This window comes from Oncorhynchus mykiss, chromosome 27, assembly GCF_013265735.2.
Source record: "Oncorhynchus mykiss isolate Arlee chromosome 27, USDA_OmykA_1.1, whole genome shotgun sequence".
NCBI lineage: Eukaryota > Metazoa > Chordata > Actinopteri > Salmoniformes > Salmonidae > Oncorhynchus > Oncorhynchus mykiss.
The window spans coordinates 24,701,231-24,762,178 of NC_048591.1; the positions used below are offsets into that span (position 1 = coordinate 24,701,231).

The 60,948-nt window shown below is 42.2% G+C and overlaps 1 long non-coding RNA gene across 1 annotated transcript; it reads right to left on the reverse strand.

Annotated features, from left to right (window-relative positions):
- Positions 1 to 36,371: 36,371 nt before the first annotated feature.
- LOC118944784 lies at positions 36,372 to 59,624 on the reverse strand. Its single transcript, XR_005040099.1, has 3 exons — positions 59,386 to 59,624; positions 59,211 to 59,259; positions 36,372 to 36,428 (listed from the first exon to the last, which is right to left on the reverse strand). It is a non-coding gene; the product is annotated as an uncharacterized LOC118944784 (long non-coding RNA).
- Between the last annotated feature and the right edge of the window lie 1,324 nt (positions 59,625 to 60,948).

The window sequence follows — 60,948 nt, forward strand, 5'->3', positions numbered from 1 at the left end:
TGAGCTCACTCCTCGTGCTTATTATAAGCAGCGCGTTACTGGACAGGCACCGTGTTATGCGGTTAAGCGCACGGTGTCGCCAGTATGTGCCCATAGCCCGGTGCGCTATAGGGCAGCCCCCCGACGCCGGCTCTGCGTGCTGTGTCTCCGGGGCGCTGGGAGGGTGCAGTGCGTCCTATGCCTGTGCGCCGCTCGTGCTGGGCAAATGTGGGAGTGGAGCCTAAGGGAGAGGTGCGCGTAGTAGGCACTAGATCTCCAGTGCTTACCCACGGTTCAACCTGTGCCTGCACTCTGGAGGGTCCGGGCTAGAATAGTTATCCAGCTTCGGGGAGTGGTGCCAAGGCTGCGCACCAGAGCTCCAGTGCTCCCCCACAGCCCGGTCCTTCAGGTGCCTCCTCCTAACACCAAGCCCCCTGGAGGTCTCCCCAGCCTGGTGGGTCCTGTGGCAGCCCCACGCACCAGGCTGTCTCCGTCTCCCTACAGGTGTTCCCATCTGCCCAGAGCTGCTAGAGTCTCCCGTCTGTCAGGAGCCGCCAGAGCCGCCAGTCTGTCATGAGCCACCAGAGCCGCCAGTCTGTCATGAGCCACCAGAGCCGCCAGTCTGTCATGAGCCACCAGAGCCGCCAGTCTGTCATGAGCCGCCAGAGTCGCCAGTCTGTCCTGAGCCGCCAGAGCCGCCAGTCTGTCCTGAGCCGCCAGAGCCGCCATTCAGCCGGGATTCTGTCAGAGCCGCCATTCAGCCGGGATCCGCCAGAGCCGCCAGTCAGCCGGGATCCGCCAGAGCCGCCAGTCAGCCGGGATCCGCCAGAGCCGCCAGTCAGCCGGGATCCGCCAGAGCCGCCAGTCAGCCGGGATCCGTCAGAGCCGCCAGTCAGCCGGGATCCGCCAGAGTCATCAGCCAGTCCCGAGCTGCCCCTCAGTCCCAAGCTGCCCCTCAGTCCAGTGGGGCCATTTAGAAGGGTCGCCGTGTTTAGGAGGCCACGGAGGCGGACAATGAGGCGGAGAAAGACTGTGGTGAAGTGGGGTCCACGTCCCGCGCCAGAGCCGCCACCTCAGACAGATGCCCACCCAGACCCTCCACTATAGGTTAAGGTTTTGCGGCCGGAGTCCGCACCTTTGGGGGGGGGGGGGGGGGGCAGTCTATGTTTGTTTTTCTATGATTTTGGGATTTCTATGTTTCGGCCTAGTATGGTTCTCAATCAGAGGCAGGTGTCATTAGTTGTCTCTGATTGAGAATCATACTTAGGAGCCTGGGTTTCACTGTTTGTTGGTGGGTGTTTGTTTCCGTGTCTGTGTTTTTCACCACATGGTACTATTTTGGTTTTCGTTCGTTTCATGTTTTTGTATCAGTTGTGTTCATGTTGAGTATTTCTTATTAAAAGAACCATGGACACTTACCACGCCGCATATTGGTCCTCCGATCCTTCTCCCCTCTCCTCTTCAGACGAAGAGGAGGAAAACCTTTACATATCTCCGGTTTTATAAAATGATTCTAAATGGGTTAGTCTGAAACTGTTTAGAGAGGTGGAAACGACTGTAATTAAATAACAGTTTAGGGAGGTGGAGACTTGACTGCAATTAGGTAACAGTTTAGAGAGATGGAAACTTGATAGTGTCATGACGTGGCCCTTTCTGGGTGTAGATCGTGGCTTCCCCCCTCTCTCACTCTTTCTCCTAACCCAGGTTCTATTATCTCAGGTCCTAAATACCTGGTAGAAACTGCCATGCAGTATTGAGGTAGAGAGTCTCCCAGAACAAAGGGCTTCTCTTGCCAAAACTCCTAATCCCCAAAATGGGAGAACTAAACAAAGTTTCTATTTTTGAGAATGTGGGAATGGTCCGTGGGTAATTAAAGAACAATCCTGTCAATGTTATTTTATTCTGTGACATTAGGGAAGGACAGGAGAACAACATAACTGTACCTCTGTCTGTTTATACTTCACAGTGATCAGATTTACATCTAATTGTTGTATAAAATATGAATGAGTGAAGATTAAACTATTTGTGAAATAATGTAATGTGATGTGATTGTTGGCCTTTTAAACAAGATACTTGTTAAGATGTAAAGTTTTATCTAGTCAGTGGCCATGCCCCCGTGAGGTCAGCCATTACATCAGGCGTCAGGGAATACCACCTTTTCTAGAAGTGTATAAAACCCATTTCCTAGAAATGTACATTAAGTCAGAGAATGCTGGGACAGAGTCCACACTCTGGAATGGCTACAATTCTATAGGCCACGGAGACCATACAGCTGTAGTTTTGGCTACACGGCTGGAAATGGTAAAACTCAGACTATCGATCACTACAGAAGAAGGAGCAAATTCTAGACGACACGAATTACTAGTCTCCAGCTAGAAATTACTTCAACCTAGAACGAGAATACCGACAACCGCCGAAGCATCTATTTTATGAGAACATTTCTGAATGGTACTCTGAAGTAGTCATTCTAACCACCTACAACCACTAAATACATTGTAACTTCTGGGAATTTCATGTGCAAAGGATTAGCATTTCAATTATTATAATTACGGGCTGTGTGTAGTGAATCCATTTTGTCTTTCCCGCTCTCTCAGTCCCCAACCCTTTCCTTTGTCTACCAAGCCATCCTAATCAGCTTAGCCCAGTAGGGACTTTTCTATCATTGGTAGTAACCAATATCTTCTGTTTGTTTGTTATGTAATTCTGTGTGATTATTTATTTAGTTAGTAATTAATAATTAAGCCAATTTGTATATCGCTGATTCATGATTTTAACTAGGGTTTGTGCAGATATCAAAGGGTTTGCAACGTTCAGTAATGAGAACTGATGAGGCAATTAATAATTATTAATTAATGACTAAATATACAGTCTTCACATTTAATGATAGTCCAGACACGACAATTGTAATTAGATAACAGTTTAGAGAGGTGGAGACTTGACTGTAATTAGATAACAGTTCAGAGGTGGAGTCTTGACTGTAATTAGATAACAGTTCAGAGAGGTGGAGTCTTGACTGTAATTAGATAACAGTTCAGAGAGGTGGAGTCTTGACTGTAATTAGATAACAGTTCAGAGAGGTGGAGTCTTGACTGTAATTAGATAACAGTTCAGAAAGGTGGAGACTTGACTATAATTAGATAACTTAAATCTGCCTTCCCTAAATCTAAAATAAATGTTTGAAAGGTTATTGTATGTGACATAAACACTAGCTCCTCCCATTGATCTACCATAAAACTTTAATTAAATGCTTAGTATCATATAGCTGCATGACCCTTTTAAATAGCTGGGCATCGGCGGTTCTAACCGCTCTCTGTGGTGCTAAGGCGCAAAATCGGGGGTGTATGATAGGCAGCCTAGTCTTCGCAAGTCTGATATGCAATGGATTTGTTATTATTATGTTTTTATAGGTCATACTGGTCACAATAAACAGTGTGGTGGTCTTTTCAACATTTTATTGAGCAAAAGCTGTGTGCATTAAGGAAATAGATGCCTGGCTCAAATAGAAGCCTGTCTCTAATAAGCATAGGTTGTGTTCAGTGATTGAAGCAAATAAATGCCTGGGCTATTAATTGACGTTTACGGTTTTCATCTTTGTGGTTGGGAGGAAAATCTGAACATTTTAACTTGAGACAGGTGGCTCATGCCTCTCTAAGGATTGTATCACTGTGTGTCTGTGTGTGTGTGTGTAGAAATTGGTTGATAATATCAAAGTGGGCTTATCCAAATTTGACTAACTGGTATTGATTGGTGGAGGGGTAATCTGTATGAAACTGCATTTTTTCACTGCATTTCTAACATGAAAGACAGAACTAGGCAACTAGGGCCTCTGGAATAGATTCAAAATGACTTGCCTCCTTTCCAAACTCACATCAACACATTTTCTGCTTGGAAGGCACTCTAATGGAGCAATATCACTTGGCTTGAAATGATGCTCCAAAGGTTTTGTATAATTTCTCTCAGTAGTTTTGAAAGCAGTGCTCATGATCCAAAACGGTCCCCGAAAACTGTGCACAATTGTGTACTTTTTGGGGGGAATTCATAGGATATGTTACGAATGTGTAAGTGCCTAAGATCCCAGACAGCATCTTTAAAGACTAAGGTGACAAAAAAAGTCATACCGTTTCTTAAATGGGATGTGCCAGACCAGATCATACTAGGCTTTTCTCCCATTTTGTAGTAGATGTGTCCTATAATGTGGCGAGTCACTGCTCTAATACATGGTTGGAGAGGAGCGTGGGAGGCGGCTAGAGGGTGCAATCTCTGTGAGTAAAACATACGGTGCAGCCACTTAAGGCTAACTTCCTTATGCAGCATACTGTAGCGTTGCGGACGGCTCCATTGACAATTAATGACTTCCGTCGGAACACAAAGAGTTTGATGCATCTGGTGGACATGAGGCGTAAAACTTTTTTCGTGTCTGTGTGATACTGACAGTGGCAGTGATGGTCTATAGACATTCCACCGGATTATACATTAAAATGTTGTTTTGACCAGTGACACTTGTCACATTCTATTCTGACATGTCGTCAGACCAAGTATAAACTGGCCTTAAGTCTTTTAGTTCCTAAGACCCTGCCTGGAGGATAAAACAAGCTATAATGATAATGGGTAGATTACATTATGCGTTTCTACCCCTGAAATGCTTCTTTACACAGGTGCCAAAAAGGACAACTCAGTGTTAGAATCCAATAAACCGTGCAGCAAACACGGCAATATCCTCATACTGGTCTGATGTGGTTCCTTTATGGACATCCAATGCTTTATGAGTGATGCTGAGTCTATGTGTTGACCTGTAAAACCTGGCTGCAACTCAACCATCTGTCAGGGGCCTGGTATTGACAGTATGCAAGCATACTACTGTCTTGTATGGCATCTAAGTGAAAAAACATCATCTTAACTGTGAGTGATTCTATAAACTGACTTGGTAGAGTCCATTATTAAAGTAGAACTCCATTGCATGGTTCAGTATTACTGGCCTCCATGGTCTGCTGAAAGAAGTACATATACTCTCTATTGAGTGGATAAAAGCACCCTTAAATGAGTGGTATGTTTAGGCTGTCTGGAGAGAAAGAGCAGAGTCAAATGAATAATGCAGTGTGATTGGTTGGTGTACCTGGAACTACAACACCTGGAATATTTCTGGCCAAAATGGATCTAAAGCCTCTGTTACTTTGTCCAGCCATTCCATTCAATGTTAATGAATGGAATGGCGGGACAAAGTAACAGAGGCTTTAGATCCATTTTGGCCAGAAATATTCCAGGTGTTGTAGTTCCAGGTACACCAACACCACTGCTTTTATCCATGAGGTGAATATTTTTATTTGATCTGAACCAGGGTTGTCATATTGTTAATGAAACTGTTGACTGATTGTGTCAAAATTCAGTCAACCTGACACAAAATAATATTTACTGGTGCAATAAACTAAATTGTGTTTTTCTAGTAATGTGAGCTGGATAAAGCATCCATTCATCATGATGTCACATAATTTCTCCATTTTGTCCCACACATTTCATATACAGTATGAAATACACTGCATTGAAAATGCAGCATTGCACTTGCCTGCACCAACCTGTGGCACTGATCCAAGTCTAGATAGAGAATAGAGTGACACCAAGCTATCATAAGTGGAAGTGTTTTGCATATTTTCTCAAAGCAGACAATGTTATATATGTTTTTGAGAATTGAGATAAATGTGTTTTCAGCATATTGTTTTTACTCTCTGTATCAGACTGCGGTACTGTATCAAACTGTCAAAGTTATCTAGTTGTTTACTCAGAGTATGCACCAGCAGAGACCACACGATACACAGAGTACAAAATGTTTCAGATTACTTGACTATGCCTCACCAGCATATAAAATTGAATTCCCAATTGTATTGCCAATGCAGCAGCAGTATATTTTCAGCAGCCGTTGTTAATGCCAATGGTGAGCCAACAGTAAGCTTTAAGGGTAACACCTCCCATTCACCTTGAAGTGCTGTCATGGTCCATAAAAGGTGAACAGATGGGGACAGCCTGCTCCATTGTGCCCTCATCATACTCTGAAACTCAATTAATTGACAGTACAAAGACATTAACAGCTCAGCTAGGAGCCAGGAGGACAAGTGTGGTCCCCATCCATCCCCCTTCATAAATCTGCCAGAATGCGGGCACAGAGGACACTGGCCATCAGCCAACCCACCATCCTGCCAGGTGGAGGTAAACACACTTAATGGTGCTGGCAGGAGAGGATGACAAACTGGTACTCTTTTGCTCTTTTCCAATGGTGGCTAATTTCACAAAATGAAAGCTGCAGCAGAAATACAGTATATGCTAATATATTACTGTACAATGTAAGCTATACTAGGTAACACTTGACTTGTTTTTAGGTTTGTATGTGGGCAAATGAAATCAATTCCACAGCAAATAATGCATTTTTACCCATTCCCACAAATCCACATGAGGGCTATGTTGTATTTAAGATGCTAGACATCAAAGTTATTTCCCTGTTCCATTTTTACCCACATTTGAGTGACATCCATCTATCTATAGACCCAGGTGTCTGTGTGTGTGCCACGACTTCCACCGAAGGTGGCTCCTCTCCCTGTTCGGGCGGCACTCGGTGGTCGTCGTCGCCGGTCTACTTGCTGCCACCGAACCCTTTTCTTTTTCGTTTGGTCTTGTCTGTTTTGTGTTCACCTGTGTCTAGTTTAGGTTAATCAGTGGGGTATTTATCTCGCCCTACCCGCTACGTTTTGTGCAGGATTGTTTGTGTATCTGTCGTTGGTTTGGGTTCCGTTTTGTTTGTTCTGTTACAACAGGTGTTTTCACAGGACTGTTTTCCCGCACGTTAGTTTAGTCAGAGGAGTGTTTTCCTCCGTGTTCGACTGGACTGCGTTCCTGGTTTTTAGTGGCTGCTGTTGTGGTCCTGTGCCTGTTCTGTTGATGGACTTGTAATAAAAACGCCCTTCTTGCAATTCTTACTCTCCTGCGCCTGACTCCACACCCAACTCTCATAGGGAGAATCTGACAGTGGGGTACATTGGACAATATGAATTTGTTTAGTGAGGTGTCATGCCCCATTAACATCAGAGTTAATTTCACATGTCAAAGCCTGAACTATTTAAAGAGACTGCATCACTACTGGAACCATTACCTCAGGCATACTTTGTTTAACAATCTACAATATGTCAAGTGGACTATCACTATAGTCAATATGGTTAAAAAAAAAAATAACAAAAAATCTCTTTCGCTTTACAATGGCCTTGGATGATTTGCTACACTTTCACAGATAAAGATTTCATCTGCTATGGAGCAGGAATATGACTAATAACCGTGTATGATCTTAATTAGGCTAAACAATTAGCATTTTAAATAGGGTGCTTCAACAAAGCATGACATTCATAGATTCCTCCATGGGGTAATTTAGTGTCTCCTTTCCGAGTTTAGAGCTTGGTGATGAATAATTCTTGTCTATTCTTTATCCTGCAGGCTCTCTCCATTGAATGAATAATTTATATACAGAAAAATGCATGGGAAATCATAGGTTGATCACGACTCAGGGGTGATCTAGCTATTATTGTTCATTCTGTATTAACCAGACAAATAGGAAATCAAATCAAATACGAACATCCTGTGAGACATAAGCAGTGAGGATAGGACCCTGAATATGATAGAGAAGTATTGACATGAGAGTGAAGAACAAACATAATGAGACGATACTGTACAGTAGTTAAGAAGAGATACTCCAGCAGTTTTTCATTCTGATTTTTTACAGAACTTTGTTCAACAACAATTCAGAGTTAACAACAACTTCAACTCTTGGTACAGTTAAGGGGTGTATTTTAGTCTGTGCTGTAAACAGGTTCAATGGGTTCAGTAAACAGTTCTCCCGAAGCTGTATTAATGAACAGTTGGGACTAGCTCTATGGCTGACAGTGTTGTCTAGCTAGCTATGGCTGACCGTATCTAATAGCTCAAACTGTCTCAGAGCATTTTGTATTATTCTGTACTTAAATCCGAGACACTCAATTTAGCATGATTTGTTATGTTTCGTCTGGTATGTATTAAATTGTGGATGTCCATCACCCATTTCGTATGGTATTGTAATGATTGTCTTCGGGTGAAAGAGAGGACCAAGATGCAGCGTGATGATAATGCATATTTAATGGGAATACTTAAACACCGAACAAAAACAACAAACCGAAAAAAGGAACAAAGACGAAACAGTCCCGTAACGTGAACACTAAACACTGGAACAGGAACAATCACCCACAAAATACCCACAGAATATGGCTGCCTAAATATGGTTCCCAATCAGAGACAACGATGGACAGCTGCCTCTAATTGAGAACCAATCTAGGCAACCATAGACAAAAACACCCCCAGAAACATACAAAACCCTTAGACAAGACAAAAACACATACATCACCCATGTCACACCCTGACCTAACCAAAATAACAAAGATAACAAAGAATACTAAGGACAGGGTGTGACAGTACCCCCCCCCCCCCCCCCCATAAGGTTAGGGCACTGCTCAATCAGTGGCCCAGCCCTGTGAAGAGACATGGGTTGAAAACTATGAAACACACCCTTCTCTCCCTCCACTATATAAGCCCTTGACGAAAATGTAACCTCCTGTTCCGAGGACGATAGGACGACGGTCCATACGTTGAAAAGGACTAACATCTAACATGTCAACTACAGAACTAAGCCAACCTCAGCGTGAGCTTTGGTTGTGAATGGTATGAACTTTGAACTCTTATTCACTACAGAAGTGATACCTCCTAGCCGTTGAGTTAGCAGCGGCTGCTGTAAACGTGGGCTAGGAAAGGACGGACAGAGTATCGCATCTACCACACAACGACGACACTACAACGTATCCCGTTCACCACCAGAGACACTCTTCAAAAGGACTCAATTGGGCAACACTGACTTCCATCTACCACCAACCTATTGAAGCGCAGCTCAGAGTAAATATTTATTGCATTTTCCTTTTCCAAATGAGAGGTAATTTAGAATGCATAGGATTCTGTATTTACGATAGAGTAGCTGCCTACGGGCCAATAGAGACATAGCTTCTCCCTTTGTTCTTCAGTCTTCCAGCTCTTTCACTCAAACCCAACCCCCATTCTTCGTGTAACCAGCTGTCATATCTGTTCCGTCCGCTAGGGACGTTTTCCTTTATGACATAATTTGTAATCAAGGTATGATTCATTCTGTGTATATGTAATTCTGTGTGATTAGTTAGGTATTTAGTACATAAATAATTCAACCCAATTTTGTATTGCTGATTCAACTTGTTAGCCAGGGTTTGTGAAGATAACCAAGAATTTACAACTTTCAGATGAGACTGAAATAAGGTGACGATTAATATTGACTGCTATTGATGTAAAATATTACTAGTTCTTTAAGAGTTTATTTGGAAGATAACAGCTCTATAAATATTATTTTGTGGTGCCCCGACATTCTAGTTAATTACATTTACATGATTAGCTCAATCAGGTAATATTAATTACAGAGAAATGACTTTATAGAATAGCATGTCATATCACTTAATCCGGCATAGCCAAAGAAAAGACATTGTGGTACAGTCATTTCTCTCAGTTGGTCTAAGTACCATTTAAATCAAGAAGAATGATTTTGTCGAAATGTAGTGGTTCTGAATTCGATGGTGGCAAATGGCACAGCTAGGAGTAATAGCACTGACCTCCAGAGGCTACTGTTTAATGGCTTTGAGATTAGAATGTCTGATGTGTTGGCAAGCTGGCAACCCAGCAATTATTGTACGTATGAAATCATGACTTTTGTACAGCACCACTGGAACAGCAAGCTCCATGTCAACTAGAAAGATGCATACAATCAGAAGATAGTAATGTTGAAGATGAACTCATGTACGTCACAGAATATAAAAAAATCACAATGGAGGCTAGTTTGTGTGATCCGCTAACCACGCTGAACTCTCTGCGGAAATCCTGAGGTAGATTTCCCATTCCCAAAGTGAACACTCAAACTCTCAGTTTCTTATATGGAGAGGACCTGCCGTAAACTTGCAGTAAGCTTCATGAAATTGTAAAGGGAATAAATACATGACCAAGAGTGTGTTTCAGAGGTTACTTGGAGGCGTGCTCCATTTCTGTGTGGGGGTGATGGGGTAATCTTGGACAGTTGTGTGGCAGCAACAAGGGTTAATCGAGGTAAACGGCATAACCCAATGTTGCCACCACCAGTCAGTCACCATAACAACCAGCATCTATCCTTGGGCTTAAAACACATTGAAATGATCAGAATATTTTAGCCTCATAATTACCAGACTGATTACCGCTGCGCTCTCAAACATTCATGTAAGCTTGTGAGATCAGGCAGCTTGCCTGAGAACAATTAGGTGTGAGAGATACACCTCATCTAAGTATTATTAGTTTGCCACTAACAAGCAGAGGCACAGGTGTGGTGACATGTCATGGGAATTAAAAATAATTACAAGAATGGAATATTCTGTTTTCATTGTGAGAGCTCTGGGGAGTAAGATATCCAATGTATTTACAGTATTACATACAGTATGACAAATATACTTGAGAAAACAACTATGATAGTAACAAGCATATCAAGGTTTATAGACATGGCTAGAAACATGATTGTATGAGCATAGTTTCTCCTGCTCTGATAATCATGGAGAGTTTATGTTTTCTTATTGCCCTGCTTTTAGGAGATTTAAGCATGGGTATAATGATGAAATAGTAAACTGTGGCAAACACCGATAGCATCATGACCACAACACCAAATCAAATGTTATTGAATAAGAGCTCTGGTTTAGACAGGGCTTTTCTCTGAAGCATTGATGGAACTCTCTGATACAGAAACTCATTACACTAACTATTCAATTATTCCAGCCAGACGTATCAACTACACATCCGGTCACTGCCAGGGAAGGATGCCTGAGATGGTTGGGCTGCACCTCATTACCCATGTGGATGACATGGAAGCCTCAGTGTACACAGATAGGAAAAATATATCATCATCACTACATTACATCCAAAACTGTAGCTGCCTCTGCTAAGTGAAACAGCCACCTCTAATCAAATACAATACAATTTACACAAAGCTGTAACAGAGAGGTCACTGTGTCTGTATGGTAGTAATTATGCTGGTCAGGCAAGATATGATCTGTAAATCCAACATCTAATACACAATCTAAAGAGGTGAGAAAATGTATGTAATTTCTTATTGAAAAGGACAAATGTCGTCCCTGGTGTTACAGTCAGCATTGCAAGACACTGCCAAAGTCGATAAGACAGGATACCAAAAAGAAGTGCCAGACACATGGTAAAAAGAATGCTGAAAACTTCAAAGAAGCTAAATAATATTCCACTCTTCACGTGAGGGCAGTGGCATTTAATAAAGAGCAGAGTAAAGTAAACTCTGCATGCTTTCATCAATACAACTCCAGCAAACCTGGATTATTATAACACCTATGTTAATACTAGCAAAGCATGTCAGTTTTGCTTGAGCTGAAACCACTGCCTTTGATTTCGTATTTTCATTATGGCTGAAAATGGGATTAACAAATTAACACTAATATACAATGCTCTCCGACATGGTGAATTACAAAAATGTATTATCCTACATCAAGCTGTCACTGACCACTGACTGCAGCTTATTAGATTCACTGCTCAAAAAGTAATGCTATGGAATTTGTGCTGATGTTTATCATGGGTAAGTAGTCTTTATGGATGTTATTACTGTCTCAGTGCTGCAATATTTCTCATTACCCATTGGATTTAACATTTATTGTATTTAATTGATCAAATCTTTATTTAACTCAGTGTCAATGAGAAAAAAAATCTTATTTACATTGACGGCTTACCAAAAGGCAAAAGGCCTCCTGAGGGGACGGGGGTTGGAATTTTAAAAAAGATATAGGAGAAAACACAAATCACGTCAAGAGAGACACCACAACATTACATAAAAACAGTCCTAAGACAACAACATAGCATGGCAGCAACACATGACAACACAGCATGGTAGCAACACAACATGGCAGCAGCACAACATGGTAGCAGCACAAACATTATTGGGAAAACAACGGCACAAAGGGCAGGAAGGTAGAGACTAGAGGTCGACCATTATTGGAGGACCAAAAAAGCTGATACCGATTGATCGGACAATTTTTTACATTTAAAAAAAAAAATGTACTTGTAATCATGACAACTCCAACAATACTGAATGAACACTTATTTTAACTTAATACTTTAGCCTCAAGTAAATAATGAAACATGTTCAATTTGGTTTAAATAATGCAAAAACAAAGTGTTGAAGAAGAAAGTAAAAGTGCAATATGTTCCATGTAAAATAAGTGCCATGTAAGTAAGCTAACGTTTCAGTTCCTTGCTTAGAACATGAGAACATTTGAAAGCTGGTGGTTCCTTTTAACAAGAGTCTTCAATATTCCCAGGTAAGAAGTTTTAGTTATTATAGAAATTATAGGAATATTTCCCTCTATACCATTTGTATTAAATTAACCGTTGACTATTGGAGGTTCTTATAGTCACTTTAGTATTGCCAGTGTAACATAGCTTCCGTCCCTCTCCTCGCTTCTCCCTGGGCTCGAACCAGCAACACAACGACAACAGCCACCACATCGAAGCAGCTTTACCCATGCAGAGCAAGGGAAACAACCACCCCAAGGTTCAGAGCGAGTAGCGTGCGCTAACTAGCCAGCCATTTCACTTCGGTTACACCAGCCTCATCTCGGGAGTTGATAGGTTTGAAGTCATAAACAGCGCAATGCTTGACGCACAAAGAAGAGCTGCTGGCAAAACGCACGAGAGTGCTGTTTGAATGAATGTTTATGTGCCTGCTTCTGCCTACCACCGCTCAGTCAGATACTTAGATACTTGTATGCTCAGTCAGATTATATGCAACACAGGACACGCTAGATAATATCTAGTAATATCATCAACCGTGTGCAGTTAATTAGTGATTATGATTGCTTGTTTTTTATAAGATAAGTTTAATGCTAGCTAGCAACTTATCTTGGCTTACTGCATTTGCGTAACAGGCAGTCTCCTTGTGGAGTGCAATGAGAGAGAGGCAGGTCGTTATTGCATTGGACTAGTTAACTGTAAAGTTGCAAGATTGTCAGCTCGGGGGATCCAATGTAAAAATCCGTTGTTCTGCCCCTGAACAAGGCAGTTAACCCACCGTTTCCATGCCGTCATTGAAAATAAGAATGTGTTCTTAACTGACTTGCCTAGTTAAATAAAGATTTAAAAAATAAATTAATAAAAATGTCGGCAAATCGGCGCCCAAAATTACAGATTTCCGATTGTTATGAAAACTTGAAATCGGCCCTTCTGATTAAATCGGTCGACCTCTAGTAGAGACAACAATACATCATGCGAAGCAGCCACATGAATGAGTCTTTGAATGAAGAGATGGAGATAAAAAAAACTGTCCAGTTTTACTGATTTTTGCAGCTCGTTCCAGTCGCTAGCTGCAGCGAACTGAAAAGAGGAGGGACCCAGGGATGTGTGTGCTTTGGGGACCTTTAACAGAATGTGACTGGCAGAACGGGTGTTGTATGAGGAGGATGAGGGAGGATGAGGGATGCGGTAGTATCTCACACTGCCCTAACCCATCTGGACAAGAGGAATACCTATGTAAGAATGCTGTTCATCGACTACAGCTCAGCATTTAACACCATAGTACCCGTCCAAACTCGCCATTAAGATCGAGACCCTGGGTCTCGATCCCGCCTCAGTGGCGAGGGTAGGAAACATCTCCACCCCGCTGATCCTCAACACTGGGGCCCCACAAGGGTGCGTTCTCAGCCCTCTACTGTACTTCCTGTTCACCCACGACTGCATGGCCATGCACGCCTCCAACTCAATCATCAAGTTTGCGGACGACACTACAGTGGTAGGCTTGATTACCAACAATGACGAGACAGCCTACAGGGAGGAGGTGAGGGCCCTCGGAGTGTGGTGTCAGGAAAATAACCTCACACTCAATGTCAACAAAACAAAGGCGATGATCGTGGACTTCAGGAAACAGCAGAGGGAGCAGCCCCCTATCCACATCGACGGGACAGTAGTGGAGAGGGTGGAAAGTTAAGTTCCTCGGCGTACACATCACGGACAAACTGAAATGGTCCACCCACACAGACAGCGTGGTGAAGAAGGCGCAGCAGCGCCTCTTCAACTTCAGGAGTCTGAAGAAATTTGGCTTGTCACCAAAAAAACACTCACATTTTTACAGATGCACAATCGAGAGCATCCTGTCAGGCTGTATCACCGCCTGGTACGGCAACTGCTCCGCCCACAACCGCAAGGCTCTCCAGAGGGTAGTGAGGTCTGTACAACGCATCACCGGGGGCTAACTACCTGCCCTCCAGGACACCTACACCGTCCGATGTCACAGGAAGGCCATAAAGATCATCAAGGACAACAACCACCCGAGCCAATGCCTGTTCACTCCACTATCATCCAGAAGGAGAGGTCAGTACAGGTGCATCAAAGCTGGGACCGAGAGACTGAAAAACAGCTTCTATCTCAAGGCCATCAGACTGTTTAACAGCCATCACTAACATTGAGTGGCTGCTGCCAATATACTGACTCAACTCTAGCCACTTTAATAAATGTAAAAATTGATGTAATAAATGTATCACTAGCCACTTTAAACAATGCCACTTTATATAATGTTTACATACTCTACATTACTAATTTCATGTATATACTGTACTCTATACCATCTACTGCATCTTGTTGTAATAAATGTATCACTAGCCACTTTAAACAATGCCACTTTATATAATGTTTAAATACCCTACATTACTCATCTCGTATGTATATACTGTAGTCTATACCATCTACTGCATCTTGCCTTTGCCTTTCTGCCATCACTCATTCATATATTTTTATGTACATATTCTTATTCATTCATTTAAACTTGTGTGTGTGTGTATAAGGTAGTTGTTGTTAAATTGTTCGATTACTTGTTAGATATTACTGCTTGGTCGGAACTAGAAGCACAAGCATTTCGCTACACTCACATTAACATCTGCTAACCATGTGTATGTGGTTAAATACAATTTGATTTTATTTGAGATAAGGGGCAGGGAGGCCTAAGAGGGTTTTGAGGGTTTTATAAATAAGCATCAACCAGTGGGTCTTGCGACAGGTATACATAGATGACCAGTTTACAGAGGAGTATAGAGTGCAGTGATGTGTCCTATAAGGAGCATTGGTGGCAAATCTGATGGTCGAATGGTAAAGAACATCTTGCCACTCAAGAGCACCCTTACCTGCTGATCCGTAATCTAGCATGGGTAGGATGGTCATCTGAATCAGGGTTAGTTTGGCTGCTGGGGTGAAAGAGGAGTGATTACGATAGAGGAAACGAAGTCTAGATTTAACCTTAGCCTGCAGCTTTGATATGTGCTGAGAGAAGAACAGTGTACCATCTAGCCGTACTTGTATGAGGTGACTATCTCAAGCTCTAAACCCTCAGTGGTAGTAATCACATCATTGGAGAGAGGGGAATTGTTCTTACCAAATCACATTACTTTTGTTTTGGTGGTGTTCAGAACAAGGTTAAGGGCAAAGAAAGCTTTGTTGTAGAACGTTTAACACAAAAACTGGGGAGGGGTCAGCTGAGTATAAGACTGTATAATCTGCGTATAAATGGATGAGAGAGCTTCCTACTGCCTGAGCTATGTTGATGATGTAAATTGAGAAGAGTGTGGGGTCTAGTAATTGTTTATCTGAGCCATGGTTAAATTAGTGCCTTATGACATTTTCCACTTGGCAGTGAGAGACTGAATTGTCACTTCATTAACAGACTGACACCAAGGTTGCAGTGAATATTGTCATGGGTTGGGTCTTCAAGAATTTGTGCATTATTCCTATTTGACAAGGGATCCTCTTTACTGACCCTTACTCATGTCTTGCTGATCTTTATGGTTGTATTGCTTACTTCTGTTTATCTTTAAAATAAGATTCAAAATAAAAGGTTAAAAAAAAAAAAATGTCTAAAAATAGCCAGAAAACATGTCCTACAGATTATACAATGAATGACATTTAACAAGATAGATCTTGCTAATCTCTGGAGGATTCAGCCTAGGTCCTGGTTTTCAATGGGACGTAAATCACGATAACCAATATTCTATCCACTACGAAAGGCAAAAGTCTGCTCTCTTACAACTCATTACAAAGAGTCAGAGCCCAATATCCCAGATCTGCCCATTAAGCTAGACATGGGTGAAAACATGGAACACAGCAGGTTTTCCTCCACTGCTCAGACCCCCAGTGGATTACCAACTCACATACTTTGTCACCCTGGCTGGGAGAATTGGCACCTAGCAGGGGAAGGCAGTGCTGTGCAGCACGCCTTTTACGAAATCTACAGTTAATAATGAGAGGATCAATGGGATCTAGATGAATGGAGAGAGTGACCCAGAAGAATGCAGGAGGAGGATGTTTACCATCAATCATGATTCAGTGGAATTCAATGAAAACCTAAAATAGAACAAACGCAGAAGATGCAGAAGAAAAAGGCTGAAATAAAGAGACCAAACTCCACATAGCTCCAGATTGTAATGTCTATGCCTTGAATCTGCACTGTCTCCATGTTTCAGTGTATTTCCCATATGCATAACGTCCAGCTGGCACTCAAGTCTGCATGAAGGAGGTGGCCATGCTTTTGCGCTCACGTCAAAATGAATAATGTGAACTGGATGAGATGTATCAATGCATATTTGTCTTGATTTAAGTGCTAATGCATAGCAGTGATGTAAAGCAATCAGTGTATGCCATTTTTTTTTATACCTCAGCCAGTGCCAATGACATGACACATGAATACAGCCAACTGTTGTCTGTGCCCTTCAAATGCATCTGAAGAATTATTAGAGAGGATATGAGAGTAAAAAACGGCTCTATTTTATGGACTGTTCGCAGGGCTATGAAGGAACACATAAGACATCTAAACTGGTAACTCAGACGTCCTGACACACACAGAGAGAGAGAGGAGAGAAAGATAAATTCCTCTAATGCAACGCCAGATCTCAATATGTTTCCAGCAGACTTCTAAACAGAACAAAACTATGTCTAGACATGCAAGGCAGCTTTGCTTGAATCCAGCCCTAAATCAAATGAGGTAATTATCCTCTTAGTTATTTGTCCACTTTATGCCTCATTTCAAGTAATCCCTTTGCTTCAGTCACACTTCTATTTAATAATCTATGAGATTATTCCTGCTCGTTATGATGAATGTTTTAAAGTAAACTGTTCCAAGTAAAGTATTAAATTAGAGACCTCTATGTTTAACATAACGTATCATTATTTCTACCAGAGAAGATGGTTATCAAAATGTGACAGAATCATTGAGTGCTCTCTGATCTTAGAAGTATCTATTTGATGCAATGAAGGGGTCATTTGTTCACTCAAGAGCTACCATTGTTTACTAGTTTAATGTAACTTTTTCAACAATTCAACCTCAGGCTCTTTACAAATCTGGAGCTAAATTGGTGATGTTATGTATTTTCCATTGACTTGAACAGTACTAGAATTCAAACAGACCCAAAATGTGCAACTACAATACATGTTCATTCTCCATCTCTCCATCTAACATTCCCCATCTCTCCCCTACCTACCTCACATTATGTTCCATGTACACAACATTAATCAGACTTGTTCCTCTCTTGGGGCAGAGATCATTATACTGTATTCTTACACATCACTGGCTATTATTGCTCAGGGACTGATATAAATGAGATGGCGAGGAAGGTTCAGGGACAAGGTCTTTTTCCACAGTAGGTGTGTGCCTATTCAGGCAGTGGCAACCAGCAGCATCATTTTGCTTGACAACAGACGACTGATAAAGGTGCAGGTGGATGCAGACTCTAGAGGAAAGTGTTTACCATAGGGTGCTCTCCTCAGCTGCCCTTCAGCTAAACTTCCATTTATTACACTACATCACCTCATTTATGTAAACAAAGGTTAGTGACCAAACATGCATCTCCTGCCAAATGGAAAAATGAACTGAAGAATGCAATGAACCAACAGAAAATCCCTCAAAGGTGACTGATAACATATCGATGAAGTGATGATAAACTACCACTAGCCTGTAGTATGATGACATAGTGATCTGACACTGAACTTGTGCTCATTCATTTTAAACACATAGTACAGTTCCATTCACACCCATTCATACAAGCACATTCAAAGCATTACAGTACAGCATGTACAATACATACATGTATGTATACTGTAGACATAAGCTTCGCTAAAGCAAGGTAGGAAACATACAGTACCTCAGAGCACAAAAGGGCAGTAGCTGGATTAGAACCAAGGATCATGCCTTCTGTCAAACAGTTGGGCTGCATGGGAAGTGGGACCAATACACTCCTCTGCTCTCCTCTCTTCCTGTTCTTTCTGCTCCGCTTCACTACACTACAGAACAGAGAGCAGCTCCACTCCAAGTGAAGGGAATCCTCTGTCTGAAGCCCATTTAAATTCACACAAGAGAACCTTTCCTGGGAATTGTGACGTACACCTGCATGTCACGGCAACGTGTTAAGACGTCCCTTGGTTTCTCTCTCCTTCGCTCTCTCTTGCTTATGATTTGCTCTCTCTCTCTCTTGCTTATGATTTGCTCTCTCTCTCTCTCTCTTGCTTATGATTTGCTCTCTCTCTCACTCGCTCGCTTATGATTTGCTCTCTCTCTCTCTCTCTTGCTTATGATTTGCTCTCTCTCTCACTCGCTCGCTTATGATTTGCTCTCTCTCTCTCGCTTTTGATTATCTCTCTCTTGCGCTCTCTCTCTTACTTTAGATTTGCTCTCTTGCTCTCTCTCTCTCCCCTACTCTGTTCTTTCTACTGCTCCCTCTCCCCCACTCACTGGTGTTCTTTCTCCTCCACTCCCTCTTACACAGAAGCACAAGCACACACATACACACTGTTGCGTGCAAGTTATCCCCTGTCAGGGCACAGTGAAGCGTATGTAGAAAAGACAGAAGTGCACTCTACACACCTCTCTGAACTTATGTGGAGGTCTTATACACTGTAGTCTACTAAATAAACAATAAACTACCATTTTTATGCCTGAAATCTATTTCATCATTACATGGCTTACCTATTCCAGAGGATGGTTTTAGCGCCTGAGTATACTCAAATCTGGACAAAACCCGTTAAGTAACAATGCTATTAGTATCACTGTATGGGACTCAGTAATAGGGGAGAACTAGGCTGTGACTTAGTATTAGGTGTAATGAATAAAAGAACCAGCTACCCAGAATGAGTCATCATGACTGATACATTTACATGTCCCTCCATTGTCATGTATAAATTGGAGTCAAAAGTATGTGGACACCCCTTCAAATTAGTGGATTCAGCAATTTCAGCCACACCCATGGCTGAAAGGTGTATAAAATTGAGCACACAGTCATGCAAACATTGGCAGTAGAATTGCTTACTGAAGAGCTCAGCGACTTTCAACGTGGCATCATAGGATGCCACCTTTCCAACAAGTCAGTTGGTCAAATTTCTGCCCTGCTAGAGCTGCCCCGGTCAACTGTAAGTGCTGTTATTGTGAAGTGGAAATGGCTAGGAGCAACAACGGCTTAGCCACAAAGTAGTAGTCCAGAAAAGTTCACCAAACGGGACTGCCGAGTACTGAAGCGTGTAGCATGTAAAAATTGTCTGTCCTCAGTTGCAACACACACTACGGAGTTCCCAACATGCCTCTGAAAGCAACGTCAGCACAATAAATGTTCATCGGGAGATTCATGAAATTAGTTTCCATGGCCGAGCAGCTGCACACAAGCCTAGGATCACCATGCAATGCCAAGCACAGGCTGGAGTGGTGTAAAGCTCGCCGCCATTGGACTCTGGAGAAGTGGAAACGCGTTCTCTGGAGTGATGAATCACGCTTCACCATCTGGGTTTGGCGGATGCCAGGAGAATGCTACCTGCCCCAATGCATAGTGCCAAATGTAAAGTTTGGTGGAGAAGGAATAATGGTCTGGGACTGTTTTTCATGGTTCGGGCTAAGCCCCTTAGTTCCAGTGAAGGGAAATCTAAACACTACAGCATACAATGACATTGTAGACGATTCTGTGCTTCCAACTTTGTGGCAAACGTTTGGGGAAGGCCCTTTCCTGTTTCAGCATGACAATACCCCCGCGCACAAGCGAGGTGAATACAGAAATTGTTTGTCGAGATCAGTGTGGAAGAACTTAACTGGCCTGTACAGAGCCCTAACCTCAACCCCATCAAACACAATTGGGATGAACTGGAACGCAGACTGCAAGCCAGGCCTAATCACTCAAAATCAGTGCCCGACCTCATTAATGCTCGTGGCTAAATGGAAGCCCCAGCAACAATGTTCCAAAATCTAGTGGAAAGCCTTCTCTTATAGCAGGAAAGAGAGCCCAACTCCATTATTTTGGAATGAGATGTTCGACAAGCAGGTGTCCACATACATGTAGTGCATGTGTTTATGTGTGTGGATGTATATGATGTGCGTGATGTATTTTTGAAGTGATGCTCCAGTAATGTTATATTTTGAGACTGTTATATTTTGAGATAATGCATAACAGAAGAAAACAGGGTCAGTCTTGGTGGAAGCTCACCCCCAACCACATCCCCAGTCTTTAAGGGGATAACAGTGGGAGAGAGAGGGAGGAGGTATGAGTGAGAGAGGGAGGGAAAGAGCTAATGGCTAAAAATAGCTCTGGAGCTGAGCTAGATGTTGGTGGGAAGGGGTCTACTGTCAGCTAAGACCATAAAACACAGTGTTCCACCTCAAAATGCACAAGAAAGAGGATTTCGACACTCAGATTGTTCTGAAACGGTTTCTGTAGTTAGAAACAGATAACATCAGGATTCCTCAAACATTATTTTGTTGAAAGATCATTTGAACTCTGAGAGATTAAGGTAATTGATTGCACCCAAATTGCCCATTTCAAATTATAGGGTTCATATAATATTCAATAAATATAGCACCCAACATCCGAATTTGGACCGAACCACTTCTTACCAATGTTTAAGACTTGAGGAATCCAAATAATGGGTCAAAGCCACCCACGGACCCTCCCCAAAACCAAGCCCACCCCAACGATCAGTGCTATCCGGAAGCCTTGGGACGTCCCTACCCTTAACCCTAACCCTTACCTAACCCTAACTTTAACCCTTACCTTAACCCTTTTAAATTTCTACTTCACGGAAGTCCCAAGGATACTGGATAGCACGGACCCAACCCAAATGGCCAGTATACAGCATCAGCTTTCTTTGAAAAATGTTCACACACGTTCTCCTCTTATGTACTGTGTATCTCTAGGAAGCTACCAGTATTCCCGAACCCAATGACAGGCCATAAGGATGAGACCTAGAACATGTTGTGCATAGCAGCAATGACCATACACACAGTCATAGAGCAAAACTGTAATACTGAAAAACACAAAAAAATTCACATCAGAAATCTTTCACAAATCAGTTAACCAAATAGCTTCGTTGTTCCTCTTGCATTATGTAATTGAAGGCTTATTTAAGAAGACAGCAGAGTAGCTATCACTGTCACACTTTTCCAGTGAACTCCCCTAGGGTAGGGGTACACACTGCATGTATTGTATTGCTTGGATGAATCACAATGTCCCCACACAAATATGCTCTGCTCTCTGAAGGTAATCTTGCTAAGATACAACACACACCAGTCTATTTAGATCTGGCCTAAGACAAAGTGTGTTATTACCGCAACTGGGAGATGATCACAACAAGATATAAAAACTGAAAAGTAGCTGGACCTCCTAAATGTGATAGCTGCCTCAACATTGTTTCATGAATTAAACATGTCAAATTCTCTAATCTGCAGATTAAACATAGTTGGGTCTGTCTCAGGCAGAGACAAATGTTATCTTTGAAGTACCATCAATCATGCTGCCAGCAAGCAAAACAGAGAGTCCAAAAACAAACCTAGATAATTAGGATACTTCAATCCAAAGGACGGGCATGGGATATCAACAAAATACAGCTCTAATTGGCCTACATGTATATTATTTTTATTATTAAAATGTATTTATTCAGGGAAGCCCAATTAAGACCAGGGTCTCATTCCCAATGGTGCTGTCATGACGTTGCCCTTTTGGGTGAGGTTTATGACCCCCCCATAAATACCATTAACCCTTTTCTATCCATTCTACAGAATGGACTATTGGAAAGCCCTTTGTTAGTATGGCAACATAAAAAGATTGGGGAAAAGAACAATATTTCTGTAATCCAACCAGTTAAAAGTGTTTGTTGGTACTTAAAGAATATGATGTCAGATCAGGTGGTGTCTGGGACATTATATCTGAAGATTGGATGACATAAATTGTATCTTGGAAAGTCTACACATTATAGTAGAATTGGAATTGTTGTTAAATATTTAAATATGAAACTATTTGTGAAAAGACTAAATGTAATTTTAGTTTAGAAATTAGAGAATTGTTTTCATAAAGTAAACTATGCTCACTCAGTGGCCCAAGTGAACATACATTGGTTGAGAACTATGAAACACGCCCTTCTCTTTTCCACTACAAAAGCCCATTGATGGAAGTCAATTAGTTCCCGATGAAGGGCTAAAACTTGTACGTAATACAGGCAAGACTAAATTCTGTATTAGCCTTAAAAGGGCTAATTTCAACTACAACCTAACGAAATTAACATTTAGTTCAAGAAATATTAGGACTGCTGTCCTAACGTTTAAATGGGAGAATTTTAATGTGGAGGTGACAATCACCACGCTGGAATGGTGAAGTTCGACTAGACCAGCCAGAATACAACACGAGCTGAGTATGGCAACTTGGTATGAACTTTGAACTCTTATTCACTGAAGAGGTTAACATCCTATATGTCGAGTTATCAGCAGCAGCTGTAAACGTACTTTGCCTAGGAAAGAACAGACAATCTTCTGAGAACGACAGGGTACTTCAACGTATCCGCTCTACGACCAGACAGATTCTACAAGGGACAAGGGTGATCTCTGCTGGCCAAACCAGTCTTCTATCTTCGACCCATCTAAGCTCAGCTCAGTGTAAATATATAAATATATATCTTGCATTTTCCTTTTCCAAATGGGCAGTATCGTGTCTTTACTATCATTAAATTGAAAACTTAGTTTTATCAAAGATTCTCTGTAATTAGTATTACGCGATTAAATGATTAATCATATAACTGTAAATAACTAGGAAGTCGGGACACCAAGGAAAAATATTCAGATTACAAGGTTATAATTTCCTAATATAACCTTTCAGATATTTTCATCTGATCCATAGTCTTCTGATTAATGAATTATTTACTTTACCTCACGTTAGTCTCATTCCATACATCGCAAATTGTTGGTTATCTGCACGAACCCAGTCTTCACTATGAGTCATCCATACATCAATTGTCTTAAATCATTTATTTATTACTAACTAAGTCATTCACAGAAATGCATAAACAAACACAGTAAATATGGTTACAAGAAGTGATAAGGGAATGTGCCCTAGTGGGCTAAACCGGCATCGCGGCTTGGTGGACAAAACGGGGAGTGGGGGTCAGCTGAGAAGTTACTACAGAGTTGATAATTACAACAATTGAAATGCTAATCCTTTACACATGAACGCTCACTCATTCGGGAACAATTGCAATATATATATATATATATATATATATATATATATATATATATATATATATATATATATATATATATACATACATACATATATATACATACATACATATACATACATACGCTCACTGTGTCGTCTTGATCGCTAGTGAAAAGTTTGTTTCTTTTGTAGAATTGTCCGTCTCTCTCCCTCTCTCTGTTGTGGTTATAGTGGTTAGTTCAGGGGACATTCCTTCATTCGTTATAGAATGGATGTTTCGACGGTTGTCGTTCTTCGCTTTCAATGATACCAAATGCCTAGCTGCAGACTAATAATTAATATCAAAGACTTGTTCTTATTCTGTCGGTATCGATAGTCTAAGAGTTTAACCACGTGGTATGGTTAAAAGATTCCGCAATGGTCTACAACCTTCATCCTCTCCTAATGGAGAAAAACATGGTCTGGTGATAATTTCTCAAAGTTGGGTTTTATTCGGAATTGCAGAAAAGGGGCTGTCCCAGGATGTCTGACCCTAACTGGGCTCAGGGACGGTCCTCTGATTTAGTTCAAATCAAAAAGGAATTGTATTTTCCTTCATTAAACAGTCCATAATCCTTTTACACAATTTTACAAACAGTATCATACTCACTCATTCATCTTATACAACAATTAGATGTAAACCTCATATCTGAGGCTATTATATAAACAGCGTTATGGTAATGTGGCCACACCGTCTCCCATGAGCTTCCCCAAGTTGTAACAAACGGACCAGTTCGCAGCTGGATTCTTCACTGATCTTTTATACTTTCTCCGGAACATGAAATTTGTTCGTACCTCAAGTTCTGTGAGGTGGAAGAAATTCCTTTGTGCGATATGAAAATTTAGCTGCTCAAGGTCTGATAGAGACCCAATCCCCTTCTGTTCCTCAGTCTTCCCGCTCTTTCATTCAAACCCAACTCCCTTTCTATGTGTAACCAGCCGTCATATCGGTTTCATCTGCTAGGGACTTTTTCTTTTATGACATGATTAGTATGTATGATCCATCCTGTGTATATGTAATTCTGAGTGATTATTTAGATATTTAGTAAATAAATAATTAAGCCAATTTTCGTATTGCTGATTCAACTTGTTAGGCAGGGTTTGTGAAGATAACCAATAATTTTGCAATGTTCAGATGAGACTAAATAAGGTGACAATTAATAATTGACTGCTATTGATATAAAAGATCTTCAAGAGTGGATTCGGGAGATAGCCGCTCTATATAAACTAATACTTCCGTGGTGCCCCAGGTTAATGAGTTAATTGTTGCATCGTTTAAATCAATCATGTAATCAATCAAACGTTAGGTAATCGATTTGATAAAATAGCATGTCGTATAATTTAATCAGTCAGACATAATAGTGCTCTGACTACAAACATTTTCTCACAAACAGGAAGAAAAATGTACAAGAAGAATAAAAATAACCACAAGGTACAACCTCAACACCACCATTTCGACAAATAAAGCACCACAATCAAATCGACACAACTGCAATCCTCAATTCAACACCAGAGTCCTAAACTGCCCTAGCAGCACCAGGGAATCACGATGCAAGGAATTTTGTAGGTTATTCCAACAATGGGGGGCACTAAAACTAAAGGAGGATTTACCTAAATTGGTCAAGACCAGAGGGACCTCAAAAGCTAACCAATTCTGCAAGCAGGTTTGGTAACCCATTCTTTTATACATTAGCAACTAAGTTAGGTAAGTTGGAAGCTTGTGTAGTAGTGCTTTGTTAACAAAAAATTGAATAATGATGTCTTTAATAAGGACTAGACAACCTTTTGATACAGGATGCAGTGGTTAGTACTGTCCCCTGTGGTAAATCAAAGGGAGCTATGGCACACGGTTTCCCAAACTTGGTCCTGGGGCCCCCCCTGGGTGCATGTTTTAGCCCAAGCACTACACAGCTGATTCAAATAACCAACTCATTGCCAAGCTTTGATTATTTCAATCAGCTGTGTAGTGCTAGGGCAAAAGAATTCAACGTGCACCCGGGTCGTTCCCCAGGACCGAGTTTGGGAAACCCTGCTATGGTAGACGGCATCAAGGTTTAAGAGTAGTGGCTGCTGCAATCTAGTAAATGGTGTCAACATATTCAAGAACTGGCAGGAAAGTTGACTGCTTCTATTTAGGGAGATGTAAGATCTATTTCTAAGAAAGAAGCCCACTTTAAATTGAGCTTTTTTACTAGCTCATCCATGTTTTTTTAACATTACGTTTTTGTCAATCCAAATGTCCAGATAATTTTAGGCGGGAACCTGATCGATGGGAGAAACATCCAATTAATAAACATGTAGTTCATTTTAAGAGAATTAGAGAACAACATATACAGTATTTAGTCTTGCCTGTATTACGTACAAGTTTTAAACCAACCAGCGCTTTCTGTAAGGCAACAAAGTCACATTGCAGCTCTAACATAGCCTGGTTGGGGGAATGGCATACATACCAATTTCATCTGCACATAGCCGCGGGGTGTGCTGAGGGTGCTGCAGCACCCCCTGAAAAATCCGATTTTTTTTTATAAACAAATGTAGTGCACTGGGCCTTTACTAGCCCTGTATGCAATTTGGTTTCAGAGCTGTTCATGGGTGCACCTCAGCCACGCTCAAGTTCCTAAACGACATCATAACCGCCATTGATAAGAGACATTACTGTGCAACCGAATTTATCGACCTGGACAAGGCTTTTGACTCAGTCAATCACCACATTCTTATTGGCAGACTCGACAGCCTTGGTTTCTCATATGATTGCCTCGCCTGGTTTACCAACTACTTCTCTGATAGAGTTCAGTATGTCAAACCGGAGGGCCTGTTGTCCGGACCTCTGGCAGTCTCTATGGGGGTGCCACAGGGTTCAAATCTCAGGCCGACTCTCTTCTCTGGATATATCAACGATGTCGCTCTTGCTGCTGGTGATTCTCTGATCCACCTCTACACAGACGACACCATTCTGTATACTTCTGGCCCTTCTTTGGACACTGTGTTAGCTAACCTCCAGACGAGCTTCAATGCCATATACAACTCTCCTTCCGTGGCCTCCAACTGCTCTTAAAACGCAAGTAAAACTAAATGCATGCTATTCAACCGATCACATCCCGCACCTGCTCGCCCGTCCAGCATCACTACTCTGGACGGCTCTGACTTAGAATACGTGGACAACTACAAATACCTGGGTGTCTGGTTAGACTGTAAACTCGGTAACGTCCCACCTCGCCAACGGCCAGTGAAAGTGCAGGGCACCAAATTCAAAACAACAAAAATCTCATAATTAAAATTTTCCAGCCAAAGAGAGGAGTCACAAAAAGCACAAATAGGGATAAAATGAATCACTAACCTTTGATGATCTTCATCAGATGACACTCATAGGACTTCATGTTACACAATACTTTTGTTATGTTCGATAAAGTGCATATTTATACCAAACAAATCAAATTTTACATTGGCGCGTTACGTTCAGTAGTTTTAAAACATGCAATGTATTTGCAGAGCCACATCAATTCATAGAAATAGTCATCATAAATGTTGACGAAAATAAAAGTGTTATGCATGGAATTAGAGATATACTTCTCCTTAATGCAACCGCTGTGTCAGATTTAAAAAAAACTTTACGGAAAAAGAAAACCATGCAATAATCTGAGTACAGCTTTCAGACAACAAAGCAGCCAAAAAAATATCCGCCATATTGTGTAGTTAACATTAGTCAGAAATAGCATTATAAATATTCACTTACCTTTGAGGATCTTCATCAGAATGCACTCCCAGGAATCCCAGTTCCACAATAAATGTTTGATTTGTTCGATAAAGTTCATAATTTATGTCCAAATAGCTTCTTTTGTTAGGGCGTTTGGTAAACAAATCCAAACGCACGTTCAGGTCGAGCCGAACGTCGGACGAAAAGTTCAAAAAGTTCCGTTAAAGCCCATAGAAACTTGTCAAACTAAGTATAGAATCATTCTTTAGGATGTTTAACATAAATGTTCAATAATGTTCCAACCGGAGAATTCCTATGTCTGTAGAAAAGCAATGGAACGAGAGCTAACTCTCTCGTGACCGCGCGTCAGAGCCTATGGCACTCTGCCAAACACCTGGCTCTGCCAAACACCCTCTCATTCAGCCCCCCTTCACAGTAGAAGCCTGAAACAAAGTTCTAAAGACTGTTGACATCTAGTGGAAACCCTAAGCAGTGCAATATTACCCTATTTACACTGTATATTGGAATGGCAAAGAGTTGAAAAACTACAAACCTCAGATTTCCCACTTCTTGGTTGGATTTTTCTCAGGTTTTTGCCTGCCATATGAGTTGTTATACTCACATCATTCAAACAGTTTTAGAAACTTCAGAGTGTTTTCTATACAATACTACTAAATGATATGCATATATTAGCATCTGGGACAGAGTAGCAGGCAGTTTACTCTGGGCACCTTATTCATCCAAGCTACTCAATACTGCCCCCCTGTCACCAAGAAGTTAAGCATCTCCAATCCAAAATTAAATCTAGAATCGGCTTCCTATATCGTAACAAAGCATCCTTCACTCATGCTGCCAAACAGACCCTCGTAAAACTGACCATCCTACCGATACTCGACTTCGGTGATGTCATCTATAAAATAGCCTCCAACACTCTACTCAACAAACTGGATGCAGTCTATCACAGTGCCATCCGTTTTGTCACCAAAGCCCCATACACTACCCACCATTGCGACCTGTACGCTCTCGTTGGTTGGCCCTCACTTCATATTCGTCGCCAAACCCACTGGCTACAGGTTATCTACAAGTCTCTGCTAGGTAAAGCCCCGCCTTATCTCAGCTCACTGGTCACCATAGCAGCACCCACTCGTAGCACGCACTCCAGCAGGTATATCTCCCTGGTCACCCCCAAAGCCAATTCCTCCTTTGGTCGTCTTTCCTTCCAGTTCTCTGCTGTCCATGACTGGTACGAATTGCAAACATCTCTGAAGCTGGAGACTTACATATCCCTCACTAGCTTTAAGCACCAGCTGTCAGAGCAGCTTACAGGTAGGTCACTGCACCTGTACATAGCCCATCTGTAAACAGCCCATGTATCTACCTACCTCCTCCCCATACTGTATTTATTTATTTATTTATTTATCTTGCTCCTTTGCACCCCAGTATCTCTACTTGCACATTAATCTTCTGCACATCTACCATGCCAGTGTTTAATTGCTATATTGTAATTACTTCGCCACCATGGCCTATTTATTGCCTTAACTCCCTTATCCTTTCTGATCTCCCCATCCCGGATCCGGGATCGTGAATACAGACTCAAGCTCATTACCATAACGCAACGTTAACTATTCATGAAAATCGCAAATGAAATGAAATAAATATGCTAGCTCTCAAGCTTAGCCTTTTGTTAACAACACTGTCATCTCAGATTTTCAAAATATGCTTCTCAACCATTGCAAAACAAGCATTTGTGTAACAGTATTGATGGCTAACGTAGCATTTAGCATTAGCATTCAGCTGGCAACATTTACACAAAAAAACAGAAAAGCATTCAAATAAAATCATTTACCTTTGAAGAACTTCAGATGTTTTCAATGAGGAGACTCTCAGATAGCAAATGTTCAGTTTTTCCTGAAAGATTATTTGTTTAGGACAAATCGCTCCGTTTTCTGCGTCACGTTTAGCTATGAAAAAACCCCTGTATCCAGGATTGTGTAAATCTATCAGCAAGCTCATTAGCATAACACAACGTTAACTATTTATGAAAATCGCAAATGAAATGAAATAAATATGCCATCTCTCAAGCTTAGCCTTTTGTAAACAACACTGTCATCTCAGATTTTCAAAATATGCTTCTCAACCATAGGAAAACAATCATTTGTGTAAAAGTAGCTAGCTAGCGTTAGCATTTCGCGTTAGCATTTAGCGTTAGCATTAGCGTTAGCATCCAGCACGCAACATTAACAAAAACATAAAAGCCTTCAAATAAAATCATTTACCTTTGAAGAACTTCTGATGTTTTCAATGAGGATACTCTCAGTTAGATAGCAGATGCTCAGTTTTTCCAAAAAGATTCCTTGTGTATTAGAAATAGCTCCGTTTTATACATCAAATTTGGCTACCAAAAAAAATCCGAAAATTCAGTCCTCAAAACGCGAACGTTTTTCCAAATTAACTCCATAATATCGACTGAAAACATGGCAAACGTTGTTTAGAATCAATCATCAAGGTGTTTTTCACATATCTCTTCATTGATACATCGTTCTTGGACACATGCTTTCTCCCCTGAATCAAATGGTAAAGTAGAAGCAGCTGGCAATTGCGCACCGAATTCGACGCAGGACACCAGGCGGACACTTGGAAAATGTAGTCTCTTATGGTCAATCTTCCAATGATATGCCTACAAATACGTCACAATGCTGCTAAGACCTTGGGCGAACGACAGAAAGTGTAGGCTCATTCGTTGCGCAATCACAGCCATATAAGGAGAGAATGGAAAACAGAGCTTCAGAAATTCTGCTAATTCCTGGGTGATGCATCATCTTGGTTTCGCCTGTAGAATGAGTTCTGGGGCACTTACAGACAAAATCTTTGCAGATTCTGAAACTTCAGAGTGTTTTCTTTCCAAAACTGTCAAGAATATGCATAGTCGAGCATCTTTTCGTGACAAAATATCGCGCTTAAAACGGGAACGTTTTTTATCCAAAAATGAAATAGCGCCCCTAGAGCTCTAACAGGATTTATCTTACCTCATTTGCACTCACTGTATATAGACTTTGTTTTCTTTGTTCTACTGTATTATTGACTGTATGTTTTGTTTATTCCATGTGTAACTCTGTGTTGTTGTATTGTGTCGAAATGCTATGCTTTATCTTGGCCAGGTCGCAGTTGCAAATGATAACTTGTTCTCAACTAAACTACCTGGTTAATTAAAAATGGAATAAAAATTAAAATTAGCAGACCAATATAGCTGTCTGTAGTCCGGGCAATTTAGTTTTTTGTAAGAAAAATAAATTCCCCCCACAAAAGTAGTGCACTGGGCCTTTACTAGTTCTGTATTTGCGGACCGATATAGCTGTCTGTAGCGCAGACACATATATTTTTATGATAGCAATTTAATACCATCTAAAACAAGCATAGAAGGTGAAACGGTGCTATGTCCAAGTCTAAAACTGGATTGGTGCACATTTAGAATAGAGTGAGAAGTTCTTAGCTGACAGATGGCCAGGGATTCTAAAACTTTGGAAAGGCAAGATAATTTGGAGACTGGACAGTAGTTATCTAAGTCAGAAGGATCTCCTCCTTTATGTATCTGCTTTCCAGATCTTAGGGATAACACCAGAAACAATTGTCAAGTAAAAAATATAGGTCAATATTTCTACAATAGGTGGTGCAGGGTGCTGCAGTAAGAAGGGATTAAGTGAATCAGCCCGTCGATTTTAAAAATATATATCTTTAGCAAAGCACTTAGTACATCATAGAAATCAAATGGCAGTGGTGTAAAGTACTAAAGTAAAAATACTTTAAAGTACTACTTGAGTATTTTTTTGGGGTATCTGTACATTACTATTTATTTTTTTGGCAACTTTTACTTCACTACCTAAAGAAAATAATGTACTTTTTACTCCATACATTTTCCCTGATACAAAAGTACTTGTTACATTTTGAATGCTTAGCAGGACAGGAAAATGCTCCAATTCACACACTTGTCAAGACAACATGCCTGGTCATCTCTACTGCCTCTGATCTGGCGGACTCACAAAACACAAATTCTTAATTTTTAAATGATCTTTGAGTGTTGGAGCGTGCCCCTGGCTATCTGTAAATTAAAAAAACAAAAAAAATGGTTCAGTCTGCTTTGCTTAATATAAGGAATTTGAAATTATTTATACTTTTACTTTTGATACTTGAGTATATTTAAAACAAAATATTTTTACTCAAGTAGTATTTTACTGGGAGACTTTCACTTGAGTAATTTTCTATTAAAAGGCATCTTTACTTTTACTCAAGTATGATAATTGGATACTTTTCCCACCACTGTGAAATGGTTGAAATGATTCCGTATGTGCAGAATTCTTTACAATCTGTTCTGAGGTGACTAGAGCACTCTCTCTAGTAGAATTATAGGACTTTTCAGAGATGATCCTTTCAAATAGGTGGCCAGCTGAAGAACAATGGCTATTATAAGCAACACAAATGGGAATTTTGTCTAGTATGGGACCAGTGGCTGTCAAAACCTGCAGGGGCAACAAAGGGGAATTTTGTTTCAACTATTTGACCACTTTCCAGAAGTTAGCTGGATTACCAAACTTCTCCAATCTACTGAGACTTTATAACACTGTTTAATGTCTACATACACTGTACCCTCACTTACCACCTGCAATACATTCTATGGGAGTTGAAGCCATTTCTGCCTGGAGATGGGTAGAGACATCTATAGGCACTATTATTGCTGGTCTTATCAAATTCATGACGATGTTTTACATAGAACAAAGCTAGAGTTTTCTGGCAGAGTTGCTATGGAAACTTTACAGTAAGGAACAGATTGTCTGTATGAGCATGTTTCCTGTAAAGCTGGTGGGTAGTAGTTACCGGTAACGAGAGCGTGATAGAATGTGCCAGGTCAAAGTGCATTGTTATAATATGCCCCATTAACTACATCTATTTACAGACAGAGTGGAGGATACTGTCATGTGTAACAAGCAGTACCACCCATTAAAATTAATTGTGCTCCCTGTAAGCATAGATTCTATAGAACTTTCATGACTTTTGACACATGCAGTAAGAACCAGGTGCTGGTGCCTTTCAGTCTACCTTTTCTATTCACACTACAAAGTGAGTTTTTATAGGAAGAAGTAAATGTGTTTTCTGCAGCTGTTAATTCTGATAAGTCCATAGAGAACAACTTGTGTTCAACTACGTAAATATACAACATGGAAAATCTAGCCAATTATTGTTGGACTTGTTTCCATCAAGGGACTCAACAACAAAGTAACAAGGTCTTATATCAGACAAACCAATCTCTACGGTAAATCACATAACCCCATGTTGTTACCCACAAGTAGATGCCTGCTAGGTCATCATATCAAGATCACCTCCAGTACACCATAGTGTATTCTATTCCACATGAGCAGGCTCACACATTACTCTGGCGAGCCTAGTGTTGTGTAACGTGCTATCTCAAGTGCACCTCAGACTGTCCTGCTGGATATTTCATGTCTCTCCCAGAGTGAGAGGAGCCTCCAGGTCCATCTCTCTATGATTAAAACCCAATTATCTTGCGATACCTGAATTTTACCATGACCACCTTAACAGGAACAGTAGATGTCAGTTTGACCCTACACACCCCACACTACATCGCACTGTGTGTCTTAAACTATTTACTATCAAAAATCTTTCCATAAAGGCAAGTGTCATTATCTCTAATGCTAATGCCATTGTACTTCTGGGAGACAAATAATTGCTTTTATTGATTACTGATAATGAAATAAGTGTGAGTCATTATGAAAATAGTGTCAACAAATTAGACTTTACAGGCATAAACAGGAAGCTGGGAAATTAAGTTTTATGCATTTGAATAAATAGTGGATCTAACTAAGCCTCTAGTATACCCTATGCATACTGACATGATATTAAACACCTCCCAGAAACGGTGATGCGCATTTCACTTGATTTTAACTTACCAAGGACACATTCCTCACCTCAAGAGATTAAAGCTCTAAAATGTCCATGCCAGTCATAATCATAGTGAGATGATACAGGAGAGTGTGAAGCCCTGGGGTACTATAGCAGTAGGGTCTGTGCAGAATGGAAGACAGATAAATGACCACATTACCTCATGTTAATAGGCTGTCTTTGATTGATTGGTCCTAGAGAGCCCTGTGACACACTCATCACTTCAAGGTTATTCCGCTGACTATGGTAAAACCCTCTATTAATATCTCATATTCTACAGTATACATTCAAATGCATTGAGACCATAGAGAATGAAAGAGGACTCTTCTTAGTATCTGTCCCGTTATGACGTCTGTGAGCGCACAGACGTTGAGGCCATCTCCATTTTTTGTTGTACATTTTATTTTTCTGCTACTTCTATGATTAGTAAACAAACTGAAAGGGTGCATAAATACTGTAAACTGGAGTGTGTCATTCTAACAGGTATAAAGCCAAGGTTGGGCAACCAGCAGTTATAGAATGTTTGCTCACGAGCATAATTCATTGACTGACCCCTCCTGATAACCCAGATGGAATTATATGATCCTTTTTTATCCTATAGGACAGGGATCATCAACAAGACTCAGCAACGGGCCAATTCTTTCTTGAGCTGATGGTCGGGGGCTGGAACATAATTACAAATCATTTGTAGACTGCAAATTGACCACAAGAAGCTGGCTCATGGCTTGTGTGGCGTTGAAATCAGAATTAGCTTAGTAACATAGATAATTAAGATGTCTAATCTGCATAATATGCTTATATGACTTAACTGCTGAAACTCTTATTAGAATATCTCCTTTCGGAGTCTGGTGTTGGCAGTTGCACTTCCACCCTCATTTGGGCCTCAGTCACTTTGGGTCCAGAGAGGGGAGAAGTCAGGCTTGTCTATCACATGTCCGTGTTGCTATGCAGAATATCAGAAAGGGAATATGGCAGAGGAGAATGTGTCTTTGCTTATTGCAAACCATGCGAAGGGATGGCGTGAGTAATTGGGAACCAATCACTTATCTCCACAGTGTCTGTGCGTCAGTCACCTCCTCTTAGGGTGAGATTAGTTTCCACCTTGAACTAGGGAAGAGAACAGAGACAAATGTGCTAAGTACTAAACAAAACAACAAGTTCTTTGTATTTGGGGCCTAAGGACTGGCACAGGATGTGCGGGGTTGGTGTTTGGAACCATTGCACGTCATTTGAGGCTGCACCTATCTTGACCTATCTTGAGCTAGTATATAACCCAGAAGCTAACTCCACTCAGTCAGTTCTCACTATATCCACCTTGTGTGGGTATGGCGACCAGCTCCCTTGTTGATAAGTTACTTGAATAAAGATTTAGTTCAAGTATAACTGACGTGTGATAAGTTTGTCTTTCCTAATTTGATAGTATTTAGAAATTCCACTACACTTGTTATTATTCTCACTGGAAAAGTATAGGCGACTTATCTATGGATTTATTTGTGTATATTAATCTGAGCACAAACCACACTCAGCAAGTTAAATTCTGTTTGTCAGGAACACCCTCTGGCTCCAATACAGCCTGCGTAGACATGTGGCAAAGCCAACGAAGGGAACAAACGATCAGTTACAAAGATAGTGTTTCAGAAAATTCTCCAAATTAACCTCAAGGCACTGACAAAAAAACAAAACATACAGGCAAGTTCCAGTAATTGCGTGTGTTGTTCACTTAACTTAATCAAAATGTTTCATGCTCATAAAGCTTATAATGCTTATAATTGTACTCTATTGTATTACAGCAAGTAATTTATTGGGAATTTACAGCAGTACCAGTCAAAAGTTTGGACACATTTACTAATTCCAGGGTTTTTCTTTATTTTTACAATTTTCTATGTGGTAACCAAAATAGTGTTAAACGTTGCCACCCTTTGCCTTGATGACCGCTTTGTACACTCTTGGCATTCTATGAACCAGCGAGGTAGTCACCTGGAACGCATTTCAATTATCATGTGTGCCCTGTTAAAAGTTAATTTGTGGAATTTATTTTGTTCTTAAATACATTTGAGCCAATCAGTTGTGTTGTGACAAGGTAGGGCTGGTATACAGAAGATAGCCCTATTTGGTAAAAGACCAAGTCCATATTATGGCAAGAACAGCTCAAATAAGAAAAGAGAAATGACAGTCCATAATTACTTTAAGACATGAAGGTCAGTCAATATGTACATTTTCAAGAAGTTTGAAAGTTTTTTCAAGTGCAGTCTTCAAAACCATCAAGCGCTATGATGACAATGGCTCTCATGAGGACCGCCACAGGAAAGGAAGACCCAGAGTTACCTCTGCTGCAGAGGATAAGTTCATTAGAGTTACCAGCTTCAGAAAATTGCAGCCCAAATAAGTAACAGACACATCTCAACATCAACTGTTCAGAGGAGAGTGCATAAAGCAGGCCTTCATGTGTAACGCTTAATGAGTGAATGGGTGTGGAGTCAGGCGCAGAGAGCAAAGGATGCGGGAAAAAACACGCTTTAATGTCCAAAATCAAAAATAACAAAATAGTATTACCCAACACAGGCGTAACTATTACTACATTAGGTACCCTTAGGTAAAAATACCAGGACAGCGAGAAAACCCAACAAAACACTAAACACCTCTCACAAATACAGAAGAACAAGCCTGCACAAACAGAAGCGGGCTAAACTAACTTAAATAACACCACACTAACAACCAAACAATGAACAGGTGAAAACAATTAGACAAAACCAAACGAACACGGAACAAAGGATCGGTGGCAGCTAGTAGACCGGTGACGCCGAGCGCCACCCGAACAAGAAGGGGAGCCACCGTCGGTAATATTCGACAGTAGTACCCCCCCTGACTCGCAGCTCCCGCAGCGTGCCGACGCCGGCCTCGGGGACGACCCGGGGGCCGAGGCGCAGGGCGATTGGAACTCTCTCAACATAGATGGATCCAGAATATCCCCCACCGGGACCCAGCACCTCTCCTCTGGACCGTACCCCTCCCAGTCAACGAGGTACTGCAGACCCCTCACCCGGCGTCTTGAGTCTAGAATAGCTCGTATCGTGTACGCCGGGGACCCCTCGATGTCCAGAGGGGGCGGAGGGACCTCCGGAACCTCACCTTCCTGCATGGGACCAGCTACCACCGGCCTGAGGAGAGACATAAAACGAGGGGTTAATGCGATAATACAAAGGAAGTAATAATCGATAACAAACCGCGTTTATTCTCCTCAGGACTTTAACCTCTAGCGACGAGCAATCCCGTATCCGGGATCTTAAGTATAGCCTCAAGCTCATTAGCATAACGCAACGTTAACTATTCATGAAAATCGCTAATTAAATGAAATAAATATATTGGCTCTCAAGCTTAGCCTTTTGTTAACAACACGGTCATCTCAGATTTTCAAAATATGCTTTTCAACCATAGCAAAACAAGCATTTGTGTAAGAGTATTGATAGCTAGCATAGCATTAAGCCTAGCATTCAGCAGGCAACATTTTCACAAAAACAAGAAAAGCATTCAAATAAAATCATTTACCTTTGAAGAACTTCGGATGTTTTCAATGAGGAGACTCTTAGATAGCAAATATTCAGTTTTTCCAAAAATATTATTTGTGCAGGAGAAATCGCTCCGTTTTGTTCATCACGTTTGGCTGAGAAAAAAACCAGAAAATTCAGTCATTAAAACGCAAACTTTTTTCCAAATTAACTCCATAATATCGACAGAAACATGGCAAACGTTGTTTAGAATCAATCCTCAAGGTGTTTTTCACATATCTATTCGATGATAAGTTTAGTTTCTCCTCTCTTCAAAATGGAAACATGCACGCACCTGGAGATTACGCAATAGTTTCGACGGAGGACACCAGGCTGGTAAATGTAGTCTCTTATGGTCAATTTTCCAATGATATGCCTACAAATACGTCACAATGCTGCAAACACCTTGGGGAAACGACAGAAAGTGTAGGCTCATTCCTTGCGCATTCACAGCCATATAAGGAGACATTGGAACACAGCGCCTCCAAAATCTGGGGTACTTCCTGTTTGAAATTTCATCTTGGTTTCGCCTGTAGCATCAGTTCTGTGGCACTCACAGGTAATATCTTTGCAGATTTAGAAACGTCCGAGTGTTTTCTTTCCAAAGCTGTTAATTATATGCATAGTCGAGCATCTTTTCGTGACAAAAATATCTTGTTTAAAACGGGAACGTTTTTCATCCAAAAATGAAATACTGCCCCTTGAGTTTCAAGAGGTTAAATGGCCCTACACACTGCAGACCTAGCTTCCGGCAGGGCTTAGAGAACCGATCCACAACGACCAGGATCGTCGTGTTTCCCTGAGAGGGGGGGAAGGTCAGTAAGAAAATCCACCGATAGATGGGTCCACGGCCGTTGTGGAACGTGGAGGGGTTGTAACTTCCCTCGTGGCAGGTGCCTAGGAGCCTTACTCTGGGCGCACACCGAACAGGAGGAGACATAGAATCGCACATCCCTCACCAAGGTGGGCCACCAGTACTTCCCCCTAAGACCTCGCACTGTCCTTGAAATTCCCGGGTGAGCGGGTGACCCGACGAGGGTAGACTATGAGCCCATTGAATCAATTGATCACGAACAGCGAGCGGCACGTGCCTATGACCCTCCGGACACTGTGGAGGCGCAGGTTCCTCCCTTAGCGCCCGCTCGATGTCCGCGTCCACCTCCCATACTACTGGTGCCACCAGTTTAGCCGCCGGAATGATGGGAGTAGGATCGATGGACCGGTCCTCAGTGTCATAGAGGCGGGACAGCGCGTTGGCCTTAGTGTTGAGGGAACCTGGTTGATACGAGATCGTAAAACGAAATCTGGTGAAATACATGGCCCACCTTGCCTGAGGAGGATTCAGTCTCCTAGCTGATCGGATATACTCCAGGTTACGGTGGTCAGTCCAGATGAGGAAAGGGTGCTTAGCCCACTCAAGCCAGTGTCTCCACACCTTCAGGGCCTTAACCATAGCCAACAACTCCCTGTCCCCCACATCATAATTCCGCTCCGCTGGCCCGAGCTTCTTCGAAAAAAAGCAACAAAAAAAAGCACAGGGGCGGAGCTTCGGTGGCGTACCCTAGCGCTGTGAGAGCACCGCTCCAACCCCAGCCTCGGATGCGTCTACCTCTACTATGAACGCCAAATAAGGGTCCGGATGCGCCAACACCGGCGCCTCGGTGAACAGCGCTTTCAACCTACGGAAAGCTCCGTCCGCCTCTGCTGACCATTGCAAACGCACCGCCCCCCCCCCTTCAGCAGTGAGGTAATAGGAGCTGCTACCTGACCAAAACCCCGGATAAACCTCCGGTAGTAATTGGCAAACCCTAAGAACCGCTGCACCTCCTTTACCGTGGTCGGAGTCGGCCAATTACGACCTTGACGCGGTCACCCTCCATTACCACCACCGAGCTGGAAATACGATAACACAGGAAGGAAACGGCTCGTTTGGAAAACATTTCTCCACCTTCACGTACAGGTCATGCTCCAGCAGTCGCCCAAGAACCTTGCGCACCAGAGACACACGTGCGGTGCGTGTAGCGGAGTAGATCAAAATATCGTCAATATACATCACACCCTGTCCGTGCAGATCTCTGAGAATCTCGTCAACGAAGGATTGAAAGATAGCTGGAGCATTCTTTAACGCGTACGTCATGACGAGGTATTCATAATGGCCAGATGTGGTACTAAACGCGGTTTTCCACTCATCTCCCTCCCGAATACGCACCAGATTATACGCGCTCCTGAGATCCAGTTTCGTGAAGAAACTCGCTCCGTGAAATGATTCCACTGCTGTAGCGATGAGAGGTTGTGGGTAACTAAAACCCACCGTGATGGAATTGAGACCTCGATAATCAATACACGGACGCAAACCACCATCCTTTTTCTTCACAAAAAAGAAACTCGAGGAGGCGGGTGACACGGAGGGCCGAATGTACCCCTGTCCCAGAGCTTCCATGACATATGTCTCCATAGCCAACATCTCCTCCTGGGATAAAGGATACACATGACTCCTGGGAGTGCAGCGTTTACCTGGAGGTTTATCACGCAATCCTGATGTCGATGGGGGGTGCTTTGCTGTTGACACTGTTGTGATCTATTTAGAATTCAAGGTACACTTAACCAGCATGGCAACCACAGCATTCTGCAGCGATACGCCTTCCCATCTGGTTTGCACTTAGTGGGACACCCATTTGTGCTACACCTACAGGCTGTGTAAGGGCTATTTGACCAAGAAGGAGAGTGATGGAGTGCTGCATCAGATGACCCGGCCTCCACAATCACCCGATATCAACCCAATTGAGATGGTTTGGGATGAGTTGGAACTCAGAGTGAAGGAAAAGCAGCCAACAAGTGCTCAGTATATGTGGTAACTCCTTCAAGACTATTGGAAAAGCCTTCCAGGTGAAGCTGGCTGAGAGAATGTCAAGAGTGTGCAAATCTGTCAAGACATAGGGTGTCTACTTTGAAGAATCTGAAATCTAAAATATATTTTGATTTGTTGAACACTTTTTTGGTTACTACTTGATTCCATATGTGTTATTTCATAGTGATGTCTTCACTATTATTCTACAATGTAGAAAATATTAAAAATAATGAACAACCCTTGAATGAGTTGTGTCCAAACTGTTGACTGGTACTGTAGGTCTAAATTACATGAGAGTTCAACACACTTGGCAAAAAGATATGCGAATACTCTAAAATCTGCATAAATCAATATGCACATTTTCTCACCAGAGATGAGTTTCCATCAAACGGACTTATTGCAGATAACAGGCTGTGTGAGATGGCGTAACGCACATAAAAATAACTTTTGCACTTAAATTCCCATGTACCTAATAAAAAATACAAGTTAAAATGGGTTTCCATTGCATTTTCCACTCTACTGATGGTTGCGTCACAAAAAGTGCTGAGTTATATTGCAAATGTGCACACTTTGGTCTAGCCAACAGCTCGCAGATACAGTGCGGATAGGCAACCTACATGAGAAAATTAATATGGATAAGAGCAAGATCATTTTCACTTGTCAAACAGTAGCCAAGCATAAATCATCATGTCACCAGAATAAGATATTTTTTGGAAAGGAGCATCAAGCGCATCACTGTCCACTTTCACCACGTTGTGAAGTTCATCATAAGTTATTTAATCTGTAGCCTAATAAACGCATGCTTTTCTGAGTTGTAGTGGGAGGACCACACAACATATCATTGCGTGACTAAGTTTACTTTGATATGATGGTTTTTTATACACTATATATTTATAAAAGTATGTGGCCACGCTTTCAAATTAGTGGATTCCACTATTTCAGCCACATCTGTTGCTGACAAGTGTATAAAATCGAGCACACAGCCAGCAATCTCCGTAGACAAACATTGACAGTAGAATGGCCTTACTGAAGAGCTCAGTGACTTTCAACTTGGCAACATCATAGGATGCCACCTTAGGATGTCATATTTCTGCCCTGCTGGAGCTGCCCCGGTCAACAATAAGTGCTGTTATTGTGAAGGGGAAACCTCTAGGAGCAACAACGGCTCAGCCGTGAAGTGGTAGGCCACACAAGCTAACAGAGGGGGACCGCCGAGTGCTGAAGCACGTAAAAATAGTCTGTCCTCGGTTGCAACACTCACTATTTAGTTCCAAACTACCCCTGGAAGCAACGTCAGCACAATAACTTTCCGTCGGGAGCTTCATGAAATTGGTTTCTGTAAGAACAAATGCTGGGAGATGAGAAGCAAGTACAGGGAGTCAATATTTAATAAATAACAGACATGAAACAAAACACGGACAGCGTCTGGACAAGGGAAACATAACATTAATGCTGACACAGGGATGAAACTGAGGAATAGACAGGTATAGGGGAGTCCAATGAAAGTTGATGCGCAAATCCATGGTGACAGGTGTGTGTAATGATGAGCAGCCTGGCGCCCTCGAGCACCAGGGAGCAGGCGTGACAGGTTTCAATGGCCGAGGAGTCGCACACAAGCCTAAGATCACCATGCGCAATGCCAAGTGTCGGCTGGAGTGGTGTAAAGCTCGCCGTCATTGGACTCTGGAGCAGTGGGAACGCGCTATCACGCGTTACCATCTGGCAATCCGACAGACGAACCTGGGTTTGATGGATGCCTGGACAAATCTACCTGCCCGAATGCATAGCGCCAGCTGTAAAGTGGTCTGGGGCTGTTTTTCATGGTTCGGGCTATGCCCCTTAATTCTATGCCCCTTGATTCTGTGCTTCAACTTTGTGGCAACAGTTTGGGGAAGATCCTTTCCTGCTTCAGCATGACAATGCCCACGTGCACAAACCAAGGTCCATACAGAAATGGTTTATCGAGATCGTTGTGGAAGAACTTGACTGGCCTGCACAGAGCCCTGACCTCAACCCCCTTGATCACCTTTTGGATGAATTGAACGCGAAGAACAACCGCCCGAAACATTCAGTCTACAACAACATGAATTAATGTAACTCTGAACTATCCACTATAACCACGACAGAGAGAGAGAGAGAGACGGACAATTCTACAAAATAAACTAACTTTTCAACAGCGATCAAGACGACACAGTGGCAGTAAATATACACTGCTAAAAAAAATAAAGGGAACACTAAAATAACACATCCTAGATCTGAATGAAATATTCTTATTAAATACTTTTTTCTTTACATAGTTGAATGTGCTGACAACAAAAATCACACAAAAATGATCAATGGAAATGAAATGTATCAACCCATGGAGGTCTGGATCACACTCAAAATTAAAGTGGAAAACCACACTACAGGCTGATCCAACTTTGATGTAATGTCCTTAAAACAAGTCAAAATGAGGCTCGGTAGTATGTGTGGCCTCCACGTGCCTGTATGACCTCCCTACAACGCCTGGGCATGCTCCTGATGAGGTGGCGGATGGTCTCCTGAGGGATCTCCTCCCAGACCTGGACTAAAGCATCCACCAACTCCTGGACAGTCTGTGGTGCAACGTGGCGTTGGTGGACGGCGCGAGACATGATGCCCCAGATGTGCTCAATTGGATTCAGGCCTGGGGAATGGGCGGGCCAGTCCATAGCATCAATGCCTTCCTATTTCAGGAACTGCTGACACACTCCAGCCACATGAGATCTAGCATTGTCTTGCATTAGGAGGAACCCAGGGCCAACCGCACCAGCATATGGTCTCACAAGGGGTCTGAGAATCTCATCTCGGTACCTAATGGCAGTCAGGCTACCTCTGGCGAGCACATGGGGCCCCCCCCAAAGAAATGCCACCCCACACCATGACTGACCCACCGCCAAACCGATCATGCTGGAGGATGTTGCAGGCAGCAGAACGTTCTCCACGGCGTCTCCAGACAGTCACGTCTGTCACATGTGCTCAGTGTGAACCTGCTTTCATCTGTGAAGAGCACAGGGCGCCAGTGGCGAATTTGCCAATCTTGGTGTTCTCTGGCAAATGAAAAACGTCCTGCACGGTGTTGGGCTGTAAGCACAACCCCCACCTGTGGACGTCGGGCCCTCATACCACCCTCATGGAGTCTGTTTCTGACCGCTTGAGCAGACATATGCACATTTGTGGCCTGCTGGAGGTCATTTTGCAGGGCTCTGGCAGTGCTCCTCCTTGCACAAAGGCGGAGGTAGCGGTCCTGCTGCTGGGTTGTTGCCCTCCTACGGCCTCCTCCACATCTCCTGATGTACTGGCCTGTCTCCTGGTAGCGCCTCCATGCTCTTGACACTACGCTGACAGACACAGCAAACCGTCTTGCCACAGCTCGCATTGATGTGCCATCCTGGATGAGCTGCACTACCTGAGCCACTTGTGTGGGTTGTAGACTCCGTCTCATGCTACCACTAGAGTGAAAGCACCGCCAGCAGTCAAAAGTGATCAAAACATCAGCCAGGAAGCATAGGAACTGAGAAGTGGTCTGTGTTCCCCACCTGCAGAACCACTCCTTTATTATGGGTGTTGGGCTAATTGCCTATAATTTCCACCTGTTGTCTATTCCATTTGCACAACAGCATGTGAAATGTATTGTCAATCAGTGTTGCTTCCTAAGTGGACAGTTTGATTTCACAGAAGTGTGATTGACTTGGAGTTAAACAACACAATGTAAGTGTTCCCTTTATCTTTTTGAGCAGTGTATATATTTATTGCAATTGTTCATATGTAAAGGATTAGCATTTCAATTGTTATAATTATTAACTCTGTAGTGACTTCTTGGTCAACCCACACTTCCCTTTTGTCTAACAAGCTGTCATGCCGGTTTAGCCCACTAGGGCACATTCTCCTATCATTTCTTGTAACCATATTTAATTTGTTGTTTTGTTTATGCATTTCTGGGAATTACTTAGTAATAAATAAATGATTTAAGACAATTGATATATGGATGACTCATAGTGAAAACTGGGTTTGTGCAGATAACCAACAATTTACGACATTTGGAATGAGACTAACATGAGGTAAAGTAAATAATTAAATCAGAAGACTATTGATCAGATATGAAAATATCTGAGGTTAAATTGGGAAATTATAACTTTGTAATCTGAATATTTTCCTTGGTGCCCCAACTTCCTAGTTAATTACGGTTACATGATTAAACAGTTTGATCGCGTAATACTAATTACAGAGAATCTGATAAAAACTAAGTCTGAAATGTAATGATAGTAAAGACACGACACCTCGTTCGGGTGGTGTTCGATGTCACCGGCTTTCTCACCATCACCGATCCATTTTTCAAATGTCTGTTTGGTCTTGTTTCCATACACACCTGGTTTCATTATCTAATCACACTGCATTTATTTAGTCCTCTGTTCCCCCTCCATGTCTTTGTGTGTAATTGTTTATTGTTATGTGGGTATGTTCACGCACTAGACTTTTGTACATGTTCCGTGTTTTGGGCACTTTGATGTCATTTTGTGATTATTTATTGACCGGAATAAAAGTGCGCTGGTTAACTCTACTCTGCTCTCCTGCACCTGACTTCGCCTCCCGTACACACACGTAACAGAATTACACACCCTACAATGGAGTCAGCAGGAGCAGGTACCCCGGTTAGGAGTCGAGGAGCGCGTCCAGGAACATTCGGCTATGTTACATCATCTTGGATCTCATTGTCCAGACTATGGACCGCTGGGCGAGACAGGAAGTCTCTCCAGTGCCTCGACCAGTGCAACCGGGGTTGCCTCTACCCGTCCCAACCGGAGCCAGTCCCAGTGGGATATGTCTCTCCCTTCCCAGGGAGTAAGATGGGACGGCCACAGTGCCAGGGATTCCCATTACAACTGGACCTTTACCTGGACACTGTGCACCCAGCTCCCTCAGGAAGGGAGAGAGTGCCCTCGTCTCATGCCTCTGCCCTTGTCGCATGCCTCTCAGTGAGAGCTCTGGAGTGGGCTCTGTGTGGGTAGAATATGACGTGGCGTTGGACCACTTCGAGGAGTTCACCTGTCGCTTCCGGGCCGTCTTCGACCATCCGCCCAAAGGGAGAGACGCGGGAGAACGGCTCTTCCATTTGAGGCAGGGGACAAGGAGCGCCCAGGAATTCCGGACCTTGGCCGCCGGAGCAGGCTGGAACGACAGGGCCCTCATCGACCACGATCCTGCGCGAGGACGTCCAACATGAGCTGGCCTGCAGGGATACCACCATCTCCTTTGACCACCTGGTGGATTTGTCTATCCGGTTGGATAACCTGCTGGTCACCCGCGGACGTCCAGAGGGGGCTCTGTCGGTGCCATCTTCCAGCACCCCCGCTCCGGTGCCCATGGAGTTGGGAAGGGCTGCGCATAGGGAGACTGGAGGAGGAACCATCACGTGCACCATCTGTGGCCGCAGAGGGCACACTGCCGGTCGGTGCCGTGTCGGTTCCGCTGTGAGTCGAGACAACAGGCAGAGCACTCTGGCATCACCCCAGGTGAGTCTGCATCACACTCATCCAGAGTCCTCTGTTGACCACCTGTTTGTACCTGTCTGTTTCCTTGAGTTGATTGTCCTGCGTTTCCCATGGAACTAGGCTGGTTGGCTCATCATAACTCCACTATTTCCTGACAATAGAGGTCTCAATCAAATCACGGTGAGTCAATGCATGGGGCGCGCTTATTCACGAAACTGGATCTCAGGAGTGCGTATAACCTGGTGCGTATCCGGGAATATTCAACATTGTTTTGGTGGCAAAAATTCTATATAATAATTATATGAAAATCACAAAGTCTTGAATCTTGCATTGTTTAATATATCAACTCATACACCCTGTACCATGGAATCGGTACATCAAATCTCTTCCCAACTATTTTGCAATCTGTATGGCACAGTTGTCAACATCCTGGTCCTCAAATGAAACTGGTATACTTTGCTATTTATGCTATTTTTATTCCTCCGCCAGTTGTGATCCTTTATATTGGGCAGACAGACCAGTTCCCTACCTCCACCCGCTGCAACCCGCCTCCTCCATTTTTGGGGCAAACCTGTAATCAATTGGTTGTACTCTTGGATTGAGCAGAGCTTCCCATACAATTATGACAACACCATGAAGGACATAACTGTCACGCCCTGACCTTAGAGTTCCTTATTATTTTCTATGTTTGGTTAGGTCAGGGTGTGATTCGGGTGGGAAAGTCTGTTTTCTATTTCTTTGTTTTTGGCCATGTGTGTTTCCCAATCAGAGGCAGCTGTCTATCGTTGTCTCTGATTGGGGATCATATACAGTGGGGCAAAAAATTATTTAGTCAGCCACCAATTTTGCAAGTTCTCCCACTTAAAAAGATGAGGCCTGTAATGTTCATCATAGGTACACTTCAACTATGACAGACAAAATTATATATTGTTTTTCTCCAGAAAATCACATTGTAGGATTTTTAATGAATTTATTTGCAAATTATGGTGGAAAATAAGTATTTGGTCACCTACAAACAAGCAAGATTTCTGGCTCTCACAGACCTGTAACTTCTTCTTTAAGAGGCTCCTCTGTCCTCCACTCATTACCTGTATTAATGGCACCGGTTTGAACTTGTTCAGTATAAAAGACACCTGTCCACAACCTCAAACAGTCACACTCCAAACTCCACTATGGCCAAGACCAAAGAGCTGTCAAAGGACAAACACCAGAAACAAAATTGTAGACCTGCACCAGGCTGGGAAGACTGAATCTGCAATAGGTAAGCAGCTTGGTTTGAAGAAATCAACTGTGGGAGCAATTATTAGGAAATGGAAGACATACAAGACCACTGATAATCTCCCTCGATCTGGGGCTCCACGCAAGATCTCACCCCGTGGGGTCAAAATGATCAAGCTGCTTACCTATTGCAGATTCAGTCTTCCCAGCCTGGTGCAGGTCTACAATTTAGTTTCTGGTGTCCTTTGACATTTCTTTGGTATTTTCCATAGTGGAGTTTGGAGTGTGACCTAGTGAATGAACTGCAGAGAGCTGGGACCAAAGAAACAAAGCCTACCATCAGTAACACACTACACCGCCAGGGACTCAAATCCTTCAGTGCCAGACGTGTCCCCCTGCTTAAGCCAGTACATGTTCAGGCCCGTCTGAAGAAGAAGATTTGGAGAATGTCATATGGTCAGATGAAACCAAAATATTACTTTTTTGTAAAAACTCAACTCAAAAACCCAAACACACCGCCCGTGCAACGAAGGAGTGGCTTCGTAAGAAGCATTTCAAGGTCTTGGAGTGGCCTAGCCAGTCTCCAGATCTCAACCCCATCGAAAATCTTTGGAGGGAGATGAAAGTCCGTGTTGCCCAGCAACAGCCCCAAAACATCACTGCTCTAGAGGAGATCTGCATGGAGGAATTGGCCAAAATACCAGCAACAGTGTGTGAAAACCTTGTGAAGACTTACAGAAAACGTTTGACCTCTAATTGCCAACAAAGGGTATATAACAAAGTATTGAGATAAACTTTTGTTATTTTCCACCATAATTTGCAAATAAATTCATAAAAAATGTTTTTTGAAAATAAAACTCATGAACACTTTCCACGCTGTCATAAGGAGGGTTGTCAATTCTAGTATTCAAATTCCTAATTATATGGTACTGTGTCTATCCTTCATGTTTGTCCTTGCAGTGCATTTATTTACAAAAACAATGGCATGAATGACAAAGTTGATGTCTCCTGTCAGAGCATGTCCCTTGTGATGCCTGTGATGCACATTTCTCTCACTGTTGACTCTGGGAGCTGTGAACCTTTTGGAGTAGTCCTTGAAAGGGTTTCACTTTAAATGGCATCACTTATCCTGTGTGTGTGTGTTTGATCTTGCTTTATCTGAACTTTTCCTGGCTTTCCACAAAGCCAAATACAAGAATGTGACCCTATTCATATTGGGATCTGTTTCAGGTAATCCACTTCATCCTGAAATAGTGCAATCCTGCCACCATGTGGAAGAACACTCTACAGTACACAGAGACAGTGAATACTGTAACGTACCAGTGGGCCATTCCAATTCTGATTAGTTCAGACAGAACTCCAATGTTTGCCTAAACATTCATTTGTTTGCATTTGCAAACAAGCAAGCGCACAACTGAGTCTTCCTGCATGCAAGCCATACAGAGACGAAAGAGCAAGGAAGTCTCACATGATCAGAGAAAACAAACTCTTTGCATCCTTGTTGAAAATGCATTGTTCTTTCTTTGAAAGAAAACCTGTTAACAATTTTAAGCACCTTAAACCAGAACACCTACTTCCCTGTAATACAATACCATTGTTAGATGTTCACTTAGTTATTTCCCTGATTTGTCTACAATTAATCTCTTCAGTGCAGTCGGTCAGAGGAGAGGAAATTACTGAGACCTGATCCCAGGGACTCCTCTGTTTTATCTCTGGCCTCTCTGAGATGGAGATAGGGAGGGAGCAGAGAGCTAAATCAATTTTCCTGTGCTGTCTCATTAGCTGGAGCCCTGGGGTGAGATGTGCTCCATGGAGAGAGAGGGACAGAGAGAGAGAGTCAGTGGCAGTGTGCTCAGAGGATGGCTGCTCATTTACAGGCCCTGGAAGAGGAGCGTAGGGTTCTGTAAGGGTTCAGTATTGGAGGTGTTTAATCAATGATGAACATTTCAATGTAAAAATATATAGTTGGTTGGAGGTTTCACAAGATGCATGAAAACTAATGCCAAGCAAAACTGATATTTTCCCAGGGATAACGCTTGACTGAACAGGGCATTAGCAAGAAACACCTTCATGTGATTTAATCTAACCATCTGGTCTGCACTGAGTGGTTGGGGGGGGGGGGGGGGGGGGGGGGGGGTGGAGCCATGACCGGACACACACACAGGACATGCACACACATACACACTGTGACTGCAAGGCACATCTCCAGACCAATCATGACATATGGCGGCCTCGGGACAGTAATGTTGCTAAACTCCAGCCATGCGATCCAATTACCAACACAGTGAATATTGCCTTCCTTCCATGCTGCAGTTTGTCAACTGGGCTGAGCCCAGTAACACCAGAATGCTGTATATATCAGAGGGATTAGGGATTTTGTGATAAGGACGATTTGGATCTAATTACCTAGACAGGACAGCTTAACAGCAGCGTATGGGCCTGATTGTTCTGCTGCCGCTGCTGAACACATAGGATAGAAATATCACACTGTTTAAAGATGCACTATGCAGAAATTGCTCTGCAATTTCCTGTTTGCTAAAATTCTAATAGTTTGCAGAATTTCAGTTCATGCGACAAAACAAGCATGTGTAAAGTAGAGAATCTTTGTACCATCTAAAATGCTGTAAAATATATTTTCCATAACCAAAAATATTGTATTTTCAACTGTTTGAAGCTAGTGTACAAAACCAAAAGTAAAAGATGCAAAAACTAAACTTAAGCACACAAAGAATAGAAATAGCGCACATAGAACATATCTACCGATTCTTAGACTTGCTTTCAATGAGAATGACAGATCTATAACTCACATTTCTATGTGAATTTGGTCAGGTTGGCCAAAATGTTACATATTGCAGCTTTAAGACTCAATGGAGGGGTAAAACATCAGACTAGCTAAGCAGATCCATTATCATCAATATAGATTTAGATTTTCTGGTGATTACATCAAATCAACCTGTTATACAGTATAGGCTTAGCTACAACTGAATAAGTGTATCCATTGTGGGTAGACTGAAAATGGCTTAGGTGACAACGCTGTAAAACATTTTATCTACTGATTTGGAAGAGCGTTAGGGCTATCACAGTAAGCCTCAGGCCAGTAAGAAAGCACCATATCTAAACACATTACAGCTGAAGGCACTTCACTGGTGCTGTACAAGTGGGAGTTACATCCCTGAAAAGCAAGACGAGAGCTGTGTGTGTGTGTCTATCTGTTGGTCTGTGGACCTGTATGGAATAATGGAAACAGTCTGGGTTCCAGAGAGACTATCCTGTTACTGTGTATTGGCCCTTTGGGAAGATTCCGGGCCTGAGGGCCTGGGGAAAAAACAGCAGGAGTGTGGCAGCCCTAGCCCCGAACAATGTCTGATAAGAAGCACTTCACTACACCCTGCCTGGCTTAGTCTGCCCTGCCTGTGAAACCTTAACCGCAGTGTTCCAGGCAGGTGCTGTGGTTAAGGTTGTGATGGTAGTGAAGTGTTCCAAGCACCTGCCTGTAACACTGCTCATGGCCCAGACATGGGAAACTCAACATGATGTTTAACCCAGTTGTGAAGACAAGAATGCACACAGGACACCCAAGTACGGGGTTGGGAGCTTGGTGATTTGTAATCTGGGGACAGCAAGATGTGCCAGATCTTTGACTGAAATTACAGTGAGCACAGCACATGAGCAATACTCTAAGTATAAGACTCAACCTTTTCCATTTGGTACAAAAAATGAAATGAAAAAGCATCCAAAAAGCCCACTCCATCTCATCTCACTTCACATAATGAAAATGGCCATGAAAATATAGACTAGGTCATTTTTTCCCAGTAAGTAAAAATCCCCGTGCTCACTTGGCATGAGGGAGTATGTGTCCCCTTGCTTTTGAAAATAGATGTAACATGTGCCAGGCTGCATTGATCTAGGCAGTGGCTTGAGACAATCAGAGATAACTGGTGCACTAGATCTCACATGGATTTTTATTTTTTTATTATAATTTTACCAAGGCTCCAATTTGCCTCATCTACTAGCACAGTTTTGATTGTCCTCATTAGGAGGCATGTCAACAGAGAGAAACTAGGAGGTGGGAGCTGTTCCTTGGGAGAAAGGCCATTGGCCTAGTCCTTAGCCAACTAAAGAAGACGTTGGGAAAACTTCCACTTTGCTGACCTTTTCATTGACGTACCACATTACGGTTGTTTGATAAGCCTGTGGTGTTTAAATCAAAAGCACCATACAGCTAAAATACAATGGGGGTCATCGCTGCCGGCTCACCTGACAGGTACACGCCACCCTGTGCCTTCTGTGAGCCGGATGGCACTGCAATCGCTACTCGTTCTTCCTTCTTCAAGGCACTCAGAATCAGAATCACCTTCTGTAATGGATCTCTGGCGTGGGAAGTGGACCCCTCTTCACCATAGTTTTTCTCCGCCCCTTTATCCGCCTCCATGGCGTCTTAAAAACGGCGACCCTCGCCGCCGACCTCGGACTGGGGACCCAAGCCACGGGTCCCGAATGGACGGGAGACTCCGGCAGCGCCGGAGTGAAGGACGACTCCGGCAGCACCGGACAGGCGGGAGGCTCCGGACAGGCGGGAGCACCTGTAGGGAGGGGACAGAGAGAGAGCCTGGTGCGTGGAGGAGGCACCGGATTGACCGGGCTGTGGGGGAGCATTGGAGCTCTGGTGCGCAGCCTTGGCACCACTCCTCCAAGCTGGATGCCCACTTTAGCCCGGACCCTCCCGAGTGCAGGCACAGGTTGAACCGGGCTGTGGGTAAGCACTGGAGCATACCACTCGCACCTCTCCCTTTGGCTCAATACCCACATTCGCCCGGCACGGGCGGAGCACAGGCATAGAACGCACTGCACCCTCCCAGCGTCTTGGAGACACAGCACGCAGCGCCGGCGCAGGATACCCTGGACCGAAACGACGTATTGGAGACCAAACACGCTGGGCTGGCACAACACGCCCTGGCTGGATGCCTACTCTCACATGGTACTTGTGGGGGGCTGGCCTATAGCCCACCGGGCTATGAGCGCGTACTGGCGACACCGTGCGTTTGACCGCATAATACGGTGCCTGACCAGTACTGCGCTTCTTCCTCCAACCTGACTATGCCCCACTCCTCGTGAACATCAGGCTAAAAAACTACAGACTACTCTATAAACTGGGACAGAACTGAGTGAGGACCATACAGTATATGCTAGAAATGATTGGTGGCATCCAGCATAATGAACAGGGGGCTTGAATGAGGGATGGAGAGTGAGGATGGATGGTCAAAGGGGAGATGGTGGGTATTTGTGAGAGATTATAATTTCTATCATTTCCATTATTGTGTGCGCTTTGGGAACAAGATTTCATCTTTCCAATCAGCCTCTTGCTGTTTCAGAGGGAACTGAGGGGCTGCCTCTCGTGCCTGTCGCGCTGCCGTGCTGCCTCCTCATATCGCTGCCTCCAGCTCTGCCTTGGGGCGGCGATATTCCCCAGCCTGTGCCCAGGGTCCCTCTCCGTTCAGTATCTCCTCCCATGTCCAGGAGTCCGGAGATCGCTGCTGCCCGATACCACGCTGCTTGGTCCTTGGTTGGTGGGTGTTTCTGTAACGGATCTCCTCTTCTGAGGAGGAGCAGAGAGAAGGATAGGAGGACCAAAGCGTGGTAAGTGTTCATGATGTAATATTTAATGAATCAAACTGAACACTGAAATACAAAAAACAATAAAGTGAATGAAAGAAAACCGAAACAGTCCTGTCTGGCGACATACACAAAGACAGAAAATAAACACCCACGAAACACAGGTGGAAAAAGGCTACCTAAGTATGATTCTCAATCAGAGACAACTAACGACACCTGCCTCTGATTGAGAACCATACTAGGCCGAACACAGAAACCAACATAGAAAAACAAACAGACTGCCCAGCCCAACTCACGCCCTGACCATACTAAAATAAAGACAAAACAAAGGAACTAAAGGTCAGAACGTGACACCTTCATTCGTCAAATACATTTGCATGTACAGGAATTTGACACGGTAAAATGGTGCTGCCACAATAAATAAAATATACAGACATCCAATAAACAAGCAGAATATATAGACAGAGTACACAATCCACATGCAGTATGTACAAAATGTACATCAGGCTAACAAACTACGATACAAATATCAGTCTAACAAACTACGATATAAACATCAGGCTAACAAACGACAGACTACGATATAAACACCAGGCTAACAAACTACAATATAAACATCAGACTAACAAACTACAGTCTACGATACAAACATCAGGCTAACAAACTACAGAGTGCGATATAAACACCAGGCTAATAAACATTAGGCTAACAAACTACAATATAAACATCCTACTAAAACTACAGACTACGATATAAACATCAGGCTAACAAACTAGACTACGATATAAACATCAGGCTAACAAACTACAGACTACAATATAAACATCAGGCTAAAAACCTAAAGACTACGATATGAACATCAGGCTAAAAAACTACAGACTACTCTATAAACTGGGACAGAGCTGAGTGAGGACCATACAGTATATGCTAGAAATGATTGATGGCATCCAGCATAATGAACAGGGGGCTTGAATGAGGGATGGAGAGTGAGGATGGATGGTCAAAGGGGAGATGGTGGGTATTTGTGAGAGATGATCATTTCTATCATTTCCATTATTGTTTGCGCTTTGGGAACAAGATTTCATCTTTCCAATCAGCCTCTTGCTGTTTCAGAGGGAACTGAGCTGTCTGGAAACATATCAAACTGCCATGAATATAAATTGCTCTAGTCTAAATATAGTCATACCTTACACATCAGTCCACATATCAGCAAGCATGCTGGAAAATGTAAATAATGCACACAGTATCATATCTTCCATGACTACCTACAATAAGACAAAGCAGTAACTAATTGTATAGGAAAATAGGAGAATAATATTAGCAGACTATAAAACTTATGAAGGCCTAAAACTTAATGGATCACAGCTCCAAAAAGCTTTTAATTATACTGCACATCTTCAGCATCCACACCAGTCATTACATCACCCTTGGCTGCAGTAACTCTTGATTCCACCCATTCTAAATGAGCCGCTGGAATAAAGATGCATACATATTCATCCATCTGGATGGGAGCCAGGAGTAGAGTAGTGTTAGATGGCAGAGCCAGATGAGTTCTTTATTACTGCTTCCTTATAGCATATAAATCAGCGAGCTGGAAAAGGCCAGTGAAAATGAAACTGACGACCAAGCAGAGCAGTGGAGAAATGATGGACACACCCACTGGATGGCCACAGTAATGGTGTATCAATGAGTGATTCAATCACACAGTTACATAATAGATTAATATATTAATTTGATTAAAACTATTACAAGCTTTGCAAGAAGAACGATTTCCCTAACACATCTGAAATCAGGCTACCTGATGGGACTTTGATAAATGCAGAAAATTGCAAATCAAAATAAACTTTCTACCACAGCGACCATGTTATTTTTGGGAAGCCTATTTTGATTCTGAGTTCAGACATATGTTTGTATGTGAAAATTATTTCTAAGATGCATACTTTCAGTTGTTCTGAACTAACTTCACGCTAAAGAGAGAGGCTCTCGGCTGGTGCTAGCACATGTGCAAATCAAATACTCAGTTGAAACGCCGATTAAGGTGTTCACGTCCTAATCATTTGAAGGATTGCTCAGAAAACCAGGTGTTTTTATCGGCAAATGCTTACTTCGATTATGACCTTTTGCCGATTAAGATAAGCAGAGTAAGGTGTTTATATGACTAATGCCATACTCGGCCTACTGCCATAATCAGTTTAATATCAAATTATTAGTGTGCATATAAACATAGTCATTGTATGGGAAAGGATGATCTATTATCTCTGTTGTTATCATGTACTCCTTCTACCCCAACCTGCCTTATCGCATTTAACTAATCTCATCCAGTTATTTACATGTATTTGACAGTCTGTCTTATGGTCAACAGGTCTGTTAAACCAATCAAATAGAAGAAAAAAAAAGGTCAAAGCTTGGAATGCCAAAAAAGCAGGCAGAAATCCACTAGAACTGTAAGCCAAAAGGAGGTCAGGAGGACGACACCCTTTTAATGCAATTTTATAGCCAGAATAACTGCAGAAAGGTTTGCCATTTTTTGTCTGTGGCTACAGTTTAAATTGACATGAAACTCAAATGTTTCCTGTTAATACAGAGAGGGGTACAGAAGCCTGATAACTGACAAGCACTTTCCTACTGTAGCTCTAGCAGTTGTGATGTCCGTCACTGTGCCATGACATGCACAGTCTTCTGTAGTAAAACAATGCCACCATCTCGTCCTGGCAAGGGCAGGTTCAACCTGGTGTTACGGGGACAATTAAACATCCATCTAGTAAATGGGTTATAGTGACAACAGAACTATAGCTCAAGAAGGTCCCCTGGATAAAGAGAGGGACCTGAGCGAGTATGGAAATCCCATCCATCTCTGGCCTATCAATGACTCAACTGCACCTTGGCATTAGCATGATTCATGTTTTAAAACATCTCCATTGTCTTTGCAACGCCCGTTTATGGCCGGCATTTACTTTGCAGTGTTATCAAACGTGTATCTAAAGCAGCAGCTACATCATAGGTTCTGTGGTGTTTTATCCATATGAAAACATTTACAAATAAATCCAGACTTAAAACCTCTCTCCCCACATAAAGTTTACTACGATAACATCCTACATTACAGACAGTGAGAAAGTAATCACAATCTGTATGAAGTAACTAGGGTTGCAAAGCTACTGGTAATTGACCAAAGTTACCGGAATCTTCAGTAATTAACAGAAGATCTATGGCAATCTATCATAACTTTGGTAAATTTATACTTGAATAACTTACCTTTTTTATTCATATACAGTATTCATTTGTTATAATCTGTGTCCATATTGTCCATGAGTTTCTAATAGATAGACCATACGATTCAAGAAAATAGCCTAAATAAATGAAGAAAAAACAGAAAATCTAAATCAACAATGGCATTATTTTCAATTATCTTTGCAACTTGTCCAACTATTGCCACCAGTCTGACAGCAAAACCCTGACGGAAAATACATGTTGACATAGCAAAATAAATAAAAGTCTGTAAAAAATATATAAAGGCTATTTCATTCTGAAACCCTCATTAAACACAGATGGTATTCACTAAGTTGATGATTTATATTTAGGATAATGTTTTACAGCTTTGTCAATCCACTTTTTTTCCATCAGCTTATTTAATCATTTCATATATTTTACATTTGATAAGGCCAGAGAGAGGGCCAGAGATAATTACACAAACCTGTGATCATCTGAAGTACCCAAAGGGGTCACTAGATGTCTTGTGATTGATTACATAAAATACTTGAAAGATACAAACATTCTGGTAGTTTACTGGTATACTTGACATTTTTCTAGTAATATACCCTCCCTTTGCCAACCTAGAAGTAAGTGGCCTGTAAAGCTTTATAGATGCACAGGTAGCCAAGCTGACTGGTAAGGTGCCATTGGAATAACCTCTGCTACAGTACCTATATGGTCATTTATTCTAGGAAAGAAGAGCATAGAGCAGGACATTTTAGAATTTTTTAGATTTCTGTTTATTCCAAGAATTTCAGAGACAGGAAGCGAGGGCCTTATAGTCAACTTCTGTCAAGATAACAACTTCTGTCAAGATCCTGAGAGGTCTGATGTCAGGGATTCAAGTTCATCCTTAAAATTTTCATCCTTAAAAGTTGAAATACAATATAGGCCTAGTTACAAGAGATAAAAGTGCCATGATGCAGCACACAAGAAGCCCACTTGATATGGTTATCATATCCTTAGTGTCAAGGTTAAACTAACCTTTTTACCTGTCCATCAGTGAAGGCTGCTGAGGGGAGGACAGCTCCTAATAATGGCTGAAACGGAGCGAATGGAATGGCATCAAACCATGTGTTTGATACCATTGCACTTATTCTGTTCCAGTCATTACGAGCCAGTCCTCCCCAATTAAAGTGCCACCAACCTCATGTGCTGTCCATTATTATTCTTGTAATAATGCATTCTGTAGGCCTACATACTCATACATTTAAATTGACCCAATATAATTAAAACCCTTTACTGTAGTCAAATGACCTAGTGGCCTCATGGGTGGAATGCTATTACTATTTTTCATTATGAAATAATCAATAACATTGTTAAAAACTGCTAAAAATCTGGTGTTTCTATGTCAAACTGCTTTGTTATATTTCAGTCTTCATGGTTCAAACACACCCAGACAGTCGTGAAGCATCCTGACCAGTTGCATCACCGCCTGGTATGCAACTGCTCGGCATCTGACCGTATGGCCGTACAGAGGGTTGTGCGTAGAGCCCAGTAAATCACTGGGGGTAAGCTTCCTGACATCCAGGATCTATATAATAGGCGGTGTCAGAGGAAGGCCCAAAAAATTGTCAAAGACTCCAGTCAACCCAAGGCATAGACTGTTCTCTCTGCGACCGCACGGCAAGTGGTACCGGAGCACCAAGTCTAGGACCAAAAGGCTCCTTAACAGCTTCTATCCCCAAGCCATAAGACTGCTAAACAATTAATCAAATAGCCTGTGGATGTTCAACAAAATAAATGTATGCACGATAGCGCACGATGGTGCACGCTCGCAGACGGTTTGGGTTCCGTGTTAGCCCCACTCATATTTTTAAGGATTGTGGTTACCACAATGTGGTAAACACAAGCTATATCAAATAAAATCTGTTTATTTGTCACATGCACATCATACAGAAGGTGTAAATGGCACAGTGAAATGGTTACTTGCATAGTAGCAATATCAAAAACAGTGTCCACATAAAAATATTTTATGAATATTTCATCATTATTAGATGATTCTTACCTGACACACTTGTGTCATGGCCGTAATCACACCCAGACACATCTGGCTAAATTGATGGGTCACGTAATAATCTGTCCGAAGTGGAGTCTTTTGTTTAGACATGTAGGTAGGTAGCTAGCTAGCTAGCTAGCTAGCTAAACAATGAACCGGCATAATCCCAACTCATACTACTACCAATACAAACATTTTCATAGCTGTAGAATGACTCTGCAGGTAGCTAAAGCAAACACATTTGTTCAATGTTAGCTAGCTAATAATATTACTACACAGATCATGCACGTAACGTTAGCTAGCGAAACAGCAAGCTAACGTTTGCTAACTAAATAACAGACTCTTACCCATATACATGGATGAACCCTCAACGGTAGACTGGAACCATTTGACTGTTTTGTTTGTAGCTACCTCTTGATTGGCCAGCGTTGTCTCAAGTCACACTGGTTCACACTGACCGTGGCGTGTGCAAAAAGTAGCCCATCGCTTTTTCCAACTGATCTGTTGATAGCGCCTGCTAAATTCAGGGCATCAATATTGTTGAGAAAAGTAGCAAATCTTTTGTAGTTCTCAATGGCTAACGTTAACGTCATATCTTTCAAACATGGTGCGGTAGTAAGCACTGTCAACACATACTGAACAGCTCACGTTATAGACAGAAACATGCTACATGGCAGACCAATCCAAACTCATCTCCCGGCAAGTCCAGCCCATCGATAATCTTAGCAAATCATGGCTAGCAGGAAGGTTCCTTACTTTTTACGTGGCTAAACCAACTAGGCTCGTAATTGTACAATTTTACTCATATTTATGTATGGAATAGAAGGTTATCAAGGCATATGAAAGTTAACATGTTCCAGAAGGCATTTCTGCCAAAAAACACATTTTGATTTAAAAAAAGTTTTACTTTGAAATGGTGCTCCTGTGAAGTAGTGTGTATGGTTTCCTACAAACAAGGGGTAGCTCAACCTTTACTTTGGCTAAACTTACCCCACTCTACCCTATATCCACAGTTTATCACATAGTGCAATGTAGGCCAAATGCAGCACAATTATGCAACTCTTTCCAATACCTTAAAACACAAAGCCAACCTCAATCTAATATTTAGTTGGAGTTTATCACATGTTCGGCTCTTCACTCACAATACCATGCATGTTTGGAAACCTCAGGTTTTCAGTGTTCTACAGAATCAAAACTAGGCTACCTGTGTTGTTTTCTGTCACTAGAAGAGGAGGTTGTTTTCCCACGTTGGTTTTGTCCCTGCTGAAAGAGGGAAGGAGACGCTCTTGAACAAACCCTCCTCCAGCCTCAGTTGCGGGATGAGATGTCCTAAGGCCATGATGTTTATCGCAACACATGCACACTGTATTTACGAACAGCCTACTGATGACGAGGGCGCACTTCGAGAGACAAGCCTATCGCACTATAAAGGACTAATAGAAATGAGTGTTGGTACTGTCGCTTTTATATTGTGGTCTCCCTCCATACAAGCTCCTTGTCACAGCATCCTATACGCTCTACTCCCCGCCGAAAAGTATAATTGGGACGCCGAGGCGCAGTTGGTGCCACGCGTCACACAAAACGCTTCACTGGAGTCGTGCAACCACTTATTCCAAATGATGAGACAGAATCATTATAGAGGACCGCGCGCCACTGTAGAGTGAGAATTCTTTGTTAGTTAATGGATCTGATGAGTCCCTGTTTCAAATATGTTGATTTCGTTAGAACTTTGAAAATGTAAATGAATGTTTATTTAAACAATTCTTATTTGCTTGACCTGATGCTGTCTGTCACCCCAAACTTGACATAAGGTAGGCTACCACAGACTTTCCTTTATGTTTCGACCTGAGATTCAGCCAATGACTTTAAAAACATCTGAATCCCTTCAGGTCTAAATGCTTTTCACCCATTGTGTTTGCACCATGTTAATGAACGCGGGATTTAGCTAGAAAACGTACCTCAATCCAGGGATGGAAGATGTCCCTGTACTCCTAATTATCCCATTATCTGAAATGCAAAATCGAGAAGATTGAAACACTGCTAGTTTTTAATTACACTTGCGTTTTCGTCCTCATGCTAGGCTAGCTAATTCGAAAGCAACATATTGGATTTCACAAAACTTCTGGTACTCACCCCAATCCTACTGTAGGTGTTGAAATTTCATGGAATCCAATTGGCTGCTTTAGGACATTTTTCCAGTGTGTGCGTTTATTGTTTGTCTAGCTCTCACCCATCCTCACCTCTTCTCCCCCTCAAGTAAGAAATTGCTATCAGCTCATAGCCTTAGCCAATCTAACAGTCCCCATTCACCTCACCCCTGTATATGAGCTAGCCATGCTGTCTCTTCAGGCCCTGATTGGCTAGTCAGCATGACCCTCACTCTCCAAGGGTTAGCTTTGTCCAGTTTGTGAGCATGGGTGGACCAACAGATGTAGGATTTTAATTTGAGTCAGTTTGCAACAGCAGGAAAATAATCCTGCAACAACAGGAAATGTGAATTATTTTGTGGATTATAATAAATGGACTGAAATTTCAAAGTGGAAATTACAAACTTCAGAAGCCTTTTTAAACTTCAAATATACTACAAGTTTGCAGGAAAGCTCTCCTGCAACAGCGTGATCAAATGAAGATCCTACATCTGTACATACACCCAGAATCAACCCATGTGGTACCCCACATGACATACTGTATGTTATCTGTCATAGACTAGCCTATGGTTAGAAAATAGAACACTTCTCATACAGAATTCTGCAGTCTGTCACTAATAGTGAAATCCTCACAGCTCTGCTGATTTTTGTAGTTTTCCTGAGGAGTCCCAGATCAATTACTTTACTGTGGGCGGATAGCCTGGTCATCACTTGTATTCAATTAGCTCTCCTCCATTGAACTGCATGGAGTCAGCTCAGCATCTGCCAAATACACGTCTTAAGGGCCCAGAATAATTTGATTATGAATCCGCATGGCATGCCAATTTGGCCTAGGCCTACTCTTACTTTTCTGCACTCTGCCACATTAGGATATTTTATTCACTGCTTTAATGTATAATTAGGCCACACAAACAATGTTTTTTTTTTACTTCATAGATCTTAATGTAACAAGTGCTCTACTTTTTTGTTTAGCATCAATAAGGTTTTGTAAATTAATTAGAATCTCACAGATGAAGCCTAACGCCAATGGCTTAATTAAAGCACATTTATGTTTGACCAATGGCTCCTAAAAGTCCCATGGGCAATCCTTTTGCCCAAAATAACATATTGGGAAACAAAACTTTTGTAGCTGGAAAAGATTCCCCGATATTGTGCAGTTCACACGCAGGTCAAAAGGAATGTTGGCCACCCAAAGAAGCCAAGGAGAAGGACGAATGAGGAAGAGATAAGGCAGGAACCACCTGGAATAAGGTCATGAAAACTACCCATAACAAAGTTAGCTGGAGATGCACCATTGATGTACATTGCTCCACTAAGAGCTAAAAGGAATAAGTCAAGTAATTATCTTCCTTTTAGCACTATGAGCAGGGCAGAATCAAGAAGAATAGTATCAAGGAGTAAATTGTGAGCAATTGAGTGTCTTCAGACTGGAATGTTGTCTGCACAGTTCATCTGGATGAAGGGGGATTGGGGACTCTTGATTTAAAAAGGGAATTATAATGCCAAGTGGATGTTAAAAATAGCATCCTATTAACCTCTCCATTTGACT